At 32.1% G+C, this 72,089-nt stretch overlaps 4 protein-coding genes across 7 annotated transcripts; 1 reads left to right on the forward strand and 3 right to left on the reverse strand.

The window, feature by feature from the left end:
* Positions 1-35,287: 35,287 nt before the first annotated feature.
* LOC118042559 (GDSL esterase/lipase APG) lies at positions 35,288-37,010 on the forward strand. The gene is made up of 5 exons (XM_035050261.2): positions 35,288-35,653; positions 35,733-35,863; positions 35,950-36,180; positions 36,267-36,522; positions 36,603-37,010. The coding sequence occupies exons 1-5, from the start codon at positions 35,410-35,412 to the stop codon at positions 36,797-36,799; spliced, it is 1,059 nt and encodes a 352-aa protein (XP_034906152.1). The 5' UTR covers positions 35,288-35,409; the 3' UTR covers positions 36,800-37,010.
* A 215-nt stretch (positions 37,011-37,225) lies between these two features.
* On the reverse strand, positions 37,226-40,665 carry LOC118042556 (polyadenylate-binding protein 6). The gene is made up of 6 exons (XM_035050258.1): positions 40,335-40,665; positions 39,892-40,201; positions 38,520-38,779; positions 38,086-38,382; positions 37,723-37,994; positions 37,226-37,632 (listed from the first exon to the last, which is right to left on the reverse strand). The coding sequence occupies exons 1-6, from the start codon at positions 40,543-40,545 to the stop codon at positions 37,528-37,530; spliced, it is 1,455 nt and encodes a 484-aa protein (XP_034906149.1). The 5' UTR covers positions 40,546-40,665; the 3' UTR covers positions 37,226-37,527.
* Positions 40,666-49,818: 9,153 nt separating this feature from the next.
* LOC118042557 (GDSL esterase/lipase APG) lies at positions 49,819-52,420 on the reverse strand. Of its 3 annotated transcripts, none has more exons than XM_035050260.2 (5): positions 52,023-52,420; positions 51,782-51,912; positions 51,457-51,666; positions 50,951-51,206; positions 49,819-50,859 (listed from the first exon to the last, which is right to left on the reverse strand). In XM_035050260.2, exons 1-5 carry the CDS (start codon positions 52,270-52,272, stop codon positions 50,663-50,665), a joined length of 1,044 nt encoding a protein of 347 aa, XP_034906151.1. In that variant the 5' UTR covers positions 52,273-52,420; the 3' UTR covers positions 49,819-50,662. The 3 variants fall into 3 exon arrangements, with proteins under 3 accessions (XP_034906151.1, XP_073268251.1, XP_034906150.1); XM_073412150.1 differs by having other exon boundaries at positions 49,829-50,859; positions 50,973-51,206; positions 51,457-51,690; positions 52,023-52,419; XM_035050259.2 differs by having other exon boundaries at positions 49,842-50,859; positions 51,457-51,690; positions 52,023-52,416.
* Positions 52,421-68,181: 15,761 nt separating this feature from the next.
* Positions 68,182-70,986, reverse strand: LOC118042554 (transcription factor bHLH87). Of its 2 annotated transcripts, XM_035050255.2 has the most exons (4): positions 70,700-70,986; positions 70,397-70,486; positions 69,983-70,197; positions 68,182-69,868 (listed from the first exon to the last, which is right to left on the reverse strand). In XM_035050255.2, exons 3-4 carry the CDS (start codon positions 70,151-70,153, stop codon positions 68,708-68,710), a joined length of 1,332 nt encoding a protein of 443 aa, XP_034906146.1. In that variant the 5' UTR covers positions 70,154-70,197; positions 70,397-70,486; positions 70,700-70,986; the 3' UTR covers positions 68,182-68,707. The 2 variants fall into 2 exon arrangements, with proteins under 2 accessions (XP_034906146.1, XP_034906147.1); XM_035050256.2 differs by lacking the exon at positions 70,700-70,986 and having other exon boundaries at positions 70,397-70,670.
* Between the last annotated feature and the right edge of the window lie 1,103 nt (positions 70,987-72,089).

Raw genomic sequence — 72,089 nt, forward strand, 5'->3', positions numbered from 1 at the left:
GCACTATACTTGACATAAATATCTATCTGCCCACATGTTACAAGCAAGAATGAAGAACCAAGTTCTGAGCATGTTAGCTGTTGGTAAGGGCTGTGTTGTAACATGAACCTTTGGCAGCCAGTTCACAGCTGGAAGACGATTTGGTTTTGGTCACGTAGTCTAACACAACCGAGGATACAAAAAAAGCCAGATTGACAAATCTCAGGGACATGGTGCTCAACTGGAAAATTATATGATACATAAAGAATAACTAGTCACATTCTATCAGTTATTTTATAAGATTCACTTAAAAATAAAATAACACAAGAAAGATAAAGAATAAGATTTATGACTCATAAAAAGTGATAAGAATATTTTCAATTAAAATTTTTTCTCTTGCTTGTATCTAATTATTTTTTAAAAGTGAATCTCATAAAATAATTAATAGAATGTCATTAGTTGAGCATTATAAATTTATATACACTCAAGTGGAGGTAGGCAAAGCTATCAAACTAATGTGGGACAAAACAAACTACATAAAAACATCTCCTATATATATTAAGCTAGAAATATAAAATTAGTGTGTGTGTGTGTATATATATATATATATAGTGTAATGAAAATAAGTTTTAGTTTGGAGACTAAATCTTGGAAACGTCTAGAAAGAAGAGGTTTGGTAAAGATATCAGCAGGTTGGTTGACAATGAAGAATGAATGAAGTTACATAGTGCTTTGCAAGACATGATGATGAATAAAATAATAATCAATCTCAATATGCTTGGTACTATCATGATAAACACCATTATGGATGATTTGAATGGAACTTTTATTATCACAAATAGAGGCATAACATTTGAAATTCAAACATCCATATCACCAAAAAGCCATCAAAGCCAAATAATTTATTAGATAGTATCTACAAGGGCATGATACTTCGCATCAATGCTAGAATAAGCAATACAAGTTTGCTTTTACTACGTCAAGAAATAAGAGAATCCCCTGCAAAACCTAGTAGTGGGATCACCTACCTAATCAACATTGCAAAAGCTTTAACTCGAGTGAGGGTGCAGTTGCAAAGTGAAGACTATAGAAAATAACAGCTTTGACATAACATAATATATGGATGGGTGCTATGTAATGTGAAGAGCATGGAGCTAATATAAACTGACTAGCATCATATGTTGTTACCTAATTTTTTAGGGTGCCATATAAATATACAAAAAATCAAAAAAGAGAAAAAAAATTAGAAAAATGAAATACAAACAAATTGAAAAAGTTGATAAAAAAATTATATTAGTGGAGAGAACATGAAGATCTTTTAGAAAATTGCTAAAGATTAGTTGTGAAATATCAAAATATATATAGTTGGAAAAATTAATAGTTCAATTCTGACTGATGAAGGCCTTATTAATGAGAAAAAATCATTTTGGGAAGAAACAAATCAAAATTAAATGTTTAAGAGCTCAATTAGAATTTTTTGAGGGTTAATTGAATTTATTAAGGGCTTAATTGTAAGAAAAATTTGTTTTTCAGTTCAATTTGGGCTTTAATTGAAAGAAATTCAAGTCTGAGGGTTAAATTGCAAAATTTTAAAAGCTAATTTGATGAAATCAGAGCCTTAATTACATAAATATTAAATTTTGATTAGCAATTAGGAACTTGATTGAAGAATTCAAAACCAAGGACCAAAGTGTAAAAGGTGCATGAATTTATGGACTAAAATTGATTAAACCAGGGGTCAATTTGAAAGAAATTCTAAGTTTGATTGTTGATAGGGGTTAAATTGCATAATCTGGAAACAAAGGATTAACTTATAAAAGGCACTAAAATTAAAGGAATTAAATCAAAGTTTTCAAGGATGTAATTGTAAAAATTAAGAAAGTTTCGAGTCAATTAGGTGTGTATACACCGAAATTAGAAATGCAAGGACCAAATTGAAATCATCCAAATTCCTATTTAAAAACCTTAATTTTTAGGGTTTAATATAGATGGCATGTCACTTAGATTTAATGAAGGGATTGAGTGCGTTCGGCCATTTCATTTCATCTTCTTAAGTCATGAAGGTTAATCGAGATGCTATTTTCAGGGGAATTATTATGGAATCTTCGACCACCATAGGGCTCTAGCTACCACCACTAGACTGAGAAACATCTCATCTATAAGGGTTAGCTACTCCCATTAAACATTTACATCCTATTTTCTTTAACAAACTCGATAACATCTTGTCCCTAATCAACCATCCTCGCATTGGTAGATTCAAGTTGATCAAGGGCCAACCTTCCAATCAATGAATATGAAGATACAAACCTACAGATTGAGTAAGGTTGGGTCTACCAACTTCAGTTAGTCTTCAATGATAATGATGTCAAAGTTGCTCTAGCGAGGCTTCGAAAGTGGTCAACTCAGTCAGCCATGATTGTGATACCCATTATAAAAAGCCATTGATTTTTTTTTTTGTGTGTGTTCACCCTTCAAACCTTCTCACTGGGTTCTTATCAAGGGTTGACCATGTTTTTTTCAAGATCAAAAGGCTAGAAACAACTCATTTCCCTCCAAGTTTGGTAAAACCACTAAGAATCCTCAAAACGAGTTTGTTGCAAAATGACCATTACAAAATGAACAACATACAAAGCTTCTAACTATTAAAACCACTACAAAACCTTCCTATTTGGATCAGAGGGTCAAGCATTGATCAATTCTTGATTGAATAAAAAAAAACCATAAGAAAATCTTATAAATACCCCATTGAAGTCCAAAGAAAAAAAAGGAGGAAAGTGGTAAGGAAATCTTAATAAGAAAGCTAAGTGTCTTTCAAGAGCCTAGCATAATGATTTCTTAAGCTTTGAGTGTGGTATAAGCTAAACTTTTCAAAAAAAAAAAAAAAAAAGCATAAGGGGCAACAACCATTAATGACCTTTAAAGGTATAAACTTCCTCTAACCTAAAAGATGATGTCTATGATGCACACCTATAACTCTTTCTTGTATGTTTTATAGTGTTTTTGAATATTATTTGCATTATATTATTTTTTAGCTTCGATTTTGATTAATGCACAAAATCTTGTTTTTTTGTTTGTTTAATCCTACTTAAAGTTGCTTGTTAATGTTGCTGGATGTTTATAAGATATTTAGATTTTGCTTTTAATGAAATATAATAGATTTGAAATATGCCATATATGACAATAGGGTTGTTAATATTTTTTCTAGCTTGCTAATGCATGTACTCGGCTCCTAGGTCTTAGTTCACTCTTATGAAGTGTTAAGAAGTAAGTTTTCAATCCCATATTTTTAAATATGCTTGTTGTTTAGCTTTGACAGTTTTGAAATTTGAAGCATTATGCTCTTTTCTATGATTTGTTATTTTTGTTGTTGTTTTCTTATTCATTTAAACATGTGTAATTATGACAACGTGGTTTATGTAAAAAAAAAAAAACTTGGTTTTAAGGTTTGGAATGCAATGTTTTGGGCTTGGCATAATTGGTGCATTTGTTGGTGAATCTGGGTTTAAGTTCTTCGTGTTCTTAGGAGGAACATTACCTTAACTCCATGATTTGAACTAGTTTTTATCCATTTCTTTGCACTAGCCACTTCATGAGACTTAATTAATCAATAATTTAGGGTTTTTTTTTCATTAATAACTGTTTTTTAAGTTTTAATCATAGGGTTTTATTTTTACATTGTAATCTGTTTTGGTCCAATCGTTATTATTGGTTAATAGTCATTGATGTTTGATGTTTGATTCTTGTTCCTTGAATGATTTAGAACATGCCCATGTCTTTGATTTTGTTGTATATTGTCAGATTTAGGACTATAGCTAAGTTTGAATGTTCTTCATGTACTTGAGTTTTCTGCATTTGATCCATTTTGATCAAAAGTTTGTTTTTATGTTTTTTACAAGTTTGTTTTGTTTTAAGTTTTTTTAGGTTGTTTTTCTAGTCAAATTAACTAGTGTTTTTGTCTCGGTTTATGGTTAAACAAAAGATTTCAGGTCAACCTGATCGGGTCATATTCAGGTCAGTTGGGCAAGGCTTAGTTTGGCTTTCAACTTTTTTGATAAAGGATTTTTTTGGCTTAAATGTGTGTTTGACAAACATGCACTTAGGCTTATTTTGGCAGTTTTGTTAAAGAAAAAAAAAGTTTTTTTTTTTTTTTATCAAACAAAGCCTTAAAAAATATAATATTTATTTTTAAAATATAAATAAATAAAAAGTTTCCTTACATATGACTAAAAATCCTAAAAACTATTGGAGCATGTCTTAAGAATTAAGAAAAAAAAAAAGAAACTAATTTGCATACAAAACGTATTGCATGTATTTTATAACCAGTTTGTAAAATTTCAAAGGATTTTGGCCTATATTTTAAAAATATTAAAAAATTATTTTTGGCAATAAAATATAATATTGACTTTTAATATAAGGATAAAACCTACAAAAGGTTAATATACAAAATAGTATTAAGGGTAATAATTTCTAATATTCACTTTTAATATAAAGATAAAAAATAATTTGCATGAGAGGTCAATTTCTAAAATATTATTAGGAGTAATACAACTCATTCACTTCTAACATAAAGATAAAAACTACAAGGATTTTTTTTATTTCAAATATTATCTGGAATGATGCAATAGCCAAAAATTTCAAGTTGGTCTCAAAAGAAGCCTCAACGATAAATATAGATATTTCCACCTATTTCCATGTTACAAGAGTTACGAGACACCTTTCAGACCAAGTTCTTGACCTAAGAAACTAGAGTTTGTTCATCATAGCAATCCTTCCATAATATGCCGATAAAATTTAGAAATATCATTAGACCATAGCAAGCATAAACAAAAATGTTGCAACTTACCTCAAGTAGGGAATATTAGAGGTGCGAATACCTTTAATTTACGCAATAATTCTCTTGCCTAGAATTTCTAAAGACCAGATAGGGTTCCTAGTAACCATAATACTAGGTGGTGATTCCTTATCTAACCAAAGACCTCTTGAACCTACCCGGAAAGGGTTACCACAACGTTGAGCTAACTCTTGTGAGGGGGTATGATAGGAGAGTGACTTCACCGGGGGGCTTGGATTAAGCTTTGTTTTGTTTATACTATGTGAATATTGATATTTGTTTATTTTTCAGCTATGAATGATTTACTTTATTTTAGAGCTTTAACAAGCATTCTATTTACATCCTATCATGCATAGAATATTGGATATGGATAATATTGGATATGGATGAAAGGTATTCATGCATCACCAATATTATTTATGAGGGCACATATTGTAAAGCTTTAGATTAAATAGGGGACTGGTAGCTCATCTTATGACTTGAGTTAAGGTTTAAGTTTGTGTAAACTTCAACCTTTTGCTAAGTGCATAGACAGGTAAGGATTAATACATGTGCCATCCTATTGCCTACTAAGCCTCCATATTACCTTCACGAGGGTGATCACTAGGAAAGAAAGAGATCATTTTTAGAGACCAAATAGTGAACCTACCATTTAAGATGTATGCTCGATAATATATGTTTTGTATCAAGCTTAATCCTAACAATAAAATAGTCACCATTGCTATATTTACCACTATAGAATATGGGCAAGATTTTGAATTGTTATAAATGTCAGAAGGAGACTTCTAGATATGATGTAAGGAAACTGTGACCAATCAAGAACTTGAATTACACTGTGAATGAGGTGAGGAAATTGATGGGTTATACTTAGAATATTGACGAGGTTGCATTTTATAGGAAATATAGGTGACTGATAGATATTATAAAAGTAGAATTACTAAACCCGGTAGTTAAAGCTATTGTTCACTTCTAGGATCCTGATTACAAGTGTTTCCATTTTAAAGATCCATATCTATGTCCTATTATGGGAAAATATGAAATGTTAATGGAGTTCTCTAACCATCTGTATATGGTCTACTTCTTTTTGAAAGATGACAAAGTGATTCCTAAGTTGTTAAAACTACTCAAAGTTCCTCATCTGACTAAGTTCTTAAAGAAGAATGTTAGTGATTTGAAGTGGAAATTATTATAAGCTGAGTTAGATTCATAATGTGGATCTATGATAGAAAAAGAAAAATTGATTACTTTAGCCATATTTGACCTTGTGTTGTTTCCAAGCTTGACATATATAATAAGTTTATAAGTTTTCGCTGTGTTTGTGGAATATGAAAACCCCTAAATTAACCATGTTATTGCTATATTGGCCAAAACCATCCTAACCCTTAACCATTGTAAAAGAATTGGAAAGGGAGCAATGAGATGTTACACACAATTATTATACATATGGATGGTGGGTCATATTGAAACAAAGAAACTAGTCTTCAATAATTTTTAGTGGTTTAACCAAAGGCCTTTGAAGTTGGTGGAAGAAAAATGAGGAAGATTGGGCAATCGAGATTAGATAAAAAAGCTACAAGAGTTGCCTAATAGCAATTTTAATTGGAAAACCTTATGGGTCATGACAATAGATGTCTTGATGAGTTGTAGGTAAAGACTTTGGGTACCTTTAGTTGGAATTACATAATATGTAAGTTATGCTCCGACCTTTTTGATAAGACAGTTAGGAGGTATACAATACATCTCGAGAAATACTATACTTGCTAATTTTTCAGGTTATTCGAAGATCTGGTCGCACATGAAGTCTCTGAGATTGTTAAACAAGATTGTAAGCACTTGGTTCTAATTATAAAGGAGTCTAAAATTTTAAGGGACCTTAACACAAGTGAAGAGTATACAAGATGGAGAGATTTGGCCTTGGTTATTGTTTATAGGGTACCATAATTTGAAGTTAGACCTACACAAGTTGTAGAAGAGTTGGTTAAAAGAAAAAAAAGGTCTAAATAGAGTTGAGCAAGAGCAAGAGAGACACAAAAACTTTAGAAACAATGGTGTTGGAAGGAGATAAAAGGAAGGTGATTCTAAATGAGCAAGTTCAATCCAGAGATGCAAGAATAAAAATAATAGTACTAGAGTTGTAATTAAATAAAGAGAAGGCTGCCAATGAAGAGTCTAGGAAAGAGAAAGGACAACTGGATCTGAACTGGATGTAAAATAGCTCCAAACTTGAAGCATTGAGGTCTAACTTCAATGATTGTGAAGGAAGTTTTGAATATTATCAAGATAAATTTGCACAGGTTCAACCAGAGCTAATAGCTATAATTGGGAAATACAAAGAGTTGAACAATAAATATATGATAATAAGAAGCCAATTAGTCGAAGCTCAAGAGGTAAAAAGAGTTGAAGGTAAAGGGAAGAAAGTCAAGGTTATTTAAGCAGATTTAGTGATTAAGAAAAATAAAATCAAGGTGCTGAGATTGAAGCTCAACAAAGAACAAGAAATAGTAAAACACTTGAATGAGAAGTTAATAGCATTGGAAAAACATAAAAGACCATATCAATGCTAATAATAATGCTTTAAGCCGAAGAAATTGTTGCTAATAAAGAAAATGACCAGAATGGATGAGCAACAAATGGATGAAGCTTCCATACATGCCTGGATTGTTAGGGCCAATGCCTGCAAAATGGGAGGGGACATCCTGCACTATCAGCAAAGCCTAGCTAAGATCGATGCTTTTTTGGGAAAGATAGAGAACCGTGACATTGCTTTCTTACCTTGAGCTCGAGATATGGTTGAAGAGAAAGACCGATGTACCTTTTCCTTTCCTTCCTTGTATTCCCCCCCCAAAAAAAAAACAATGTAATTGACTTTTGAATATTAATGAAGAGGGATTTAACCCACCTTTTGTGTAAAATTTATCTCTTGATTTATTTTTTATCAAAGTAAAGACTTAAGCATAATTACTTTTGAAAAGAAATGTGACAAAAGAATCCACGCTCAGCCATCAATTATTCCTGGAAAGGATAAATCCATATCCAACATACATTGGCATATGCATCATGACCATGCATGCGCTTATAAATTGTTATGGGCATTACAAGTTGTAAAACATAGGCCCCTAACCAAAGGTTCACTACACTAGACTAGAAGAAAGAATGATAAAGAGAGAACTCACTTGAATCACATTATCAAAGTGAGCTAAAATCTATAAAGAATTAAGTTGCTCAAATGACTAATCTACTCGAGCAATTCTTGAGGTCCAAGTGTAGGGAGGGAATGATATAATTTAAGCAAGGTTAGATTCGGATTTTGGTGTAAAATTTTCTATTGTCTAGTTTTACACTATTGAGCATAACTTTAAATCAAACTATTGGATTAAGCTGAAACTTTACTAAAAGATTCTAGAGTTTAAGGATGCCTTGCTCTATATTAGGGTAAAATTTCAAGTGAATTGAAGTTTAGGAACGCCTTGCAATATAGGTCAGAATAGGTTGTATCAATTTTATTATTTACTTCCCTTTGACTTATGTACTTCTTATTTAGCAATGATCTTTTTCTTACAAGGATATGACAAACTTGTTTTGAGAATTCATAGTTCTTCTATTATAGGCTACAATATAATTTCCAAGAGTGGTAAGGATTCATTAATATTCCAAAATCTTTTTCTTACAAGGATTTCTTATTCATCCAAGCTACACAAGGAAAGAAGATAGTATTATTTTATGACAGAATGATTTCTAAGATTATTAGGCAACATTATAGGCTATAAATAACACTTATATTAGACTTGTGTTATTTTTTTTCTTCGTCTCTTCTCACAGTAGCATGGAGGATTAACTTATATGTTTTATTTTTATTATTTCAGCTATAGCCTAAGGCTTGTTTGGGTTTAATTAATGCTTTGTTTTCATTTAGGATTAGAGGCATGTTTGGATCAGGATTTTAGGTTAGTTTTTGTAAGTGGGTCAATTCAGCTTATAAAGGTAGATAAAAAATGGTCAATCTAATGAAGATGAAATATGTTGATAAGAGATTTAGGCTTAGATATAAGCCTAAAAAAGAAGATTATAGATGAGTTAATAGTATAAGAAGAGAGAAGATAATAGCCAAAATTGAAAGAAGAGAGCTTGGAGAAGAAGATTTGGCCATCCCTCCAATCAAGGTTTCATTCCTAAAGGTTGCATATATGATTCAACCAAATAAAAGAATAAAATCCTTGGAAAAAAAACTCTCTATAATGAGTGTAAACACCCTAGAGAAAGAAAAGGTTAAAAGAGATGTCAAGAGGATAAAATCTAGAAAGAAGGATGAAGTATCGCCATAATATACATTCATACTTTGGAAAACTTCTTTACCAAGACCTTTATGTGAAAGTTGGCTAATAGCAAGAAGTTCTAAAATTAGGTAACCTATGAAGCCCTAGTGGTATGTAAAATGTAAATCAGCATTGCTTGAGGTTTTGTTTAAAATCTAAACTATCCAAAACAACTTTAAAAGCTAAAAAAAAACAAAAGAATTCAATTCTAAAAATGAAGAGGCAGATTTTGCATAATATAAAATATAAAGAGAAAAGATTTTAATATCAATTTTAAGAAAGTGTTTCTCAAGGATAATTAATCATTGAATTTAAATATGTTTTATAATCTAATTTAAGATAATAAATAAGTCAACTATGAAAAACTACAAGTTTTATACCTATTCTTACTTTTTAGTTAACCTATCATCAGTGTATCAATTAACCCTAATCATATAATAATATATATTGAGATCAAGATATGTGAAATTGATTCATTATAATTAAACATGCATAAAGAGGTAATTTAATTAAGGCTTTTGCTTTCCAAGTAACAAATAATCAAACACGAGTTTGGAAATTAGATACTCCTGTTATTTAACTTAATTAGTTACGAATCCATCATAAACTAATCATTAGCAATAGATTTAAAACCAAAAAATATGTTGCACATCATATATAATTTAGGTTATCAGCCATCAAATTTAATCATAGAAAAACATAAGATATTCATGTATCATAATCAGATATAAAATAATTTTAAGCATAAATCCTCATGATAATTTAAAATCCAAGAGTACTAACCTGATTTGAAAATTAGATACTTCTGCTATTTAAATTAATTAATCATGAATCCATTATAAAGTAATCACCAACAATAGACTTAAAACCAAAAAAATATGTTGCACATCATATATAATTTCAGTTATCAACCATCAAGTTTAATCATAGAAAAACATAAGATATTCATGTATCTTAATCAGATATAGAAAAGTTTAAGCACAAATCCTCATGATAATTTAAAATCCAAGAGTACTAACCTCTTATAATTGAAATCTATACTAAAAAAATATCAGAACCCCTCATCTTCTTTTATGTTATGAACATGATCCTCTTGTTTTTCAGAGGTTAGGATAGGTTCTTTATGGAGTTGAGGAGGTGGATAAGTTTCATAGTTAATAACTAATTCCTAATCAGATTACTTTAAGGTTACCTTATACTAATTTAACTCTAATGACTTGTGCATTGACTTTGACCTTCTAGAGAGGTTTCTTGTCATATGGGACTCTTTCCATGTCATTAATGAGTTGCCATATGATCATCTCAACATTGAAAGATCGATTAGACTTGTGCTAGTTTGCTAATAGGTTTTAAGCTCGAATTCAAATATTTTTTTTCTATATTGTTTGAATGAATTTCTTGGTCTACCATATATGGATATAAATACTGAGAAGTCTAATTTTCAGCCTAACTTGAATTGCAGTAAAATTACACTGATAGCTCTAGATATGGTCCATAGCATACTTAGAGGTCTAGTTTGACAGATTTGCTCTGACCAATCATAATCCCATAAGGATTCTTGTTTCAAGTTGGATTCCTAATGCAATTATGATTTTTAATTCATAGCTTCAATGACATGTTTCAATGTGCTCTTTCTAGTCATTTGCTTAAGATTGTGCTAAAAATGCATCATTTAGCTCCTTTTTACACTTTGTGTCTTCATAGCACTGTTAAGCACAATATAAGTTAATTAAGCTATTGTAAGAGATAAAAACATGTATAAAATACTAAAAGTAAGGTAATAAAAAGATAGAATAATATGAGTATATCAAATTCCCCCACACTTTGATCTTCCATGTCCTTGAGCAAGGAAATGAAACGTCAAATACAACAGACTCTAAAAATAGGACTCAAAATTTGAGAAGAAAGAAAAAAATAATGACTTAAAATAAAAGCAATGCAACAAAATTGAAAACAAAAACATGTCAAAACCACCTAAACATTACATTTAATTTTACTTCTAATCCCCCAAGAATATTAAAATATTAAAGGGCATATGAATTATAAACAAGAAACAAGTTAAAAAATTTAAAGCATATAATTTCATGAATTTATTCACAATGCAACTTTTGATATGAATCAAATGGTCTTTATTAAGGTTGTAAAGGGGTTGTGGTTAATGTGAGGTAAAAGAAAAATAAATTAAAGGTTAATAAATAAAGAATCTAGTAGAGCATATAAATGATAAACTCAATAACATATAATCATCAAAGCACACTATTTCATAATCATGAAAGCATAAATACTTAGCTTATTTTGATTTCAGAACCCCATAACATATTCTCATTCAAATCACAAAGGTGAATTTTTTTTAATTTCTTTTTTCACCATCATGTTTTGACTTTTTTTTTAATTGATTTTATCGAAATTGATTATATTTAAATTCAACATAAAACTCCATCATAACCATTTTTTCTTAAAATTATCAACCTCATACCCATATAAACACCATGCATATGTTCTACCAGTCTTTGACTGTGGAATAGGAAACATATGAAAAGTTAAGGTTCATAAAACATGTGTAAAGCAAAGAAACAATAAATAAGCTCAAAAGGGCTCATTAATGGATGACATGATTTAGGTTGGTTTTTTAGGTTCACATGGTTAAATTTGTATATGTCCTTATCATGTTCTATATGCCCTTATCATGTTTACACATATCTATACTTTTCTACTAGATATCAAACAAGTTATGAAAATACATAACATTTGAATGAATAATACTCATCAAATAATCATGTTAGAGGCTTAAATACGCACAACATGTAGAATCATATACTAAGTTAGAATGACATACTTTCAAAGTTAATCTCCAAGCCAATTAAACTTAAAATATTATAAGTAAATCCATTAATTCAATTTATACCTTCATTAAACTCAACTAGTTCAAACCTATAATACATATATTTTCATTAACCATCAGGAGATCAAAAGATAAAATTAATCACTTAGGGTTTGAAACAAAAACATAACAATTTTTTTCTTTATTATTATTTAAAACAAAAACTCATACCCAAAGTAAAGTAAATCGCACATGCAAAGGAATAACACCAAAACATGGACATATTCGACTAAACTAGGTAAAACATGCACAATCACACCAAAAACAAAAACAAAACAAAAAACAAAATTTGATTTTTTTTGTTATTTTGGTATGTTAGGTTGCCTCCCAATAAGTACCTTTGTTTATTTTCTTTGGCTAGACTCCATGCCCATGTCTAAGGTTTGGCCAAATTAACATGAGCCACAATACTTTACTTAAAACCTTTATAAAAAGGTTTCAAGCGTTGCTCAATCACTTTGATCACTTTGTTAGTTTCTAAACTTTGAATTTTGACTGCACCATGATTAAAGATGTTAGTATAAAAAAAAAAGTTTCAATCCAATAAGAACACAACTTACCAAGAAAGAGCTTCAAACATAATGAATAAGAAGAACTTTTTGCCCAATGCAAAATTTGTCCCTTGAAATCATTCTATCATGGAAAGCCTTTGTCTTTTCCTTGTAAATCACAATATTCTCATATGAAAATACAACATACACTAGTAATCTAATCTAAACAAAAAAAAAAAAGTTTGATTCAAGTAAATAATGATTAGTATCCCAAATAATAGCACTAAGAATTTAAAGAGGGTCGAAGTCATGCAAATTTAAACCTTTAAAATTGATGATTTGTAGTGTAAAAAGTAAGGGTATCGTCCCATAAAAATACAAGTAGTAGAGCTTAATTACTCAATCAAGACAAGCTAAAGACAAGCTATTTATGTTTAAATTAAAGCAAACAAAGTAAAAATATGAATTTTAAATCCAAACACACATCAATTCTTAAAGATAACTAAAATTGAGGTTTTGTTTACAATCTAAGCTATCTAAAACAACTTTGAAAGCTAAAAAAACAAAAGAATTCAATTCTAAAAATTAAGAAGCAGATTTTGCATAATATAAAATATATAGAGAAAAGTTTTTTAGATTAATTTTAAGAAAGTGTTACTAAAGAATAATTAAACATCAATCATTGAATTTAAATATGTTTTCTAATTTGATTTATGACAATAAATAAGTCAACCATGTAGGTGACAATGATTCATGATAATTAAACATGCATAAAAAGTTAATTTAATCAAGGCTTATGTTTTCCAAGTAAAAAATAATCAAACATAGGTTTGAAAATTAGATACTCTTACTATCTAAGTTAATTAGTCATGAATCCATCATAAACCAATCACTGACATTAGATTTAAAACAAAAAACATATGTTGCACATTATATAGAATTTCAGCTATCAACTATCAAGTTTAATCATATAAAAAAACATAAGATATTCATGTATCACAATAAGATATATAATAATTTTAAGCTCAAATCCTTATGATAATTTAAAATCCAAGAGTACTAACCTCTTAAAATTGAAGCTTGTTGCAAATTGAGAAAAAGGAAAAAGATATAATAAAAAAATAATAATAAAACCCCTCCTCTTCTCATATGTTTTGAATATTATCCTCTTATTTTTCAGAGGTTAGGATAAGTTCTATATAGAGTTTTGGAGGTGGAGAAGTTTTCTATTTAATAATTAATCCCTAATTAGATTACTTTAAGGACTTTTTATACTAATCTGACTTTAATGACTTTTGCATTGACTTTGACCTTTTAAAGAACCTCTCTTTATTATGTGAGACCCTTTTCACATCATTAATGAATTGCCATATGATCATCCCAACATGAAAAGATTTATTGGACTCGCATTAGTTTGCATGCATATTTTAAGCTCAATTTCAAATATGTCGTGTTCTCTCTTCTAGATGAGTTGCTTAGCTTGCCATATATGGATGAAAAGCTTAAGATGTATACTTTTCATCCCAACTTAAATTGCAATAAAATTACTCCTATAACTCCGGTTATGGTCCAAGAATACACAAAGGTTCAATTTGATAGATTCGCTCTAACCAATCCTAATCCCACAATAATTCCTTTTTGAAGTTGGATTGCTAACGAGATTAAGATTTGCACTTCTTACTTTCTAGTCCTTTACTTGATATTATGCTAAAAAATACCTTATTTAGCTTCTTTTTACCCTTTGTTTCTTTATAGCATTGTTAATCACAAAACAAGTTAAATAAGCTATTGTAAGACATAAAAAATCTAAGAATAAGATGCTAAAACGATAGAATAATATGAGTGTATTATAGATACGAAACTTGCTAGTTGGATAAATCAGTACCATATGGCCAAGTAGATGATATTATTGAAATTTTAAACAAGTATCGATATTGTTTATCTAGGGAGCCTGATGAGTGGTAAGTATTGTGAATGAGAAGCGTGGGTAGTGAATTGAGAGTAGAGTTTCTTCTAAAATAAAATCATTAAGATCTTGATCAAGAGAGGTTAATGACTTTTAATAAAGATGAGATGCATGGGTAAGCTCATAGGTATCCTATAAAGCCATGGGAAACTAGTTGAGGCAATGATGATCTCTATATATAATAAATTCTTGAGCATCATCATCATTCTTCCTAGTTGATTTTATAAGAGTAAGTTGATCATAAAAAAATTGCATTTTAGAGAAAAAAATTAGTGACAAATTGTTCAGCCCGTTGACATAAATTCTAAATGAGCTAATATTGGTGAGATAGATCAATGATAATTTAATGATGAGCAAGATGATCCCAAAAAGTTTTTGGCAGTATCAAATCTACCAAAATGAAAATGGTGGATGAAATTGAGGTATTATAGAACCAAATGATGATTTGATGATTTTTGCTATCTTAATTATTTATGCATTTAATAAATTTAGCATAAGCTTATTTTAATCTTTAATCAGTGTAAGTTTAGTGATATTGTTAGTGATATATCACCAAAGTCTCCTGCTCTCGTGACTATAAAACAAAGTTATTCCCATTTAACACAACATAAATTGGTGAGAGATGTCTGATTTATCCATAGTTGTGAGAATGACAGAATGGTAATGAATTAAGACAAGATGATGATGGATCATTGGTGTCAGCTCATAGTGGTTGGTGATGGACAGAGGTGGTCAATGATGGATAGTTGAAAGTTAATGAACTAGTGTGATTGAGATGCGTAACTGAGATAAAAAGAGCTTTCTAGTGCACAAGATCCATTATAAATGACAATTATAAAGGATACAACTCATAAACAAAATCACCATAATAATGAAAGCTTATGTGCACAAGATCCACTATACATGGTGAATGCATAGCATACTACCTAGCAAAGAATCATTTTAAGATTAGAGGTTTTTTAATTTGGCTCTAATACCATGTGAGAATATAAAAACCAATAAAGAAATTCAATTTGAGTTATTTGATTTTATTCCTCACAATAAGGTTATGTTTATATACACTTGAATATAGGTAGGCAAATTATCTAACCAATATGGGATTAAACCAGTTACATTTCTATATATCAAACACTATTAGAAATTTGGATAATACAAACGAAAACATCAATATATTTTTCTTGTCAGTAGATTGTGATGAACTTTACCTATAGAATAGTCCCTCGTTGTATCTATCAGTAAACACCAATAAAAGTATTCCCTCGATATATACCAATGAGATTATAGTGGAAAAATAATGAATTAAAAAAAAATTCAAAAAGTATGATGGCATGTCATTCATACAAATGGATTTATCAATGAAATTAACCCGTTGGTGAATTCCATCCATAATGTTGTAGGTAATATTTAATTTATGACCCGGCTAGCAACCCTTTACTCCCCCTCTATTATTTCTTTTTCTTCTTCTTCCTCCCAGTTCTGCAACAAATAACACACCCTCTATTTTATCACAAATTAACCTCCCACCATAAATTTGACCACCCTGATACTCAGTTTGTTAGTATCTAAGTTCTGATTCAAATTTTATTGAGGATCCCCCACATCAAGTAAGTAAAACTACTTATTTTTTTGTTTGAACTTAATTTTAAAATGTTAATTATTATTGTATATTTTTGTAGTATATATATTTTGTTTGAGTGTTTACTTGTTTTATAGCTTTTGTCCCATATAATTTTTTTTTTTATGAATGTATGATTTGTACATGTTAGGATTTGTTGGAAATTGTTTTCAAATATATTTCTTCGTAAATTGATGAATTTTTCTTTTTTGAATTTCGGACTTAGGTGTTTTGTAATGAAATAAATAATAGCTTATTTAACATGTTTCTTTTTATATTTTATCAATTTTATTGTTGAGTTGAAAATCTTGATAAATGTAAAAGAATTTGAATTCATGTAAATAATTATAATGAATTAAGAGTACTATTAAAATAGATTGAATAAGTTTGAGTTAATTTATTTAGTTTACATAATTAATTAATAAATATTGTCATCAATATTCTATACAGGTTTGATATAAATAATTGATAATCATTGATGGATGTCTCGAGATTCACTTGAAGGGTTGTGTAGGATGAATTATTATAATGGAGTTAGGGATTTTATTAATTACACACTATGTAGTCTGAGAAATTTTAGTGGATGCAGTATTATATCTCTATGTAAGTGGTATAAGAATAAAATTTTTATTAATCTAGATGTTGTAACAATATATCTTCTACATAAAACGGTTCATGAAGAAATACACGTGCGTTGGTTTGCACATGGAGAACCATATGTTCCTTACGAGACCATGATAGAAAGGATGGCTGAGTCAACTTTTAGGTTTAGCATATGCATGGAGTTGTAGATGATAATAGTAATTCTTATAAGAATATGATTATGGATGCAATGAGAATAGATTAAGGTTATGTAGGTGAATGTTTAATGATATAGAAAAAACCCAATGCACACGCGACTGAGTTTTTTTTATCTTTTGAAAGATCTCGATGAACCATTATAGGATGGGTGCACAAAGCATAGTAAATTATCGGTTCTTTCATAGGTGTTCATTATCAAGGTATATCATCAGTTGCGTGAGGTTAGTTATGACATAATTATCAAATGAACAAAATGCATTTTACCTGAAAGGAATAGGTTGAAATAGAACTTCTATGATCTTAAATCTATGATGAAACTACTCGGCTAGGATACTAGAAAATTATGTGTCCAAACTTTTTCTTGTTATATTACCTTGAAAATGTAGAGTTAACCGAGTGCAGAACATGCGGACATGCTTGTTATAAGCCCAGAAGTGATAGGGGAAGGACTTTTGTTGCACATAAAAAGCTTAGATACTTCCAAATCACACGTAGATTGCAAAGGTTATTCATGTATCCAAAGATTGCTAAGCACATAACATGACATCATTCATATGATGTGGTGGATGGAGTGATGATGCACCCTTCCAATGGTGAAGCCTAGAATCATTTTAATATGGTGCATCCTGATTAGTACTTAAAAGTGCATGTTTATCAAGGTTTATATCATTATTTTGCACTTGAAGTATCAATAACTCCTTAACTAAAGCATGTTTTATAATAACAAGTTTGATACTATAAGATATCTTAATTTATGGTAAATGCTCATTTTAAATGCAGGCCTATCACATAAATAAAAGGATTGATTGATGAGTTTAAGTATTGAAAGTGAAAGGACAAAGAGATGGCCAAACTTAAAAAAGAGATGCCAGTGCAGTCCAAACCAGAACATTGCTCGGTAATTGGATCATATCTGGAGCTCCAGATCTCGGATTTAGGTCCATTTTATATGGATGGAAAGGTAAGACAAAGGCCTACAACTTTCATGGGAGCCCAAGATTTAAAAAGGCCATTTTGAAGTCCAAACTGAAGGAACAACGAAGAAGTCCGAAGCTGTCCTGCAGCCCAGACACTATTTAGTGTTCAGCCCATATCTTGAGTTCTAGAAGTCCAAATGACCTCTTTTTTTTTTTGTTAGAAAGCTGAGACAATTTCCTAAAACAATGACGTCTTGTTCAGACAAAAAGATAAGGATTGTCACCAAGTCAAGATGTGGCCACCCACTCATCAATTAATTAACAAATCAATAGTTCCAAATTTTGGCCTATAAAAGGAGGCACTTACCATGTATTGAGGCATCTTGGTTTCCAGATCAAGATCATGCTCTTGCTTTCTCTCTTTGTATTGCTTATGTTTTGCTTTCATTAATATCAAGTTTATGCACTTCATTTCCGTTCCTTTACTTACTTAACTTCTTTCTCATTTATGTTCTTATCTTGTTCATTTATGTTTCTTTCTTTCATTATGTTCAGCTAAGTTAATTATGTCAAGGTGAAAAGGGTACACTAATGGTGTAAGAATAAGTATAATATAAACTTAACATGGACCTTAACGTTGGATACTAGCATGTTTTATATTTGTTATCTTGTTCACTTTTAATACTTTGCTTGTTAAATGGTTAATCTAGATTTATGTTGTATAACACTTGGTACAACAAATACTTGGTACTTTCATAGCCCATACTGTATGGTATAACCGACACCTGAGCTATGAAAGGAACTTGATTTGTTGTTAACATAAGTTATAATCATGAATGCCTGCCAACATTTACAAGTATTAGCTTTATTCGAATAAGATAACTAATGTAATCATGTTAACAATTTATAATCTGATTGGAACCTCCTTTATGTGTGGTTTCCAATTGAGTAATAAGAGTTTATATTATACTTGTTTGAAGTACCATTAGTGGATCCTCTAACCTAGACATTTATTTTTATCGTTGTTTAATCATTACATTAATCTTTCAACTCAAAGTTCTCATTAATTTCTTCCTTCTCTTCTTTATTATTGTTGTTGTTGTTATTATTATTATTATTATTATCTGTTCAAAAACTCAGTATATAGGCTGGAAACCTGTGACCCGATCTTATAGATCATTCTCAGGTATAACAACGCCACGTACTGAGTATTATTATTATTATTATTATTATTACTAGTACTACTATTGTTATTATTATCGTTATTATTGTTATTGTTGTTGTTGTTATTGTTGCGTTGTTATTTATAATCTATACAATTAACCTCTCTGTGGTTCGACCCCGGTCTTGCCGGGTTATTTATTACTTCGACACTCCTGCACTTGGGAGAAGACATCAAGCTTTTGGTCGTGTCAAGTTTTTGGCGCCTTTGCCGGGGAGGTAAATTCTTGTATAAATTATAATATTTAATTTATTTTCTTTTTTTACTTTTCATTTTATCTAACTTTTGTTTTCTTTGTTTTGTTTTGTTTCCTTTTCTTCTATTTTCTTTTCTTCCTTTTATTCTCTTTTTACACGTGCATGCGAGTTTGGTCACGTACATTAAGTGGTCGACTTTATAGGGTATCCTTATCATTTTCAGAAAATATGGCCGAAGAAGATAATCAATCAATTCATAATGAGAATAATGAGAATAACCGTATGAGAACACTTAGAGACCACATAAATCCCACAAGAACAAGTGCACCCTCATGCATAGTTTTCCCTCCTGATGCATCTCATTTTAATTTTAAGCCAGACATTATTCAACTTTTACCATCTTTTCATGGCTTAGACTTAGAAAATCCATACTTGCATTTAAGGGAATTTGAGGAGGTCTGTAATACCTATAATGACTCAAATAGTAGCATGAACACCATTCGATTAAAGCTTTTTCCTTTTTCATTAAAAGAAAAAGCTAAAACATGACTATAAAATTTGAGACAAGGATCTATTCGTGCTTGGGATGAAATGCAACAACAATTTTTAAAGAAGTTTTTTTCGTCTCACAGAACAAACTCTTTCAAAAGACAAATCATCACTTTCACTCAAAAGCCAAGAGAAACATTTTACCAATGTTGGGATAGGTATCGAGACTTGCTTAATACTTGCCCTCATCATGGTTTTGAAACATGGAGATTGGTTTCATAATTTTATGAAGATTTAACACCTAGAGATAGGCAAATGGTTGAATTGATGTGCAATGGAACCTTCGAGGATAAAGACCCTAATGAAGCAATGGAGTACCTAGACTTGCTAGCCGAAAATGCTCAAAATTGGGACACCATATGTACTTATGAGACACCAAGTAAAACTCAACCTCATACATCTAGTGGAGGTATGCACAACCTTAGGGAAGATCATGACCTCCAAGCCAAGTTTGTATCTTTAGCTAGAAAAGTCGAAGCGCTTGAATTGAAAAAGAGTGGTCAATTAAAATCTGTTCAAGACATTGTGTGTCAAATCTGTGAAACCAAGGAACACTCAACAAATGATTGTCCAACTTTGCCTTCTTTTAGGGAATGCCTCCATGAACAAGCCCATGCTTTAAACAGTTTTCAAAGACCCAACCATAACCCATACTCCCAAACGTATAACCCTGATTGGAGAAATCACCCAAATTTTAGTTGGAAGAGTGATAGCAACAATGCACAAACTTCACAGCCACCGTTTCAAGCACACCATAATTTTTAAAATTCTCATGGATATGCACCTCCTTATGCTCCACCTCCTAGAAGAAATCTTGAGGAAACATTGCATGCATTCATTGAAAAGCAAGAGGCAATCAACACTCAACTTGCTCAAGGCATGACAGATTTTAAAGATACTCTTGCAAAGTTAACATCTGCTCTCAGTTTCCAAGAGAAAGGTAAGTTTCCATCTCAACCCCAACAAAATCCAAAGGGGCAATACAATGCAAATGTGAGTAGTTCTGGAAGCCAACACATGGATCAAGTCAAATCAGTCATCACTCTTCGTAGTGGTAAGGTTATTGAAAAACCCATTCTTGAACCTTGTGAGAAAGATGATGAGTCTATCTCTGAGGGTAAGGAAGGGGTTGAACCTGAACATTGCAAAGAGAAGGCTGATTCTCCGCCAGCACTTCCATTTCCTCATGCCATGACCAAACAAAGGAAAGTCAATCACAACTCTGAAATCTTTGAAACTTTCAAACAGGTAAGGATCAATATACCTTTGTTGGATGCTATTAAACAGGTTCCTTCCTATGCTAAATTTTTGAAAGATTTGTGCATTGTGAAGAGAAAACTGAATGTGAAAAAGAATAATGCCAAACAAGTAAGTGCCATTCTTCAAAACAATAATGCTTTGAAATATAAAGACCCTGGTTGTCCTACAATTTCTTGCTTTATTGGAGAACATAAAATTGAAAGAGCCTTACTTGATCTTGGAGCTAGTGTGAATTTACTTTCATATTCAGTCTTTCAAAGTCTCAATCTAGGTGAGTTAAAACCAACCTCTATAACTCTTTTACTTGCCGATAGATCTGTAAAAGTGCCTAGAGGAATAGTTGAGGATGTGTTAGTACAAGTTGATAAATTCATTTACCCTGTAGATTTTGTTGTCTTAGATACACAACCTGTTGAAGCATGTAATTCAATTCCTGTCATTTTAAGATGTCCATTTCTTGCCACTTCTAATGCATTGATTAATTGTAGGAATGGACTGATGAAGCTATCATTTGGAAACATGACATTGGAGATGAATATTTTCAACATTTGCAAGCAACCTGGAGATGATAATGATTTACAGGAAGTGGACTTTATTGAAAAATTAGTTCATGATCAATTTCAAACCACTTCCAGTGAAACTGAGATTGATGAATCTGATGATTAGCAAATGGTCTACTTTCAGGAATCAAAGGCATGCAATTAGAGACCACAAATTGAAGAATTGCCACCACGATCAATTGAGCCCATACCTTCAAGTGCTCAACCACCAAAACCTGAATTGAAGTCGTTACCATTTAATCTCAAATACTCATTTTTGGGAGAAAATGAAACTTTTCCGATAATAATCTCTTCCAAACTTAATGCACATCAAGAAGGTAAGTTATTACAAACTCTGAAAATGCATAAAAATGCATTAGGATGGACCATAGCTGACATAAAAGGAATTAGCCCTTTGATTTGCACACACATGATTTATTTGGAGGAAAATGCTAAACCCTCTAGAGAAATGCAACGAAGGCTTAATCCTAATATGAAAGAAGTAGTGAAAAATGAAGTCATTAAGCTTCTAGATAATGGAATCATTTATCCTATTTCTGACAGCAAATGGGTAAGTCTTACACAAGTTGTACCCAAAAAGTCTGGAGTCACTGTGATAACAAATGAGAAAAATGAGTTAATTCCAACTAGGATTGTTACTGGTTGGCGCATGTACATTGTCTATAGGAAACTTAATTCAATGACTAGAAAAGATCATTTCCCTTTACCTTTCATGGACCAAATCCTAGAAAGAGTTGCAGGTCATGAATTTTACTGTTTCCTAGATGGCTATTCAGGTTACAATCAAATTGAAATTGCATTGGAAGATCAAGAGAAGACTACTTTCACATGTCCATTTGGTACTTTTGCATATTGAAGGATGCCTTTTGGATTATGTAATGCACCAGCCACGTTTCAAAGATGCATGCTTAGCATATTCAGTGATATGGTTGAACGTTTTCTTGAAATTTTTATAGATGATTTTTCTGTTTTTGGTGATTCATTTGATGATTGTTTGACTAACTTTGTTTTGAGCAGGTGTGAAAAGAAGAATCTTGTATTGAATTGGGAAAAATGTCACTTTATGGTAACAAACGGCATCGTACTTGGTCACATTGTTTCATCGAAAGGAATTGAGGTTGACAAATCTAAAATTGAGTTAATTGCCAACTTACCAACACCAAAATCTGTTAAAGATGTTAGATCATTCTTAGGACATGCTGGTTTTTACAGAAGGTTCATCAAAGATTTTAGTGTATTATCTAAGCCCTTGAGTAACCTTCTAACAAAGGATAATATTTTTGAATGGACTGAACATTGTGAAGAAGCCTTTGTTAAACTTAAAAACTTGCTTACTTCTGCTCCTGTCATTCAACCTCCTGATTGGTCATTACCTTTTGAAATAATGTGTGACGCTAGTGATTATATCGTGGGTGCTGTCTTGGGACAAAGAAAAGATAAGAAACCTTATGTGATTTACTATGCAAGTAAAACTTTAAATAGTGCTCAAATGAATTACACCACCACTGAAAAAGAATTACTTGCAGTAGTATTTGCTTGTGATAAATTCAAGTTTTATCTAGTTGGCTCACCTGTTGTTGTTTTTAGTGATCATGCAGCATTGAAATATTTTCTTTCTAAGAAAGATTCTAAGGCTAGATTGGTGTGGTGGATTTTGTTACTTCAAGAATTTGATATCACAATCAAAGAAAAGAAAGGCACCGAAAATGTTGTTGCAGATCATTTGTCAAGATTGACAACAGATTCGAAATCTGACATCACACCAATCGATGACTATTTTCCCGATGAATCTTTACTTTCTGTTTCTACGATGCCTTGGTTTGCTAATATTGTTAATTTTCTTGTTTCAGGACAATTGCCAGCTCATTGGAGTACCCAAGACAAAAGAAAGTTCTTGAACGAAGTGAAGAACTTTTATTGGGATGACCCTTATTTATTCAAATATTGTCCTGATCAAATATTTTGAAGATGCGTTCCTGACAATGAGGTAAGTAGTGTCATTAAATTTTGTCATTCTGAGGCATGTAGGGGTCATTTCTCATCAAGAAAGACAACTACAAAAATCTTACAAAGTGGATTTTATTGCCCCACCATGTTCAAAGACTCACATGCATTCTGTAAGACTTGTGAAAATTGTCAAAAGTTGGGATCTATTTCAAAACATCACATGATGCCTTTAAATCCTATTCTTGTCATTGAGATCTTTGACTGTTGGGGTATAGATTTCATGGGTCCATTTCCTCCATTATTTGGTTTCATGTACATATTAGTCGCAGTAGATTATGTTTCAAAATGGATAGAGACAATTCCAAGTCGAAACAATGATCACAAAACAGTGATAAAGTTTTTGAAAGACAATATTTTGAGTCGATTTGGAATCCCTCGAGCCATAATAAGTGATGGTGGAACACATTTCTGCAACAAGCCATTTGCTTCTTTAATGAAGAAATATGGAATCACACACAAAGTTGCCACCCCTTATCACCTTCAGACAAGTGGACAAGTAGAGCTTGCTAATAGGGAGATCAAACAGATCTTGGAGAAAACGGTGAACCCTAATCGGAAAGACTGGTCTTTAAGACTTAATGATGCACTTTGGGCTTATCGAACTGCATATAAAACATCATTAGGTATGTCACCTTATAGACTAGTCTATGGAAAACCTTGTCACTTGCCTATGGAAATTGAACATAAAGCTTATTGGGCTATTAAAGCTTTCAATTCAAACATTGATGATGCTAGTCAGCAGCGAAAATTACAAATAAATGAGCTTGAGGAAATTAGAAATGATGCATATGAAAGTTCAAGAATTCATAAAGCAAGAATCAAAGAGTTTCATGACAAGAAAATACTGAGAAAAACATTCAATGTTGGTCAAAAAGTCTTGCTTTATAATTCTCGACTCCACTTATTTCCTGGAAAACTAAGATCAAGATGAAGCGATCCTTTTATTGTGAAACATGTGTATCCAAATGGGGCCTGTGATATCGAGAATCCAAAGAATGGCAATGTTTTCAAGGTAAATGGGCATCGATTGAAAGTTTATTTTGATAATTTTTCAGTTGAAAATGACTCTACTGAATTGAGTGATCCTGTATATAAAAATTAATTCTTTTTCTTACATTGTTTTGTGTTTGTTTTGGTGTATCTTTTGTTTTGCTAGTTTCTCTCACCCCGGTCAAATGGCGGAAAACGGTACTCCGTGACTCTTAAGTCGGTTCTTTCAGCTTCCCATGATAACTGATATTTGTGTATATAATCGTGCAATTCTCTGCTCTTTCTTCTTTATTTGAATCTCCCATCCAATTCTCATTTGAAAATGGACACCACTCTTGAAAAATTGACAAAGTATTTTCACGCCCTGCCTCAGAATGCGATTACAAAAATTTACCGTGCTAGGTGTGAAAGATTGAGGTTGTTAATGAACCATGGAATTCCTGAAGATATTCGTTGGCTGATTGAAGCAAAGGTCCGATTATCAAGTGAGTTCTCCAATTCTTTCATTTCACACATGCCTGGAACAAGTAAAAGCACTTTTGCAAAGAAACGTCGTGCAAAACGACTAAAAGTCTGTCACAGATGTGCCAGATGGACTTGTAATGCGACATGTCGTTCTTTAGGAATGGTATCTGTAAACCGTGAAGATAAAATATAATTCATTAAGGATGGCCTGAGTAAGAGGTCTTTAGATAATCTTTTGTTGACCCTTGAGACGCATCCTAGTGGAGATGTGCATCGTGTAATTCATGATTTATGGTCACAATTCCATAAAGAAGATGATCGATTTAGTCTTGGGAATCTGACTAAAAAAGACCCTGTTTGCCAGTTTTTAAGAAAACTGGATGGGAAGCCTATCCCCGACCCATAGAGGGCATTTAAGCCGTTCTTGGACGTAAAACCAAGAGAAGATGTGAGCCACAATCACAACTATCTGTACATACATGCTTTGTCAAAATAAATAAATAAAGAGAGAGAGTGTGAGACTACAGCTGGCCTACATATAGGTGGTATGATTGCATTTTCACTTGTTCATCTATAAATTCTTCTCTTCCTTCCCTTCGTTTCTACTCATCCCATACATTCATCAAATATAGAAGTGTGTAGAAATGGCAGGTTCCTCAAGTCATCACATAAGAAATATTTGTGTTTTCGGTTGATCCAGTCCTGGGAAAGAAAAAGAGTTTTTAGAATCAGCAAATCATCTTGGTCAGATACTAGCTGAGAGAAAGATTCATTTAGTGTATGGGGGAGGCAGCCTTGGGTTAATGGGAGGTGTGTCAATGGCTGCATTTTTAGGAGGCAGTCAAGTTTTGGGGGTTGTCCCCAAAGCTTTAGCAAATGGGGAGATCATTGGAAAAACAATTGGAGAGGAACTACAGGTCCCAACAATGTCTGATCGACTGAACGTCGTGTTTAGCCATGCTGATGCCTTCATTGCCTTACCAGGTGGTCTGGGCACATTGAAAGAGATCTTTCATATTTCATCTTGGGCCCAACTGCACATTCACCATAAACCTATAGGTTTGTTAAATGTTAATGGTTTTTATGATAAGTTGCTGTCTTTCCTTGATCAAGCTGTGGAACAAGAATTTCTAACATCTTCAGCATGACAAATCATAATCTCTACTACTACTGCTGAACAATTGATTGACCAACTACAATCTTTCATCCTTGTCATTGATCCTTGCATGAGTCGCCTAGATTGGTCAGCTAAGGAAAGCCATAAAAAGCTTAGATTAGATTTGAGCCTTCATCTGTGAAACCTTGTGTCTTTTGGTTTTATTAATAGCATATTATTTTGTTTTGTTACTTCTTATATTTGTTTAAGTGTGTTTCAGGTTTGTCATTGTTCGCTGTTTCAGGTGATGTCTTCTATACTCTATCTTTCTACCTTAGGACATTGAGGACAATGTCTCGTTTTGGTTGGGGGGAGAGGGTAGTAGTTTAAAAAAAAAAAAAAAAACTAACCAACTAACTGTTGTTGTTTTTAAAAAACCATTTGGCAAAACTGTTATTACTAGGATGGCAGAGTAAAGAGGAATTATTCTTGAGACGCATCGTAGTAAAAATTTTCTAATGGTTATTTGCAATATTCATAACAAGGCCTATTAAAATACTTCTTGAAATATTCAGGTTTACAAACTCTCGCATTGTTATCACTTGATTCTGCTCATATACTCATTTAACAAGTATTATTAAACCTTCATTTTCACACACACACTTTAACATATGTTGTGGGTTGCACATTGGATTATTACATTATTTATGTTCTTTTGTTGAAGGTAGCAACTAAGGGAAAGGGATAATAAATAATTTGCAAAAAAAATAAAATTGATAATATTGATGATAATAAAAACGTAGATAAGTTTGGTTTCGTAGCCTCCCTAACCTAAGCAATTAAGCCCGAAGGGGTGTTTTAACACCTAATACCCTAAAGTCAACTGACTTGGGAGCTATTGGCCCAAAGCTTGTTACATGGGTTAAGGAGAAAAGCTTAAGGGAATCAAACATTGCACTATCTACGTATCAGTATCTGCAACCCGAGTTGTTAAGCTCGTAGGGGTGTCTCAACACCTAATGCCCTAAGACCAACTGGTCTGGGAGTCATTAGCCTAAAACTCGTTACATGGGTTAAAGATACATTGTGTTTTAAGTTGTATATGTATATAAATAAATAAAAAGAAAAAAAAGTAATAATATTAATAATCCCAACCCAAGGAAGTTCACCTTAAACATTTGAACATAATATTGTTTTCTTCCAACAAAAGCCCCATCATCTATGTTTTCATATATTGAGCACATAAAAAGAAGGTTTATTAATATTTTGTTTAAGAAGTATGAAGCAGTAATATAAATTTAATGAGAGTTTGTTTATCTGGATAGATTAATGGAAGTTGAATGATGAATGCCTTGCTTTGTGAAACTTGCAAATTGTTTCTCTATTTTAACGCTTTAGATTACTAGGGACTAGTAATAAGCTGGTTGGGGGGTGTGATTAGTACTTAAAAGTGCATGTTTATCAAGGTTTTATATCATCATTTTGCACTTGAAGTATCAATAACTCCTTAACTAAAGCATGTTTTATAATAACAAGTTTGATACTATAAGATACCTTAATTTATGGTAAATGCTCATTTTAAAAGCAAGCCTATCACATAAATAAAAGGATTGATTGATGAGTTTAAGTATTGAAAGTGAAAGGACAAAGAGATGGCCAAACTTAGAAAAGAGATGCCGGTGCTGTCCAAACCGGAACATTGCTCGGTAATTGGATTATATCTGGAGCTCTAGATCTCGAATTTAGGTCCATTTTATATGGATGGAAAGGTAAGACAAAGGCCTACAACTTTCATGGGAGCCCAAGATTTAAAAAGGCCATTTTGAAGTCCAAACTGAAGGAACAACGAAGAAGTCCGAAGCTGTCCTGCAGCCCATACACTATTTAGTGTTCAGCCCATATCTTGAGTTCTAGAAGTCCAAATGACCTCATTTTTTTTTGTTGGAAAGCTGAGACAATTTCCTAGAACATTCCTGAGGATTCTGGGCAAATTATGATGTTAGCAATGACGTCTTGTTCATACAAGAAGATAAGGATTGTCACCAAGTCAAGATGTGGTCACCCACTCATCAATTAATTAACAAATCAATAGTTCCAAATTTTGGCCTATAAAAGGAGGCACTTACCATGTATTGAGGCATCTTGGTTTCCAGATCAAGATCATGCTCTTGCTTTCTCTCTTTGTATTGCTTATGTTTTGCTTTCATTAATATCAAGTTTATGCACTTCATTTCTGTTCCTTTACTTACTTAACTTCTTTCTCATTTATGTTCTTATCTTGTTCATTTATGTTTCTTTCTTTCATTATGTTTAGCTAAGTTAATTATGTCAAGGTGAAAAGGGTACACTAATGGTGTAAGAATAAGTATAATATAAACTTAACATGGACCTTAACGTTGGATACTAACATGTTTTATATTTGTTATCTTGTTCACTTTTAATACTTTGCTTGTTAAATGGTTAATCTAGATTTATGTTGTATAACACTTGGTACAACAAATACTTGGTACTTTCATAGCCCATACTATATGGTATAACCGACACCTGAGCTATGAAAAGAACTTGATTTGTTGTTAACATAAGTTATAATCATGAATGCCTGCCAACATTTACAAGTATTAGCTTTATTCGAATAAAATAACTAATGTAATCATGTTAACAATTTATAATCTGATTGGAACCTCCTTTATGTGTGGTTTCCAATTGAGTAATAAGAGTTTATACTATACTTGTTTGAAGTACCATTAGTGGATCCTCTAACCTTGACATTTATTTTTATCGTTGTTTAATCATTACATTAATCTTTCAACTCAAAGTTCTCATTAATTTCTTCCTTCTCTTCTTTATTATTGTTGTTGTTGTTATTATTATTATTATTATTATCTGTTCAAAAACTCAGTATATAGGCTGGAAACCTGTGACCCGATCTTATAGATCATTCTCAGGTATAACAACGCCACGTACTGAGTATTATTATTATTATTATTACTATTACTAGTACTACTATTGTTATTATTATCGTTATTATTGTTATTGTTGTTGTTGTTATTGTTGCGTTGTTATTTATAATCTATACAATTAACCTCTCTGTGGTTCGACCCCGGTCTTGCCGGGTTATTTATTACTTCGACACTCCTGCACTTGGGAGAAGACATCAAGCTTTTGGTCGTGTCACATCCTCAATTTTCAATGGAAAAAAAAAAACACGTGTTTTGGATTATGTATAGACGAATTTAACCCATTCGATTCATTTGCTGCTCCTTATTTTTTTTGGCTGATGATACTCATGATTTATAGCTTTCCATCGGGGATATGTGTTGTAACCCAATTTTGGCCCATTGACTTTTTAATTTAATTTTACAGAATGTAAAATGTAAAATTAAAAAATCAGAGATTTATTTAAATGAAAAGTGTGATTTGTCCACTTACATGAAAATTAGGGACTACAATGTGCTTTTGTCATTCTATCTTTATCTTCAAGATAACCCTTGTCTTCAAAATAATGATAGTTATCCGTTTTCAAATTTGATTCTTAATCAAATTCAAACTTCAAAAATGATAATGAGTTTGATTGAAACTTTGTTTCTCACACGCGAAGGAACTTTGACACTATAAATATATATCTCAGTGTATGCAAAAAAAAGGGGAGATGATATAGAGAAAAAAAACAAAGGAGAAAAATAGAGGAGACAACAGAAGTGAGAAAACAGAGGAGAGAGCTCAAAAAAAAAAAAAAAACCAAGAATAAAGGGAGGAGAGAATGAAAAGAGGAGGAGAAGGAGAGCATTCTCCAGTCGGTACCTGCACTGTTACCTTCACCTTCGGCTTCACTAGGTAAAGTCTTTTTCTGTTTGTTTTTGTGTAATTGTTATAAGAAAACAGTGTGAAGATAATTTAATTACCTTTGCACTATGCAATGCACACGTGGGTTGAGCCACACGTGCTTGCTGCCTAGCTAAGTCACTAGCTTAGGGCCAATGAGGATCCCTCATGCTGTTGAGCTGACCTTGAAGGAGTCTCACAAGGATAAAATGGTAGGAGATGAGGGTTTAGAAAAATGGATTACCCTAGAAAATAGGGTAAGGGCAGTTGAGGGAAACCATTTGTATGACCTAGTGAAAGCTGTCAAAATGAGTTTGGTACCTAATATAGTCATTTCTAAGAAGTTTAGGGTGCCAGAATTTGTCAAATATACAGGAACTTAATACCCTGTAACTCATCTCAAGGCATACTGTAACAATATGACTAAGATAATTTACAATGAGAAACTGTTGATTCACTTCTTTCAAGACAGTTTGAGTGATGTTGTTCTTACTTGGTATATATGGTTGGACAATACCAAGATAAAAAAAAAAAAATGAAAGGACTTAGTTAATGCCTTCATTAGGCAATATAAGTTCAATATGGATGTGGGCCCTGATAGGTCAAGCTTGCAAGTTATGAAAAAGGATAATAAGGAATCCATAAAAGAATACACTTAAAAGGTGGTGTGAGATTGCAGCACTGGTTAATCCTTTTTTGTTGGAAAAATAAGATGATCAATTTGTTTGTCAACACTTTTAAGGCCCTGTACTTTTAATACCTAGTTGGAAGCTTTATACAACATTTTTCTAACTTGGTTGCTATAGCTGAGAGGATTGAACAAGCTATCCATTTAGGAAGGATTGTTGACTCAACTGAGGAGAAACATTTCACTAGATAAAAGAAAGAAACTGAGGTTCACAATGTCAAATGTGGTTATAAAAACAAGAGAAAGAGGTTAAAACAAAGACATATAGAGATCATTGGTCCTGAAGACGAAGCTACAATGTCATTAGGCCAAGACTGGTCTATGTGTGACCTCAATTGACTATTAGAAAGGTGCTCCTGTTGAGGAATTCATAGGATAGGGATGATTGGAAGATTCCTGGAATTCCAATCGATGATTACTAAGTGTTTAGCCTTTTTATATGTCACCTTGCTAGTATAAGGTCTTTGTTGCTTTTTTAGGATCAATGAAATAATGAGTTTGTCCTTCAATTGTATATCTTCCTTTGATTTACAACCAAAATATCCTGAAAGGGATTCCCTCTAAGAACTCATAAATACACTTTTGAAGTCTTGCGTAATCTCATAGACTTAATTAATCTCTTTTACCAAAATGAGTTTCCCCATTGGAGTTTTGAAAAATTGAACTTTCATTTTGATTTCAAAAATGATTTAATGGTTATTTAAAGCGATATTTTTGACATTCTACTTGTAGAATGACATATGAATCAAGCAATTTTTTTTTTATTGAGGTGACTAAACTCTAAACCAAAGTGCAAAAATAGAAAATAAAACGATACCCTTACCCTATGACTCTTAAACCATGTGTTTTAAATGTATGAATAATGATATGTAGTGAACTCATTGCTCATAGACTCATGAAATGCTTCTTTTTGTAAAGACCAAACCATCACAATAGACGAGGTCAAAGTTTATTGATCTTAATTACTTGTGCTTGAAATGAGAAAAGACCATATTTATTATCCCTTTCATGTTTTGAAATAAGTACATCCCTTGCGATTCTTTTTTTTTTAGCCTGAATAATGTTTCTTTCATGAAAATCCCAACTAGGATTACACCTCATACTAGGGGCAAGTGAAAATTTCAATGAGAAAAAAATTAAATTTTTTTTTAAGATAGCCAAAAAGGCAAAGGAGCGCAAATGCTATGTGGAATGCCCAAATCACAAGAAAGAGTGATAACCAAGATAAAGTGAGCATACCCTAGAAAAACAATGAAAAAAGAAAAGGGGCAAATAAAAGAAAAGCAACAAAAAAAGAGAGGAATGACACAAAGATTCAAACTGCTGATAGTGATCCTCAGTCTTTGAAACCCTGAAACACTCTTCAAGTCTTATGATGTATTCTTTCATAACCAAAAACCTCAGCCTACATTACATGGCTGTAAAAGTCGTTTCTAATCAAGCACATAAGCAATCTAGAACAATAAATAATGCTCTCAAAATGCAAAGAGTACTTTTTCATAGGAGTTATGGCATCGAGAACAAACTACTCATTATTGTTCATGCTGATAAAATGAGTGTTCAAAAAGAGACAAGTTTGTCTTAAACAAAACCTTGAGTTTTTTCTTGAGCCCTTCACTTTGGAAACCTATAAGAAACAAAAGGTCACTTTATGATGTACTTTCACCAAAGACAATATCGCCAAATACAAGAGCAAATAATCTCTTTTCGAAGAAAAAACCAATGAGTTGCAAGATTTCAAAAGCAAATGCTTTTAAACTTACATCAAAATAATTTTTGTTTTTAAAATGCAAGATAAAGACTTCAAGATTCATTTATAATAAATATATGTATTAATAAAAAAATCTAAAAAATAATAATCTAAAAACTAGGTTGAATACAAGTTGAGTAGGAACCCACTTTCAAAACAGGCTCATCAAGTGCGATGTCGTCACACTGAGAAGAGTTCCTTTTACAATGGGATCTATTTACTTGGAAGTACCATGCCCAATCAAAGCCTGACCTTTCAATGTAAGTTTATTTTCCTTTCATGCAATACTAAAAAAATAAAGAACATGATAATATTTTTTGAAAACTTAATTTCAATTAAAGAATTTAATTTTAGGTTTACAAATATTGAGGCTTCTCGAACCATAACATTGGCGATAAAATAATCGATGAAAGTGTCATTGTTTCAATGGACTTAGGTTTCCAAAAATCCTAAATGGAAACCTATGATTGATGCATGATTCAGAAGGTTTAATGTTAGTATTAACTTAAACAGTTTTGTTTTATTTTGTTAATTTGGTTAGTTTTATTAATATTGACGAAATTATTCTTTTACAAATTTGAACTGTAAGGAAAGTTTTTATTAGGATGAAGCTGACAATGCTATTGTTATGAGGGTTTGGGAGAATTACGCTACAATTAGGTAAAATTAAAATCAAGATAATTTTTTTAATCTAAATTTTAACATTTTATTTTTCACTTATTAATAGATAATTCATTTGTACTATATAAGTTGAGTGATTTTTTGTACAAGATGTAAAAGAGAGCAAAATAATATGCAAAAGAAAAGGAGCTTCCAGACTAGAAGGATGTGGTGTTTGGAAGGATTTCAAATCTCCGTACGTCTCAGAGTCTGTTTAGGTGGAATATATCCAGCATGTTTCATTACCACATACAATGATGGATCCATTCTATTCATTTTGCATGCGAAGTGGATGGTAATATTTTTTTTTAATACATCCATATTTTTAATTTCTTGTTTTATATGAATATGTTTAACTAACAACAATTTTCTCTTACAGGCCACTGTTCTTGGATGCAAATGAAGTCCAATGGAGTTATTTGTAGAAATAGACATGCAAAATGATGACTGTCGAAAAATGGCATAACATCTTGTGGATAGCTGAGCTTAACACTTTGTGATATGTTGGATTTCAAATTTTTTTTTTCTTATTTTATTATTTTTTTGAATTTGCTAATGTTTTTTTAGGATACATATAACATCCAATTGAAGGAAAGATATGGAGATGATCCTTTAATGCATCCAAAACTCGATCCAGATTTGTGGTTGGAGAAAGGATTGTTTGGTGGACTTGATAGAAATTATGTGTACGATGTCTCAAACACTATGGCCGAGGACTTGCAAATGGCCCATAGTGTTTCTCATGTTCGAGGCTCACAATTGATTTCAAGCACTCAAACTTCAGAGTTTAAGGTGATTTTAGACCAACGAGTTCAAGCTTGGACAACCCATCTAGTTGTTGAGACAGAATGACTCAGTGTTGAGACAACCAAACTCTGCCAATTGATAATGAAGATGAAATAACAGATGAGTGGTATATGTACTCTTTCTTATTGGTTCCATGGTCCTTGTGAAGACTTGCCTCCTTTTCCTTTAGCCCTTTTATTCGAGATTAATTGTATTTGAATTTATAAATTTGTAATAAATATATGATTTTTAATTTAATTGAATTTCTTTTAATTATTTTCTAATTCTATTTAATATATTTTTTTAAAAAAATATTTTCAAAATATTATTGATGGTCTTACCGTCAAATTAAGTCCAGAGAGTTGGAAAAGAATCACTACAAACATAATTGTGCCACTGTTTAATAATCGATGATTTTTTTCCATCAATGATATTAAAAAGAACTCATCATTGGCATTACTGACGATTTTCTTGTTGATGATATGTGAAAGTAACCAATGAAAATACCGACGAATTAAAGCGTATATTTTTTTTTTATTTAGCGCACTTTGTCCATCTATAAATATATTGGTAATTTTATTGCTGGTGAACTCACCGATAGACTATAAATCACTAATGATAAGTTTTTCGACGAAATATTTCTATTTGTGAGCCTATTAGTAAAATTTATGTTGACGGACTCAATGTCTAACCACCGATAGAATATTCGATTGGTAAATTGAAAAATTCTAGTAGTGAAAAACTACAATATATATTTAGTAGTAACTAAGGTGCAAAGAATTCAATTTGATTCAGTATGTGAACTAGAGTATAGGTGTGGAAGGAATTCAGTTTCAGACCTCAACAGCAAGTTAGTCTATATGATCTAGATCCATTTAGCATATGTTCTGTAGATTGGGAAAAGAAAATAAATAAACTACTGCCTACTCTAATGCAAAACTCTAGCCGTATAAATGGAGACATAAAATCTGATGGTGATAGAGACCAGGGACGTGGTGGCTACGCCGTGGAGACCAGGGAGTCCCATGTTAGAGGCCGTCGCTGAATGGTGAGGCGTTATTGGATAGATAAACCATCACAAATTACCTGCCCTTCCGGCTTCAAACTGCACGCAAAGGTGTGATTTTTCCTTGCTTTCCACTAATTAAGGTCTCTTTCATGGACAGTGTGACTTTACTGGAGCATGAAGCTCTTAATTGCCAAAGCAACCAAAATCTCAGAAAGTCTATATTCATCAAACTAGCAGCATCAGCATGTGAGTTTGCTAGTTGTTTAGCATCCAAAATTAACTCCCGCACATGCAACTTCCTATTCAGATCGTGCATCCGCATTTATCATCCCAACTACCAGGCCTCCTCTTCATCCATAAATTATAAATATGTTCTCTTCAATGCATGTATAAAAGATGAATGATTTGAATGCCTATTGAACAACTCTCATTTATTAGCCCTTCCTAACTCCCATCCACCATCTTCAGGAATTACTTCAGTAGACTGACTTTAGACCTCCTTTTTAAGCCAGCCCGATCGAATCCTTGCATAAAGTACTGACGAGAGCAGAAAAATGGAAATCTGCTACAGAGCACCATTGATTTTGGCCCTTGCATTTGCACTTGTGGGTGTTAGCTGTGCGCAAGATGCTCTAGTTCCTGCTATCATAACATTTGGTGACTCGGCTGTGGATGTTGGCAACAACGACTATCTCCTCACGATATTCAAGGCCAATTACCCTCCCTATGGAAGGGACTTCGTCAATCATAAACCTACTGGGAGGTTTTGTAATGGTAAATTAGCCACCGACATCACTGGTGAGTAAAAAAGCATCAAAACTCCCAAGATTAGTCAGTAATGTTCTTGCTTATAAGGGTTTGAATTTCTTTTTTGCAGCTGAAACTCTGGGATTCAAGTCTTACGCACCGGCGTATCTGAGCCCAGAAGCATCGGGGAAGAACCTGCTTATTGGATCCAACTTCGCATCTGCAGCATCTGGTTACGATGAAAAGGCAGCTGCCTTGAACGTAAGGAATTTTCCTGATGTCGGACATGATCGGTCCTTTAGTATTAGAAAGTTTTATCATCTCTAATAATCAACCTGGCTCTGCAGAATGCCATTCCATTGAGCCGGCAACTGGAGTACTTCAAGGAATACCAAAGCAAGCTAGCGAAGGTTGCTGGTAGCAAATCGGCATCGATCATCAAGGGTGCGCTATATATCTTGAGTGCGGGGAGCAGTGACTTTCTTCAGAATTACTACGTCAATCCATACCTGAACAAAATCTATACTGCTGATCAGTATGGCTCAATCCTTGTCGGTTCATTCACGAGCTTCGTCAAGGTACGGTACTCTTGTGAGCTGTTTCTCTATTTTCAACTGATTCACAAATTATTAACGGTGGAGAGCTCGGTCTGTATGAAACACAGACCTTGTACGGCTTGGGGGCTAGGAAACTTGGGGTGACTTCACTCCCACCACTGGGTTGCCTTCCAGCTGCCCGAACCCTATTCGGGTTTCACGAGAATGGGTGCGTCTCAAGGATCAACGCTGATGCCCAGCGATTCAACAAGAAGATCAACTCAGCTGCAACAAGTCTCCAAAAACAACTTCCTGGTCTTAAGATTGTTATATTCGACATCTATCAGCCACTCTATGACCTTGTTCAATCTCCTTCAAAAAATGGTACTAGATCAACTTTTTCTGAGGGACTGCTATTTAAAGGTTCTTTCGAGCAATGAATTGTAGCAATTTTTAATTTGTAGGTTTCCAAGAAGCAAGGAGAGGATGCTGTGGGACGGGAACAGTGGAGACAACAACATTGTTGTGCAATCCAAAATCCCCAGGAACTTGCCCAAATGCCACTGCGTATGTGTTTTGGGACAGCGTCCATCCATCTCAGGCTGCTAATCAGGTTCTTGCTGATGCATTGATTCTTCAAGGCATCTCCCTCATTGGTTGACGATGCATCACTCTTCTTGTGTCTGCAATATGTCCCCTGCATGCCGGACCTTACTGTTGTTGTCTTAGCTTCTTCTTTTTTCTTTTTTTCTTCTGTTTTTTTAGAATTATTATTGTATTAATTACAAGTGATAAAAAAAATTCCCTGTTAATCTTCATGTAACTGAAGAAGATTTATGGATTACAAGATGCATGACGCAAACTTTTATCTATTCCAAGTATTTTCGTCGAGCTCATTCTCCTTCAAATTTGAGTCCCTCCGAATCAATAGGATGATGGAATTTGCCAAGGATAAAAATACGAAGTTGGGGTAAAATGAAAATTATGTTCACGGATTTGCACGATGTTTTGTTGCCTTGTAATATCACAAGTTGCTTAAAAAACAGAAGGTGATGGGCTGAAAAGAAACGCCAAGCAGAAGGCAGTATGACAAGAAAAATCTAAAAGTTCCATTTCATGTCTGAGAGTTCTGAGAACTGTGTGAACCCTTCCTAGTAAAAATTTACAGCACAACTAATGCAGAGCATTTCTTCCTACAACAAAACAGTGCAACTAGTAGAAAAACTAAAAGGAACTGGTGAGACAAGGAATCATCAAAGTGGAACCAATTGAACCCAGTGGCATTCAATTTGCTCATTTCCAAGGGCTTTCTGGTGTCTTTCAGGAGAAGGAAGGGGAAGAGAGAATCCACAAACCTGAAGTTTCTTTACAATGGGTTGAAGAAGACTCCTATGTTAATGCAAATGTTTTTGAATGATAGTAGCATACATGCTGTTGGTAGGACTTGTCTCTGGTGTTCAACGTGCTCCCTAGATGCACTTCCGCCACTGGCATCTGTGATTTGACAAGCACACAAGATAATAATCTAAACAGAAGGATTTCTAATAGCTAAAAGCTCATTGCAGAGTGAAAGTAGAGTCGTACATGTGTGGAAAAATTCTGCTGGTAATTTTGTGCCATAAAAGGATGCTGAACACCAAAATGTTGACAGAACATTGGATGGTGGAGGAAAGGGAGAAGTGGAGAGTGATCAAAATTGAAATGAAGCGGGTGGATTGCTGAGGAAACAGTAGTGCAGTTAGAAGGATAGAAAGACTGAGGTTGGTTCTGTCCAGAGAAGTTGTGCCATTCCTGGTGGTGATCCTTTTTCCACTGAGCTTTTGCCACATGAAGAATCTTTCCTTCAAGGAGGGCTCCTGGGAAAATTATAAATTGCTTATTAGTAAATGATGAAACTAATTAAACTTAAATAGAAAAGAAAAATTAAACGGAAAAAAAGAGGATGACCATTTAGTGCAACCAAAGCCTTGTTTGCTTCTGCAGGGCTTGCAAAACATACAAAACCAAATTGTTTGCTAGTTCCATCATTATGGCATATCACTTTCACGGAAAGAATCTTCCCATAGGCACTGAAAACGTCTTTCAATTTCTTGTCATCAATGTCTACATTCAGGTTCTTAACATACAGATTTGAAGCCCTCAACTTCTCAGCAATTCTGATTTGCAAGTCCTTGTATTCTTGCTTCAATATCATTGTTCTTTCAGATTTCCTTTGAGCCTTTCCCACAAACAAAGTCTTCGAACCTAAATTGGAAATTGATGGTTCATTTGTTAAAGTTAAATCCTCCCATTACTTGAAGCATATATATAATCAAGGAAATTTTTTTTTCTTGATAAATATATAAGCAAGGGAAATTAAGAGGAACCAGCTTTAAGTTTACCTACTACAGAACCATTCATGATATCAACAGCCTTTTTGGCATCATCTGGAGACTTAAAGTTGACGAATCCAAAATGTTTTGATTTCCCCTCGTGATCCATCATGATGGCAACACTAGAAACATCACCAACTACAGAAAACATATCCTTTAGGCCATCCTCTGTTATTGTTTCATCTAGATTTTTAACATAAAGATTGGTGAACACTTCGCATGGTGCTGCTGCTGTCCTTTCAGTCTTCTTGACAAATTTGCAGACATGCCTTAGATAGAAATGCAATTGTTCAATCATGAGATACATAAAATGGCAAATCAACAAATTAATACAGATGGTAGAAGAAACTCTGCACATCAAGAAATGGCAATGGAAATCATGCTAGTAGAACATGTGTGGAAGTTGAGAGAATAAACAACCAAAACAAGTGCAATATTAGTGAAAGTTCACAATTTACATTACTTCGGACATACAAATCTCTTTATTCTTAATGTCCTGATTAAGCAATTCAGTTCACAAGTTCCATTAGACAGGGCGGACAAACCTCTTAATTCTTAATGCCTTGATTAACTAACTTAATTCACAAGGCTGATTTAACATTTGTACGAATGTCTTTCATCTTAGTTTGGTTGCTGAAATTGCAGGAAACATACAAAATTGTATCTCTCATAGCCTCAAATCATCATATCATCGTATCTACAATTTGTTCTCATTTAGATTGTATACAGTTATTGAAACAATCTTTTGAGAGCTATTTTGCGAGTTTGATTCTTGTTTATGGTTTGTCTAGACACTTATATATCTTCTATGTTTTTACTTTTAAATAGCCGCAACGTTCTTTTATAACTCCTCAAATTTTATGAGTTTATTTTGTGGATTTATTTTTCTCATTTTTATCCAATATGTCTCAACATTCTAAATCTAGAAGTGAAATTAGAAACAGTTAGCATTAATTATTGCACCTTATTATAAAAGAGACATTTGAATTTTGTTAGCACACATCAACAAGACAATCTTAAGAACGTTGCATTCACATGCGCTTGATGCATTTAAGAAATCTTAATAATTTTTTATGAATAGATTTCGAACTTTAAATCCAAAATCTAAGAAAGATGAACCTTTTATGCATTCACCTTATATAAAGTTTGATGTATTTAAAATTTTTTAATAAATTCCTTTCTTGAGACAACTTCCAAATATTATCCACAGATTTTTCACATCGACAATTGGTTACAATGCTCAGTTTCAAACAATTTCTTCTTTCTTTCTCTTTCATGTAGTTTCCAACCAACATTTTGTCATTCACAGAAAACTGTTCATGTAAAGAAACATAAAAAAATCAAAGAAAGTGAGGGTAGTAAATACACAGGACGGACTCACAATTTCTTCCCACCCAGCATAGTATCATGGAGAGCCGTTTGAGCAGCCAGAGCAGAATCCTGAGACTCAAACTGAACAAACCCAAAACCCTTATTCCTTCCGTTTTCTCCAGCCACCTTGCAAGAAAGTATTGTCCCATACTTGCTAAAGATGCTCTCCAAGCAAGAGCTGCTGATCGAAAAGTCTAGATTCTTTACAAATAGATTGGCAAAACCAGTCTTTCTTGCAAAAGGGTCCCTCTGACACCACATTATCCTCATGGGTTTTCCCTTCAAGTTAGTGTGATTTAGAAGACCCAAAGCTCTAGATGCTGAAATAAAAAGGCAGAGACTCGAAGTCAAGAACTAACCGAAACAGAAGCCCATAAATAATACAGAACCAAGAAATGAAAAACCTAAATCCCCATTTCTCTATTAATCAAGAAAAGGTAAAATCAGTACTACCTTGAGCATGAGAGTATAAGTTGACATAGGCGTAACAGAGAGACTTTCCGGTGAGACGACAACGGCACAGTCTGAGGGAGGAAATGGGGCACACATGGTAAAACGCAGCTCTCAAGTCCGTTTCTGTTACTTCCGGGTCCAAGTCACCCACGTACAGGGACGCTCCCCTCTGTAGTACTTGTTGCTTCCACGACGCCATCGCCGCCGTCATTTCGTTTCAATGCACGGATAAAAGAAGAGGAACAGGAGGTTTTCTAGAGAGAGAATAATGGCGTTTTGTTTTCTAGAGACTAGAGAGATAGAGATGAAAAAGGGAGGGAATTTTTCTTGTTATAACGGTATGCTGTGTGAGAGGTTTTATGCAGGTGCGGGAGGGTGCTGTACGGACTATAATCGCTTGAAATTGAGTAACCGCTACGGTTTGACGACACGTGTTATGATATGAATTCACCGTTATAACTTTTCTTTTTTTTTAATCTACAAAATCTCATGAAAAAGAATAAGGATTATTCTTAATTCTAGAAAAGGAAAGAGAGTAAACTAAGAAATTAGTCTTTGTAATTTTGAGAAATAATTAATCAGTTAACTTTATTTTTAAAACTAATTATTTGATCACTTTTATGTTGATAATATTTAATTTGATATTATTATATTTCAAATTAAAAAATATGTAATTATAATTATATAAAATACTAAAAGAATCAGGATTTGTGATGGTGTTTTATTGTTCATTCAAATATGAATAGTAAAGCTCTTACTCTTTTTCATTTTTATCTTTTATATATATATAAAAAATCATCAAATTCATGTAATACTTCTATTATCTAATTTCATAAGATGAAGTTTTAAATTATTGTAAAATGAAAAAATTAAAAGAGAGAGAAACACTTTATTATGAAACACAAAGAAAATGAATGGTCAATCTCAAATTCTTGAAATTTTTATTTTGATTTAAAAGTCTATTTTATTCACTTTTCAATCTCTTGGTTTGAAAAATAATAAAGAAACTACCTGAAAAACAACAAGGTTATTGGTTAACCACAAGAGATAGGATTTTTGTGTTAATGAATTTAATTTCTTGATAAGTGCTCGTTAGAGGTGAATTATGTATCATTCATGCCCTCCCACATGAGAATCATATGTTAGACTTCCTAGCTCATCTCTTAAATTTCTTCGGCTACCAATAACAATTCTATTGTTATATCTCAAAACCCTTTCATTTATATGAATATTGTGACCAATTTTTCATAGTAATCAACTTTTATATTACAAATCTGCTAAAATTTCCCATCACCTTCATATGTCTTATTGACTTGTTCATACAAGGTTGGGTTTTTTTTTTTTTTTTTTTTGCTTGTATTGACTGATATACTTCAATCCCTACAATTTAGTTAGCTCTTTCTTTTGAATAGTTGCGATCTTTTGTTTTGGTAAAAACTTCAAACTTTTATGATCAGTTTTTATAATAAAATAATGATGCTCTAGATAGTGCCACCACCTCTTTACTACCATAAGAACAACCATATATTTCTTTTCATATATGGACAATCCCAAGTGTTTTATACTAAATGCTTTATTAAAATAAGCTAAAGGCCTCATTTTTTGACTTAACACTAGCATGAGTTGAATTCTAGGTAGCGGTCTACCAAGCAACCTGTCACCCATTTAAAAAAATAGGAGGAGGTGACATGTTGTCTATTTCTAATGTAACAACAACAACAATAATAAAGTCTAGACGTGTCTAGTGTTTTTTAAACGACCTGATTGCATAAGGCGCATTGGGTGATCCAAGGCCATAAATTTGTCTTTTTTACATTTGTTTTCTTGATTTATTTTTTTCTGATTTCATCCTTTAACCTTGAATTTTTGTTAATTTTTTTTATTGGCTTATTTTTTTCAATTTTATCCTTTGACATTTGATTGACTTTGAATGGTCTTCATAATTTATTTTAGTTTTCTTTCTATGAGGTTATCATAGTCTAAAATAATTGTTTTGCTATTTGGTTGGAGATTAATTTTGCGAGAGTTTATTTTTCTTATCGTATAATTAAATATAAAGTAGTTTAAGAAAAAAAATTTATTAAACTCAATAGAGTCCATGACCTACATGGCATGTCTAGCGGGTCAATTTGAGTTGATTAGGAATTAAGCTTCATAATTTATTTTGATATGGTTTATATGATATTATCATTGTTTAAAGCAAACATCCCGACATTGGGTGGGTGCTTAATTTTACAATCATCTATTTTTTTTATCATATAATTAAATAAAAAATAGTCTTTAAAAACCAAAGTTGTTAAATCTAGTGACCATAACCCAAGTTGCGGGTTTGGCAGGTTAAGTCACGAGACTTAGGTAAATCAAATATATCACCATTTTAATATTAAAAAAAATATTTCATCTTAAGATTCTTTTAAGTCAAATCATGTTTTTCCTTGTTGTCTAGATTGTTTTTGGATCCACCAGGTTAGCTAAGTCACGTTGTGCAACTCTCACGTGGTTTGATTTTAAATTTAGTTTAGGTAAGAAGTCTAGTTAGGAAGTTTCAAGGTTGACTTGCAGGACCATATTTAATAATAATGGCGAGGAGTTTCTTGTAACATAGACATTTTATTTTTATGTTCAAAAACTTTTTGGTTCAACTGGGGCATAGTTTGGGTAGTTATCTAGTTACAATATAACATCGGTAAACTAATAACCTTAATTAAATAATATTTTTGGTCAGTTTCAAGTTGAAACAAATATGGTAAATCAATAATTCATTGAATTTATAAGATAATATATTTTAAACAAAACACATAGATCCGACTTGATGAATAAATTAATAATCTCTTTATACATCAATATATAATAATATATATATATATATATATATATATATGCATGACTCAATTAAAAACCTTTTATAAAATATAGTTTTAATCTTACGTGTTTTCTCTTGAAATTTTTGTCTTCTTAGATCTCATCTCTAACTTTTTTTAGTATATTAAAAAAACTTTGATATAATTTCTCATTAAAATGTTTTAAGAGAAAATTATATAATTTGATTGATACTTTGAGTGCATCTATGCATGATACAGACTCTAGTGTATAATTATCTTCTTCTACTTCATTTTCTATGTTATTTTTCATGAAGTTCCTTAACAATTCATTCATCACTCAACAATTTGAAGTTTATTTATTTACACCTTTGAGATAAAAAGCCATTGTATTTAGTTTAATCGTTTATGATACTATATGTTCTTTTTATTAATGTCTTTGTTTGACTTATTATTTATGAAATATATTAATTACGTATGCAACGGATGTATAATTTTAGTTCATTACAAAAATGAAAAATCTATTTAATAAAACTAATCACATTCATGAACTTGTTTTGGTTAAACAAATATATAAAATAATAATAGCTCATAATTTTAGTAAATATATAGTATTTGTATAATCATAATACATGATACATGCATTAACTTTAATGTTTTTTTTTTTTAAAGAATATCTTGATAAATTATTTTTTTGTTAATTGACATATAAATTAATAAATTATTAATTTATTGATTAAATAATATCTCAATTAATTAGTAAATTTTCATGGTCCAAAAAATATTAATTTATAAAGGTTTGACTGTATATACTAATACAACTAATATGACACAGACCGAAAATAGTAATAATGTTCTCAAAATAATACAAGGTTGGAAATGTACTTTTTTTTTTTTTTTGTAGAGAAATTACAGAAGATTTTATTCAAAAAAATTGAGACCATTAATAAAATGACGTGTATTATTAAAAAAACAAAGCTAATTTATATTTATTAAAAGCTAAACACATATATTTTTTAGGAATTATTAAAAGAGCGAGTTTCAAAACATGTATTTTTATTAAAAATATATTTTTTTATGTAAAATTTATAAAAAGTTATATTTATGGATTGAGATCATTAACTGAATGGTATGTCTTATTATAATAAAACTAATTTATATTTATTAAAAATTAAAAAATAGTGTTGACCTTAAAGATTTCATGAAAAAAAATTATCTCAATCTCACAAAAAATCTTAAAAGAGTGTTAAGAAAGAAAGGAAAAAAAAAAAAAAAAAACAAAGAGTGTTCATCTAAAGGCCACCAAACCAGAAAAAATTACTTACTCCAGCCCTTTGCTGTAGCACACTATAATATAAATGGATGTGCAGCTACAATACGAGAAACTAAATAAGTGTTTTGCATTATATTGCAGATCATGTCATTTTTTTCTAATTAAAAAAAAATATATTCAAGTGTTAAAAGTGTTTTTAAAGGAGTAAAAAAATTTAAAACCCGAGTTATTGATTCGAATAAGTTTAATAAATTTTATTAATTTAATAATATAATTATAAAAAAAATCAACGATAAAAAATAGAAGAAATAACAATGATTAATAAAAAAAAAAACTCTTGTAAATTTTATTACAAGATATTATCTAAATATTCTTAAAAGATCTTAATGACTTATTTGTTAACAAAGAAAACGTTAAATGAGAACATGGTAATCATATAAAGAGAAATAAAATCCAAAGCTTAATTATCAATAAATCAGACGTTAAAGAACAAATTGAATTTTTTTTTGAAAAAGACTAAAAAACCTTACTTGAGTCAGCATGCCAAATTCACGGTTTGTTTATGAGGTTAGGATAATCTTGTATAAAAGAAATTAAATAAAATCATTAAAGTCAACTCTCAAGCAAACTAAATGATGATTGACGAAATTGAAAAAAAAATAATTAAAAAAATACAAAAATAACCTTAAGTCAACTCAACTCAACTAACTCACGAGCCATGATATGAATATTATTATCCAAAGCTAATCTGTAATGCTTGTTCTTGTTTATTCAACATAGATGTCATTAGCCAAAACTAATCTTTAACATTTATTCCAAGCTATCCAACATGGAAGCAATTAGCCAAAGCTAATCTGATCATTCATTTCTGACTATCCAATATACAAACCATTAGCCAAGATAATTTGATCCTTCATTCCCGGCTATCCAACATAAATACTATTAGATAAAGCTAATCTCATAATTCTTTACAATTCATGAATCAATTAAGCAACTAAATTCATATAGCAATACTATATAAGAGTGCTTCAAGAATTTAATAGAATTAGATAAAGGTGGAAATCACCAACCTAATTTAACTATTTCATTAAATTTCTCATGCATAATCTCATCTTATTCCAAACATTTACCATGCAATCTACATCTTTTATCTCATTGTATCTAATTTAAACTCACAATCAATTAACACATAGTTTCCATTGTATCTAGTTCCATTCACAAAAACATTAGTACACAATCTCATCAAATACAATATAAATTCATAATTACATCATAACATAGAAATTTTGAGTTTTATAAATTAAAATTATATTAATTCTAAAAGGATAAGGTGTTGAGCACCTACCTCGATGATATACATGTGTTGTTACTCCCTTCTACTATCATATCCCCTTAGCCTCCCTTGTACTACCAAGGATACATTTATCATCAACAGTGCAACAAACGTCAACATTTTATTTCAATTCTCATTCAATCATCATTTTCATTCAAACCATTAGTGAGGAAAATCCATAAAATTCCTTAGACATATATATTTTCCATGTTCATAATGATTCTTTTCAATCCAAATGCTAGAACACTCAAACAACAACATATTATAAGTAAATATTAAATATTGATTAGTCCTAATTGGTTTAGGCCACCCAACCCCAAACACTATTTGATGTTTTAATCATAAATAAAGTTTTAGAACTATTTGTTTAACGTGGTTTGTCTTTATGATAATATAATACATGAGGCTACAATTTTCATGAAGAACACAACACTTAATTTTGTCATCTAAATGTCTAAACTCACTTGTTATAGCAGCATAAGAAATTTGTCCAGTATTATGCTAGTATGGACCCTTACTCATTATTTTACTCATATATAGAGGCACATAATTCCAAATACATCACGACTAGTTTCATTGGAAAGCTAAAATGCATACCTACAACCTTTACAAAGACACCAACTCCAAATTACATCGTTTTAAGGCTTAGCATTAACAATTACAGCAGCACTTGGAATCTATCTTGTACTATATTGGTTTGGACCATTACTTAGTGTGTTTCTCATATCTAGAGTTATATAACTCCAAATATGTCAAGACCAGTTCTTTTTGAAAGCTAACATCAATACCTAGAACTTTTATAACACACCAGCTCCAAATTACATCATATTAAAGCTCAAAATTAACAATTACAGTAACACCTAAGATCTATCCAATACTCTGTCGGTTTGGACCTTTACTTAGTGTTTTTCTAATATCTAGACTTATACAACTCCAAATAAGTCAAGACTAGTTCCATTTGCTACAACTTTTATAAAGACACGAACTTCAAATTATATCGTTTCTAATTTTTAATTTCAACTAGAAGTTGACTAGTAAGATTGTCAAAATTTTGGTTACATGAGAGATAAATTTGACAAGCACAATAAGTGTTTTCATGCATCACAACATCCATTATCCATGCTTCATATTTAAAGAATCTCTCATTTCTTATATGTTTTCAAGAACCCTATAATCATAACATTGAGGGGTTTTCCAATTATCCTTTACTAACTATGAAATTAAAGAGGAAAACTAAAGAATAACACTTTTATCAATAATTCCAAGTTCACATTGAAGAGTTGTTACCAATTTCTTCTTCAATTGTTCTTCCTCTTCATCGCCTATACTTTCACCTTAAGTTCTTCTCCTCCAACCAAGTTTTCTAATTTCAGCCTAAATTTGTTTCTCTTATCATAAACCTATTTGCAAGCTTCATTCTCATACTTTGAAAGGATTTCTCAAATGATTTTTAAAGAGAGGCAAGAGAGAAGCCTCTTATTATCTTTTTAGTTATTGTCCAGTGTAAACAATATCAGCTACCGTAGTTACATTAGGTTTTTTGGGTCAATTACTATTATATCCAAACTTATCCCTTCTAATTTGGTTCATTGCACTGACTCAACACTGTGGCTTTATTTCAAGACCTTCCTAAACTTTGATTGACCTCACATTTTAATATAAGGTAAAACAGTATGTCTTAATACTCCAAGTAAAATTTCAACCTGATCCAAAGTCGGATTGGGAGATACGTTTTGTATTGTAAAATTAAACTGTCGGATATTTCATGTGAAAATCCAAATTTTGCATACTATATAATGTACTTAAATTATTTTGGGTCTTAAACTAATTCCTTGGATATTTCTAATCATAATCATCATAAAATGTTTCTTAGAGTTGTTTACCACCTTTAGTCCCGATAGCATGATTATACGCGAGAATTATACTAAAATTCAACGCTTCTCATATAAAGGGTCATACGTTGATTTATTTGACATTTCCTTATATTTTACACATAATATCACCCAATTGAAAAAATTTCTCCTTCAAATTGTTATTTTTACCTAGTTAGGGAGTTTTTGTGATTTATCGTTACTTAATATTTCACATAATATTTTATTACTTTATTTTCTCATAATTTTAAATCAATCTCCCGAAAATGTTCATCCCACTTCATAACATTTTTTTCTCTAATTTATTATTTTTCAAATAATAGTTACTCTATTTAACCCAGATTTATTTATTTATTACTAGGAATTTACATCAGCAGTGTTGGAGGCGAGTGGTACATGCGCTGCCGTTATTTTAGCAACACTTTTGACCAATTTTAAGTTAATTCTTGGACACGCTAAACACCTCGAAAGGTCGATCTATAAAATCAAATCATTTTTGGATAATTGCTACAACATTGTGAAGTTTGAGTCAAATTGTTTATTATTGTGTATATTTTTGGACTGTTTAGATATTATTTGATTTGAATTCATGTGTTGTTTTTTGTTTGATAATTTGCGTTGAATTATGAGTTTGTTTTTTTGGATTATGATTGATTTTTGAACATTAAATGTTGGTTCATGATTTATGCTTGGGTATATGTTGATTTATTTGAATTAACATGAAGTTTGAATGAAGTTTGTGAAATTAATAAGATTTGTATGGATATTTGACGTTATTTGGATTTTAATTAATGAACTACAATTTTTTTTGAATTGATATCGTGGTTAAAATACCTTGATAAACATATTTTATTTGCGTCTTGCGAAATACATCCTTTGTCAATTTTTAATAATTTTTAAATGTTTAAAAGACAATTTTGCAATCAATTTTGATTTCCCTACCTTTTTACCCCTCATATATTTAATATTTGGAATTGTGACCTATACGCAAGGTGGTTTTTTGATATTAAACAAATCGGTTCCCTTCAATAAAAAATAACAGCAAAAAATCTTTCTTTTTTAAAATATAATTTTTATTGCGTACTGTCAAGTCTCTCAAAAAATAAAAAATCATATCTTGTTTTAAAAAATAAAATACATGGTGTGTTTTAGTAATTTTATACAAAATTAAAAAAATATATATTTGCATGCATTTTGAATTTAGTCACTAATTTATTAAAGTCAGGAGAACTTGGCTTACATTTCAAAAATATAAAAAAAATATTTTGTTCTTTTTAATATGTGGTATTACGAACTTATATGTAAGATATATTCCCGATATTAAATTAAAAATATCAAAAATATTATTTTATTTTCTATTAGTATCTAAGATTATGAACTTATACGTTAGATGTATTTTCAATATTAAATAAAAAAGATAGTTTTTATTTTTTTATTTTTATATTGGCATTTGAACAATTAGGTTTTTGAATTCAATAACATAAGAACCTCCTTACTGAGGAGGATTTTTTTTCAACCATAAAAAAATCAATAGTTAGAAAACACAATATTTTTTTAGTTTATATCAGATAGATAAATAATGTAGCTTACCTTAGGTAAAATGTAGTGGGCGTGCTAATATATTTTATTTACACAATCAGTCCCTTTCCTAGACTCTAAGACCAATTAAGGTTTTTATAGACCAAAATATTAAGTTGCAACTCTCATTCTCTCTTTTTTACTGATAAAGGACAAAAATTTAATGTTCTTTCCTCCCATACCATTCCCGACTATCCTAATCTAGGAGGATAATCGTTGCAATGCCACACACGTGTAGCAATAATAACCAATTTTATCCTTAAATTAACTTGAGTCAATTGTCAACTCGACTTGTGGCCCTAGCCTTGCTCTAAGTCAACTTCCTAGTCAAGTTTTAAAGCTGTGATAATAATAATTTTTATTTTCATATTGATACCAATCAACTTGAATTAACTCTAGTGAAGAATTGAACAAGTTTGTCCTATCTGTTTTAGTAAGGAAAATGTTTATCACTAGACACAACATGATGAAAAAATAATTTTTATATTATTCAAAATACATCAAACAACTTTTCACAAAAACATTATCCTCTCTAGTCCATCATTTTCCAATTTTCCAATATACAGAAGAACACCTTGGTGGGGATTGTGTGGCCTTGAATGCAATTATAGCATTGCAATTTAGAAGTTTTGGATGTCCAGTTCTTTTACCTACTTTTTCTTATTATTATTATTATTTAATCTGTCTTTTGCTACACAAGCACTATCTCTAGAGGACTTGAAAGAAAGACAAGCAGATACTTTCCAGACCTATGCCCAGAATGTTCGTCTGGTTTGCGCCTTGTTATTTTTTTCTCTTCAAATGTAGCTTAAATAGTCTTTGCAGAAACTTCTGCTCAGACTGAACCCTTTTGTGTGAGACTTGGAATTCTCAATAATCGATAGGTGAACTTTCTCTTCTCTCAGTAGCCTGAGCAAGATAGACAACAAATTCTGCTGGAATGGTCGACTCTGATACAGCTAACATTCTGATGATTCAGAGGTTGAACTGGTGGGGTTAGTGCCTTGTATTTGGAGCAGAAGTGGCTGAACATAATAACCATGTGAAAATATTTGTGATAACACAAAAATATGCATTACATTGCTGGTGGTATACATCAGATTTCTTCAGCAACATGAAAATTAAGACAAGCTTTTCAAGACAGCTGAGTTAAAAAAAAAAAATGCGAGAGGAAGTAGGAAGGAAAGCATGGTGGAACACATATTCTAACTGGTAAGGACAGGAAGCTCATTGAACTTGGATTTAGACTGCAATACTCTTCACAGACACACACACACACACACACACACACATATATATACTATTACAAGGATAATTCCAGAAACCTAAAGAGAATCACGACGTCGTCATTAATGTTTTACATAATATCTTCAAAAGTAATTCCAACAAGTCGTAAACAAAGGTAGTCACACACTCATCACACAATTCAGACAGGCAAGACTAGTCACGTATCCTCATCCAAGTAGTGAGACACCTTGAATAAGAATTGCATCAGCAATAACCTGATTAGCAGCCTGAGAAGGATGGACACTGTCCCAAAACACAAACTGAGTGGCATTGGGGCAAGTTCCTGGCAACCTTGGATTGCACAATACTGATATTTTCCCAGCAGTCCTCGTCTGGCAGCATCCTCTTCTTGCTTCGACAAAACCTACCAAACATTATAGGAAAAAAAAGAGGTCAGAATTCATCTTTATAGTCATAATTCAAATGACCCTAAGGGTTTAGAGAAAGGTTAGGACCATAAGTTAGAGGAGATTTAACCAGATCCTCCAATGGCTTGTAGATATCGAAGACAACTATCTTCAGACCTGGAAGTTGCTTTCGGAGATTATCTGCAGCTAAGTTGAGATTCTTATTAAATTGCCGTGCAAAAGTATTGACCCAGGAGACACAGTCATTTCCACGATATCCGAAAAAGTTTCGGGCTTCAGGAACGCAACCCAATGGCGGGAGTGACGTTACTCCAAGTTTCCTTGCCCCCGAACCATACAGGTCCTGCTTGTAAACAAGTCAAAATTCAGTGAAAACGAAGACTGGTTATAAATATGGCCCACCAAAGTGGGGTCCTTGGAAAGAGAGTCCGGAGAAAGTCTTGTCCTTCAGAAAAGTTTTCGTGAACAGAACGCCCTCAAGACTCTAACCTGAAATCTTCCAGATTGCGATTTCAAGTCCAAGATTTCTACCATTTCAACACCAATATTGGCCTTTAAAAGAAACCTAGAGACAATATTAAACAGTAAGATACCTTAGCGAAGCTTGAGAATGTAGTGACAAGGTATGAGGAATACTGATCGGGAGTGTAAACTTTGTTTACAGAAGGGTTGACATAGTAGTTCTGAAATAAATCAGCGGTGCCTGTACTCAAGATGTATAATGCGTCCTTGATGATTGATGCTGATTTTCTACCACCAGCCACCTTCATTAATTTAGTCTGGTACTCCTTGAAGTGCTTTAACTGCAGGGACAATGGAATTGCATTCTACAAAAAATAAATAAATAAAAAGTGATTTTGCATGTTTTTTTAGTTTTGTGAGGTTTAAAGTACAAACTATTTATAGTTGTTAGCTTACATTCAGAAAGGCAGTTTTATCGTCATACCCAGATGCTGCAGATGCAAAGTTGACCCCAATAAGAAGGTTTTTTCCTGATGCTTCTGGGCTGAGATATGGTGGTGCATAAGTCTTAAATCCTAAAGCTTTAGCTGCATAAAGAAAATGACGCAGATTTGTTAGAATATATTTCATATATAGACAATGGAACCTGAATACATAGGACAAGCCAATCTCTTGAATTTGCTGTTTTTGCACTTGCCGGTGAAGTCAATAGTTAACTTTCCATTGCAAAACCTCCCTGTCGGTTTATGATTGGCAAAATCTCTTCCATAAGGAGGGTAATTGGCCTTGAAAATTGTGGATAGATAGTTATTATTGCCAACATCCACCGATGAGTCACCAAATGATATGATGGCCGGAAAAAGAGTTTCTTGACCATAGCCACCACTGACCACTGCTAAAGCTAAAGCTGAAGCTAAAACAATGGCTTTTCTATAGAAACTATCCATCTAGCTGTAGCAACCGAGAGGATTTGTGCTTTATGAGGCGCTACAATGGAAATCCAAGAGACTCAATTAAACAAATCATTCAACAAAGATCTTATATAGATCTCTTCCAGTAAATTAATCTCCAGACATGGTGATCTATACTATTCGTCGAGTAATATATTATATTATTATTATAATTATAACACTATCTAAATGGTGTGGGGAATACTATTCCCCACACCTAAATAACTGTGGGTTACGTTGTAATCCACAGTGCTTTCTTTTTTCTTTTTTTTTTTTTTTTTTTTTTTTTTTTTTGCATTTTTTCTTTTTTTTTTTCAACTTTCCCTCATTTTTTTTTTCGTTTTTCTTCTCTCTTTTTTTTTTCAAAATTGCTTTCCTTTTTTTTTTTTTTCTAACTTTGCTTTTTTTTTTTTTCCATTTAATTTTCTTTTAAAATGTTTTCTTTATTGATTTTACTTTTTAAATATTGAACTGGTTAAAAATTCTGCTTTGTAATTTTTTTTCTTTAAAATATTGTGGATTGCTACGGTGTTTTTCCAATTAGTTTTTCTATTTTATTTTTTTATTTTTTCAAAATTATATTTGTTAAATTTTTTTATATTGAGCTGATTAATAATTTAGTTTTGTAATTTTTTTTTCTTTAAAACATTGTTGATTGCTACAGTGTTTCTCTGCATGGTTTTCTTTGTTTTTGTTTTTGTTTTCTCCAAAATTATCTTTTTTATTTTATTTTATTTTTTTAATATTGAGATGGTTAAAAATTACAGTTACAATATGTGAGGAAAACACTGTAACTTTTCTTGCAAATTACTATGGATTGCTATAGTGTTTTTTCTCATGTGGTTTTTTTCTGTTTTGTTATGTTTTTTTTTTTTCTAAAATTGTCTTTGTGAGTTTTATTTTTTAAATATTAAGCTGTTTGATAATTGCAATTACAAATAAATACAAATTTTTCCTCACAAAACACTATGGATTGATACAATTTTTCCTTACATGGTTTTTTTCCAGTTTCTTTTGTGTTTTTCTTTTTTGTAATATTTTTTTAAAATTATCTTCGTCGATTTTATTTTTTTTAATATCGAGTTGGTTAGAATTTAACTTTGTAATAAAGCTTAATCATGTGGGGAAAACACTGTAGCTTTTCTCATAAAACATTATTGAAAATTACTATTAAAAGTCATTATAAATAATGTTAAATCATGTGGGGAAGCACTGTAGCTTTCATTACAAAACATCGTGAATAGCTACAGTGTTTCCAACATGATTTTTTTTTCTTTTTTTTGTGTTTTCTTTTAATATTTTTTTTCTAAAATTATCTTTGTTGATTTAATATTTTTTTAATATTGAGCCGATTAAGAATTTAGCTTTATAATTTTTTTTCTTTAAAACACTATGAATTATTGCAGTGTTTTCCCATATGATTTTTTTTATTTTTTTCCAAAATTATCTTTGTTTATTTTTTAAAAAATATTAAGTTGGTTAAGAATAAAATATTATTTTATATTAAATAAAAAGTTTGGACCAACACAACAATTCATTTATGCACTAAAAATAAATAAATGTTAGGTGTACAAAATATTTTGTAGTGACCTACAAAATTATTTAGATATTTAATTCGGTAATTATATTAAACCCAATGATTTTATACATAAAAAATCAATATGATGCTACAGTGTTAATTTACAGTACAAATATTTTATTTCTATAACATGATTGAGAATGCAATAAATTTATATCTATAGTACATTTACAATGTTTTTTTTTTTTGACATATTTTAAAGTATAGAATATCGGACCGACCTGTTTATAGTAATTTTTACATATCTCTGTCATATGAGGTGTGATATTTTTTGCTGTTGATCCATGCTAATGTGGCTGTACATTTCAATAATTCTTTGGCTGTGCTTTTAGTTTGATCGGTTGGTGAGTGTCCGATCATTTTGTATTAAATGTACACCTACTTGTTATCTCCTAAGTTATTGTTTCTTGGAATTTGGTGAGCCTTTTTGGTTGGTGCCATGCCCTTTATAATTGTTAATGCACATCGATTTGCCCTGCCCTATCTCTTCTCCTTGGCATTTAATTCATTCTGACAAGCCAATGCTTTCTTTGCTTCTGTGTTTTTGTCTCTCAATTCGCTGGCTTTATATATATATATATATATATATATATATATGGTGTCACGCATGTTTTGAAAAGGTTATTAAAAAAATCTATTAGAAATGTTTAAAACAAATTGGATTAAAAAGGTGTTTAATGTGCCACGATATTAAACTACTAGAAGTGTGTATTAATGTTTAATGTCCTAAGTTAAGAGAATTGGATTAAAAAGATTCAAATATATTAATTTAGATTTTCATCTACTTTTCGAGCCATATATAAAGCAATAAGATAAGTTTGAATGCAGATCCAATTTGGTTAAAAACTAAAAACATGTACTTTTCTAATTATATATGGTATACCTATTAATTCATCCGAATAAGATATAACAATATATTTGAAATTAAGATTAAAATCTGCTAGTAAAATACAAAAAAAAAAATTATTATTTCCTTAAAAGTCATGGATTCCATTTATTACAAAGAGTTCTCAATGCTATTAGAAACTTATACGACAACCTTTGACTTACTTATTTTACAAGGATCTCATATGAAATAAGAAGAATTAACTGGTTAGAAATTAATTCTTATTTTACAAGGCATTAAACTTTTATTTAGCAAGGATTCTTCAACAATTATCTCTCTTGCATATTTTTCACTATCATATGAAGCAAAAGGTGAAAAATAATCTTAAGCTATTTTTTTTTTTTTACCTAATTATAATTAGTTTGAGCTTTATTTAAATTGAGTGTATGTCTGACCCATTAGTTTTAGGGTTTACATACGAGTATTCTTATGTAAGAATTTTATTCAGTTTTGACAATAATAACAAAGTTGTCGCATATTGTATGTGTGATTCCCATGCTTTAGTTCTTTATTGAACTCCTTAAACTTATCAAGGAATTGACCAGTCTTTATGGCGTTTTCTATACTTGTTTGCATCTCGATATAGGTGTATGATAGGGGTGGTCTTTTTTATAGTCATGGTTCTTCAAGACAAGGTTCCTACTAGGTCAAGCTCAAATTCAAACTTGATCTTAGCCTTTTTAGGAGGAATCATAATAGCACTTAAAATCTATATAATATTTGGAGTCTTATAGTCAAAATTAAGCTAGACTAGTTTCATTTGAAAACTAACATTCATATGCACAATTTTCATGAAGAAACCTATTTCAAATTCCATCATTTTCAAGTTATAATTTCTATTTGAAGTCAAGTGATAAATTTGTCCGGAATTTCGGCTTCATGAAGAACATAAATTTAACACGTAACTAGATGTTCTCATGCATCACATAATCATTCAAAGTAATCTTCTAACATGTCTTTCAACACAATCTAGATGTTATTATTAATGCAACATAACAACACTTTCTAAAATAACACAAATACCATATCAATCTAAAAGAATGCCACGTATTCATTCATCGATGGATTCTCTAGCTATAACCAGATTAGAATGACAGAAAAAGACAAAAGAAGACCACCTTTATAACGTCTTGGGGAACATTCTGCTATAAAATGATGCCATTTGTATTGAAGAATGTTGGGGCTAGGTCACCATGTTCCACAATATGATGCACCAAGAAGTAGAGGTCTATATGGGTGATATACTTGTAAAATCCAAAAAAAAAAAAAAAAGAGAAGAAGATCATGTAGAAGTATTGTGAAGACTGTTTAAGAGGTTACGAAAATAACACCTGAAACCGAACCCTGCAAAATGCTTACTTAGGGTAATTATGAGAAAACAGCTAAGTTTTATAGTAAATGGTCGAGGAATAGAAGTTGATCTAGATAAAGCCATCCAGGAAATGCTGGTACCTAAGACAGAGAGGGAATTAAGAAGTTTCTTTAGGCTTCTAAATTATATAGCTTAATTCATATCTCAGCTGATGGTGACATTTGAGTTGATTTTCCGCTTACTTAGGAAGAAAAATTGTGGAGTATAAGACAATGATTATCAGAAAGTCTTTGACAAGATAAAGAGGTACTTGCAAAACCCTCCATTACTAGTACCTCCTACACCAGAAAGGTCTCTAATCTTGTATTTGTCAATGACATAAATAACCATGGGTTGTTTACTAGGTCAACATTACAAGTCAAGAAAGAAAGAGCAAGTCATTTACTACTTTAGTAAAAAAATAAATGACCATGAATCTAGGTACACAACAATTGAAAGACTATGTTGTTTTTATGTGGAGCACAAAAAGACTCTGATAATATATGTTGTACTACACAACCTGGTTGATCTCGAAATTGAATCTACTGAAATATATTTGCAAAAGCCTTACCTGTCAAGTACAATAGCAAGGTGACAAATGTTATTGACAGAATACAACATTGTCTTTATGAAAAAGAAAGCTATAAAAGAAAGTGTGATTGCCGATGCAGATCATGCAGTGAAAGATTACGGGCCATTAAATTTTGACCTTCCTGATAAAGATATGTTGGCAATAGAGAATGACAGTAAGGAGAGTGATTGGTGTATCCTTTACTTTGATGTGGCTGTAAAAATATCAAGAAATAGGGCAAGAGCAATAATAATTTCCCCAGAAAAGCAGCAGTACCCTATTTTAGTAAGGCTAAAATTTGAATGTACCGATAACACGATTGAGTATGAAGCCTGCATCGTCAATCTAGAAGCTGTTTTAGAACTCGAAGTTAAGAATCTTAAAGTCTTTAAGGATTCCCTACTGATCATCTGCCAAGTAAAAGGAGTGTGGCAAGTCAAAGATGAGAAGTTGAAGCCATATCAAAACTATCTCCTGAAGTTAGCTAATGAATTTGAAGATATCAAATTCACTCACATAAGCAAAGATAAGAATAAACTTGCTAATGCTTTGGCAACCCTAGCTTCAATGACACAAGTTGTTATTAGGGGCAAGATCTAACCAATAGATATGAAAGTCAGAAACATCAAAGCTCACTACTGCATAATTGAAGAATCATTAGACGAGAAACCATAGTATAGTGACATCAAGAGGTTTCTTCAGCACCAAGAATACCCTTAAGTAGTTTCTAAGACAGATGAGAAAACTTTGAGGAGAATGGCCATGAACTTTTACTTGGATGGGAAAATCTTATATAAAATATCATTTGATGGCACTATGCTTAGATGTCTAAATGAGAACAAGATTGAGCAAGCCTTAAAAAAGGCCCACGAGGGGATCTGTGCGACCCATGCCAATAGCCATATGATGGTGAGATAAATACAAAGATTAGAGTATTTTTGGTTGACCATGGAGAGAGACTGTACACATTATGTCAGAAAGTTTCATAAATGTCAGATATGTGGTGATAAAATAAATACACCTCCAACATCGTTATTCAATATAACCTCACCTCGGCCTCTTTATATATGGGGTTGGGATGTCATAAGATCAATCAATCCTAAAGTGAGTAACATGTATATATTCATTATGGTGGCTATCGACTACTTCACTAAATGGGTAGAAGCCCATTCTTACACCTATGTAACACATAAAGTAGTCAACAGATTCATTAAGAAGGATTTGGTATGTTGTTATGGTTTACTTGCAAGATTGGTAACTAATAACGCTCATAATTTCAATGAAAAGTTGATTGTCAAACTCTACACCAAACGGAAGATTAAACATCTCAACTCTTCCCCTTACAGACTGAAAATGAACAAAACAGTTGAGGTAGTTAATAAGAATCTCAAGAAGATCATTTAAAAAATGGTGGTCAACTACAAAGATTGGTATGAGATGCTCTCATACATACTTCATGCATACCACACCACAATCAAAACTTCCACAAATACAACCTTGTATTATTTGGTATATGGGATAGAGGCAGTTATGTCCTTAGAAACAGAGATTCTATCACCACAAATCCTAAAAGATACAGAGTTAGATGAATCAAAATGGGTAATATTAAGATTTAAACAGTTAAACTTGATCGATGAAATAAGGCTAGAAGCCGTTTGCCACCACCGGTTATAAAATGGCAAAAGCATATAATAGGAAGATCAAACCAAGGGTGTTTAAGGAAAGAGATTTGGTGTTGAAAATGATCTTACTAGTGTTAAGAAAAGATTGGAGTAAATGGGTGCCAAACTATGAGGGACCATACATGGTGAGAAGTGCTTTTTCAAGAGGAGCCTTAATTCTGACCAAAATGGATGAAGATCTACCTAGACTTGTAAACTCTGATGCTGTAAAGAAATACTATTCCTGATGTGTCATTCCCATCAATAAATAAAATTGAAGTTTGACCAAGATTTCTTTAGTGTGTTTAATAAATCATCCGATTGGAATATGTTTTATGTGTTGTTTCCAATTGAGTAATAAAAAGAGTTTATATTATATTTATTTTTAATACCATTAGTGGACCTTCTAACCTTGACATATGTTTCTATTATTGTTTAATTCTTACATTAATCTCACTTTTTAAAGATCTCTTTAACTCTTTATTAAAATATATATATATATATATTATTTATAATTTATATAGTTGATCTTCTAATTGATTGACTCTGGTCTTGCCGGGTTATTTATTACTTTGACACTCCTAAACTTGAGATAAGACATCAACTCTTTGATTGTGTCAATTAGCTAAGTGGTAGTTATGCATTAACTCTTGAGTCAACAAGATAGAATCAAATATTTTTCTTCTCATAACATATGCAGCCTGAGCAAATCCAATAACCTCTAGAAAAATCTATTTCAATTTATTCACAATGACTTTAGATGTTCATTTATACATCACGTTACAACAACATGAGATAGGTATAAAGTCTCAACCTTTAGGACGAAGGCAATTTTTATAGCATTAACAGACCTAAGCAAAGTAGAGAAATAAAAAAAATACCTCATACTATTAGTAAAGTCTTCACCAATAATGTTCCAACTTCTCTTAAAAATTAAAGATGTATAAGCTAAGCTTTATCATCCGAGATGGAAAATAAAGATTCCTTGATGCCCTGATGAGTAATGCATGACTCCAAAAAGGAAACACTATCATGAGCAACAGTCATGAACAGCGCAGGCATTCCAGCAAATGTCAGCGAGCCCCTGGAATTCTTTATAGACGCTCAGGATACAATACAACTCTTAAATTTTATGTCTACATGCACTTTACTGAAATCGTAAAGCTTGAAGCCAACCAGTCCCGACACTTCAACATTTCCTTAAATGGAAAATACTGGTCAGGTCTTATTCCAAGTTAATTGTACACAACTACGGTGTTTATAGCCCACAGCCTTGACAGGAGGAAAACATACGTTTTCAATCTTTAAGTCCAGAGGTTAAACCTTGCCACCCCTTCTCAATGCAATTGAAGTTTATTCTGCAGTTGAACTCCCACAACCAGACACGCCAAGATGATGGTATGTATATTTTTATATGTGCATTTTCACTATTTGTCTTGTCCCTTGTTTTAGCATGCTTAATTTGGAATTTATGACTGTATTCATGTTGAACATAATAGTTAATGCAATTGCGTACTAAGTCAACCTATGGAATAAGAAGTAACTGGCATGGAGATCGAAGTGCTCCTCGAAATTATGTGTGGAAAAGTCTTAATTGTTCCTACAATGATCATACTGCTCCACCTAGAATCATATCCTTGTAAGTGTGTGGATTTTAGTAATCATAGACAATTTTTATTCCCTGTATCACTTACATTTATGAACTTTCCGCTAGGAATCTGTCGTCGAGTGGATTGATGGGGAGATTGCTCCTGATATTGGCAGCCCGAAATTGCTAGAATCTCTGTGAGTATTTTGATCGCATTCCAAACCATATGAATAATTAACATATTGGTACAAAAAGAAATTTTCTTATGGTTTCTATTACAATTTCAGAGACTTGTCAAACAATAATTTGACAGGACCAGTGCCTGATTTCTTGTCTCAATTGCAATCCTTGAAATAACTATGACTTTATGGCTATTAAAACTGATATGTAACTTTCATATTCACACCATATCAGAAGGATAATATTTTCCGTACTGCTTCAGAAACTTGACAGGAAACAAGCTCACTGCTCACAGGTCCCATTCCAGCTGACCTGCATCGGAAAAAGCAAAGTGGTTCTCTATCTTCCATCAACCATTTACAATGATGAATATTAAATACATTTGTGTTCTGTCTACAGATTAAACTATTTATAGATTGTTTCTTTCAGAAAAAGAAAGTTAAGGGACCATAAAGACTTCCCACATTCTTTCATCCGTTTCCTTTTTCTGTCAACGTTTAGTCATGAGCTAAATTATTATTCATTTTTATACCCTCAAAAACAGCATCTTGCAATAATTCCATGTCTGACTTCAGTTTTCAAATTTTACATCATTCAAGTGTGGACGGAAATTCAGAACTTTGTAATCCATCAGTTACATGCCAGAAAAAGAAAAAAAAACAATTACTGTTGTTCTAGTAGTTGCATTGATGGCAGCAGCTTTTGTCCTTGCAGCTGGTTTGGCGATCGTATTATGTTGCTTAAAGAGAAAAAAGAAACAAAGTTTGGTTTCCAATAGTGAAGGTAGAAGAAGTGAGGGTTTAAATTTTGTAGGTTTAAATGTGCATGTATAATTGCAGATGATTTCCACAATTAATACCTACCTCTGAACGTCCTGAAATTTCAGCATCCGGGAAGGTGGAACATAAAACCGGCAGGACACAGGAGCCTCTAGAAGAAAAACGTCGGCAGTTCACGTCCTCAGACGTCCTAAAAATGACCAACAACTTCGGAAGAATTCTCGGTAAGGGAGGATTTGGGACAGCTTACCATGGCTACTTGAATGATACTCAAGCAGCTGTCAAGATGTTGTCTCCTTCATCGGTTCAAGGGTACAAGGAGTTTGAGGCAGAGGTAACTCATAAGTATGAATTGAAATAAGTTTTCAGCTCCTCATTTGCACACATTTTCATATTCTGAATTCATTTACAGGTTAAACTTCTTTTGAGAGTGCATCATAGAAACTTGACTAATCTTGTTGGGTACTGCGATGAAGGCACCAACATGGGTCTTGTGTATGAGTACATGGCTAATGGAAATTTGATAGATTTTCTCTCAGGTTTGTTAATACCTGAACTCTATTACAATATTCTTGGAAGAAGATCATACAATCTCTTTTTTCTGGAATGAATCACCATTTTATTCCTACAGGAGCAGACAAGAATAAAAAAATCTTAAGTTGGGAGAGGAGACTGCGAATTGCAGCTGAGGCAGCACAAGGTTAGAAAGCGTGTGGTTTGCATAACATTCAGCATTTCTGTTTGTCTTTTTCTTTCTTCGCAGAAATTGCACTAACATGGTATAACTTGGAATGCAGGATTGGATTATCTGATGGTTGGAAAATTGAAAAACGATGGATACGTCGTCTACTTTAAAAAAAAAAAAAAACAATTTAGAATACAAAGGTGCAATGGTATTAAAATATAAAGGGCTTAGGCATGTTGGTTTGGTTTTATAGGCCTGCATGCTAGGCTTTTTTTTTTACCTTTTTATTTATTTATTTGTATTCTCTTTCTTGTTTAAAGATTTGAAATAAAAAATTAATGTATTAAAAAAGTATTTTTTTTTTTTAACATTAACATGCTTTTTTAATATAAAATTATAGAGCAATGTTTTTTTTAGACATTCATGATTTGTCTATATTTTTTACTATAAAAAATAGCAAATACAAAAATTTCATCGGTAAATTGCAATGACATTTACTGATGGAATGGTTGTTTGCTATGTCCCTTGATATTTACTAATAGAAAGTCTCTGTTAGTATATACCAACATAATTACAATGAAAAAAGAATGAATGCAAAAAATAAAAAATAACATGTCAAGCCTATAGAAAGTATCACTGATAAAATAAACTCATCGTTAATATCTATTTATGAATCCGATGATGATTAATTTCATGCAGATACTTGTTTAACATTAAGAGCGAAGTAAAAAACAAGAGCATGTTAAGACTTCGATATATGAGACTTATATTGTTGAAGAGATCACATTTATCTCATACTATTTTGAGCATCACTTGATAACAAGAATTAATCGTGCTCCAAGACATGATGATAGAGGGGAAATGCCTTTGAGTGAGAATTTATCATTACTTTCCCATCCTAGACGACTTGTACAAAAAAAAATATTATAGGGGGAAGATACTTGACAGAAATCAAATTTAGACATATATAATTATGTGTATTTAACTGTGATAAATTGAGACCTTTCATTCAGTAAGTATAATAATTAACATATCATTATTTTTGAATAATTTTTCTCTTATACTCTCATAAACTGATAGATTAAATAATTTCTTGTAGCCAAGATCTTTAATTTTTACTATCTCAAAACTCACACCTGACTGAAACTCAAATTTTCAATTACAGGATGAACAATTTGTCACATGGTTCAGAATACATGTAAGCAGTGCTTAATTATTTTTATCTCTTGTAAAATTTAATTTCATTATACCTTTCTCTTTAAATGTTAATGCTTGTAATTTTGTACTAGGTTTATCAAATTAGAAGGTAATCCTAGTGATATTTGAATTTACTTTGTTTAGGTCATGAAAGAAAAGTGAAGTTTTATAGTGGGTATTTTCATCAATGAACATGTCTTTCATACTAAAGAGTATGATTAGGGTTGAAAGACCTAAGACAATAGAGTTTATGTTAAAGGATTCACTTCTAACAAGTTTGAAGTTGATTATTATGGAAGTTAAAAGAGATGATTGAATTGCAATATCATATTGAGCAAAATAGTCTTTTTATTCAAATGTTATTGGTTTAATACCACTAATAAAGAAATTAGAGTAGATCCCCATCATGAGTTGATTGAAATTAAAACAAAAGTTAGACTTCACAACATCGATGATGCCTTTGTTTTTGTCAAGCAATGCCGACAAGTTTAATACACATATACTCCTTCCTTTAGAAATGATCACTCTAGGGTTGCTTGGTTGTCCGTAGTGAAAACAAAACCGAGGGGTCGTGTTCAAGTTGATTAGGATGATAATGATGAAATCATTGTGAGAGATGATATCTTTCAATTTGATGAATTAGTTAATCCATATCGGGTTGTTGTGTCTACCGAAAATTCAAATTTTATCGTCGCTAAGAATACTTTTGTTGATGTTAATGTTGATGTTGAGGAGTTAAATAATATATTGACAACCATTGGACATATAAAAGTCAACAAAGATGATGATATCAACGAGCAACAATTCAATGTAGAAGATTATGGTGGACATGAAGATGATGAAATTGAAAAGGAAGGAGAATACAATTTGGAGTAATTTATAAAACACCAACCTTATATATAGACTTTAATGTAGTATTTCTTGGTTGTTCCTTTATAATGATGTTAATTTATTATTTCATGACAATGAAATGTGAATTTTTGTGATTTTATTCTTATAAATACAAATAATGTTACTATGTTGTGTTTTACTGCATTTACAGGATGGATAAATATAAAATACAATGGTGCAATTAAAAAACTTGTTTCATACAATGGAATCACCGATGATTGTTAATGATAGATGGAATCGTCGATGGATTAACTATATCGAAATGTTTCAGCGAGTTGGAAAAAATTAACACCTCATACAACTAACTATTACAAATGGAATCATCTACAGATTAACTCCATGGGAAAGTTCTAGAGAGTTGGAAAAACATTACACCTCTATGCCACTGAATATTACATATGGTGTCACCAACTAATTAACTTTGTCAAAAAGTTCCAGAAAGTTGGAAAATAATTACACCTTTATTCCTATAACAGTTACCGACTAAATCATTGACGAATTGAAAATTCATCGGTGATTTTTTGGGGGTTTCTTGAAAATTTCAGGTAAAATTAAAAATTAAATTCTTAATTACAAACATAATTACCAATGGAAATTAAGAAAAAAAATTTAATGTCCATCGACAATTCCATCTATAAAAAGCACTAATTAAAAAATTAGAATCTCTAACTTTAGAACACCAACTCGCCTTTTCTCTTCTTTTTAAACTCTCTTTGTAAATTCTCTTCCTCTCATTCTCTTTCTCTCTCACTTCATCCTTGCAAGAGAACCCTCTATATTAGGTAAATCTCTTTCTCTCTCACTAGGTGATTTGACTTATTTAACTAGATGATTTCATAAATAATTCCGTTACAAGTATTAGAACAAGGACTTGTCGTAAATAAAATCAACTATTTGTGGCTATATAATATTGATGCGTATTTGCGGATTGTTAGATTGTGGATAGTCTCTTATATAGGGAAGGTGCTGCCAATTTTTTTTTTTTAAGTAGAAATGTTATAACCTTTTTAATCCTTAAATTTGTATAGATACCAATAGAAAAGTTAGTTGTTCGTCATATGGACATGAGTGCTACTGGTTCTTCTAGCAATGCTTCTGACAACCATGAGTCATTAGGTGTCATCTATGAATATACACTTGAGGCACAAGCAACCTCTCTCTATATAGACTCGTTGAGTGCGATGTTGCCTCACTAAGGGGGTCCATTTAAAGCAGGATGTATACATTGAAAAGTACATTGCCCAGTGAAAGCCCAATCACTCAATGTAAGTTTGTTTTCCTTTCTTACACGATTAAAAAAAATAAAGAACAATAATTTTTAAAAATAAATTTAAATTAATGAATTGAATTTTAGGTTTACAAATGTTTAGGCTACTTACACGATAACATTGGTGATGAAAATGTCATTATTTCAGTTGAGTCAGGTTTTCAAAAATCCTGAATGGAAACCCATGATTGATGCATAGTTCAGGAAGTTCAAGATAGTATATACTTCAATAGTTTTTATTATGTTAATTCAGTTAGTTTATTAACTTTAATGAACTAATTATTTTATAAATTTGACGTGCAAGGAGAAATCTCACTGGTATAAGGTTGTCAACGCTATTACTAGAAAGTTTTGGGAGAATCACAACACAACTAGGTAAGATTGAACTATAAATGTCATATTTTTTTATTTAAATGTTAAAATTCTATTTTTTATTTTCTTAACCGATAATTTATTTCTACCATGAAGATTTTGTGATTTTTGGTATGAGGCGCGAAAAAAAACCAAAAAACAATGCTAAAGAAAAAGGTCTTCCATGTTGGGAAGACGTGGTGGTTTGGGATTCCAGACCTCCACACATCGCTAAGATTATTTGGGAAGCTTATATCCAACATGTGACACAAGAGCATTTCATGTGATGGTCATAGTCTGGGTGAAGAACCGAAATAGAGAGATTCATGGTTTGATTAACATGCACACTAGTGAATCCATTTCGTTTGTTTTGCATATGAAACGGATGGTAAGATTCTTTTTTTATTACATTAATTTATTTTTAAATTGTTGTTTTTTATGAAAAAGTTTAACTAAAATCAGTTTTCTTTTACATACTACGGTTCTTGGAACCAAGACCGATTGATCTTTTGTAAAAACTCACATATGAAATGATGATAGTCAAAAAGGGGTGCAACAGGTTATCGATAGTCGAGCTTAGAATTTCGTGGTAAGTTAGGTTTTTCAACAATTTTTTTCCTAAGTTATTATTTATTTAAATTAACTTTTTTTTTTTTTTCAAGAAAAATATACCATGTGATTGTAGGAGAGATATGGGGACAATCCTCAGACCCATCCAGAACTCAATTTGAATTTGTGGTTGGAGGCTAAATCATATGATGGACCCAATAAAAATTAAGTTTACGGTATCTCAAACACTATGGTTAAGGATTTATAAATGTGTTGTAATGTATCAATCGTTGGGTCCTTACAATTAGTTTTAAGCTCTCAATCTCTAAAGTTCTAACCAATTTTAAACGAACAAGTTGAAGCTCAAATGATCCATCTTGCTACTGAGACAAACAACTTAGTGTTGAGACAACCGAACATTTGTGATTGTATATGGAGCTGAAATCATACATTGGTGATACATATAGTCCACCTCATTGGGCCCTAGTCCCGACCAAGACCCATCGCCTCCTCCTCCTCTTCCAACCTCTTTTTTTTAGATGAATTGTATTGAAAATGATGAGTTTTAAAATATGTAATAATTATTTGGATTTTAATTCTAATTTAAATTCTTTTATTTTATTATACTTTATTTATTAGATTTAAAAAAAAATTAGGCAAATTATTGACGGACTAACTCCCTTGGAGAGTTCCAGAGAGATAGAAATTTTTTTATAAGAAATGCCACTGACAATATATAATCATCTACAAGCATATTTCGTCGATAATATTCCATACACACCAATTGAAATATGGTGAGTTTTTTTGCTTGGTACCCTTTTAATGTTTGTAAATCCAACGATAATTATACTACCTATAAAATGAGCGACCAACTAGAAATCACTGATGATATATTTTATAACAAATAGTAACCATCTATGATTCCATTGATAAATTTATTTCCAACAGAATCAATGTCTTAATATAGACAGAAACATTCGTTAATAATATGTAAAATTCTGATAGTGTTTCTTTTCAAATTTAGTATTTTATCGTTTATCTGCAAATTATTTTACTATAACATGTATATATTGAAAATAGACTCCAAGAATTATTCTTGTGTTTTTTTAATACATTCACCATGTAACATGAAAACTCTTTTTTATTAAATTTTAATTTTATGATTCCGATAATTTAAAAATTAATAAATAAATAATGGACTCGCTTTTATTTTTTTTTTCAAAATTATTTAGGGCACCCTTTTTAATTAATAGTTATTTTCCAATTAATTTTTAATTTGATAATATATATGTCAAAGAGATTGTTGTAATTTACATGTAAAATCAATAAAATTTTGAAAAAAAAAACAACTTTTTTTGTATTTTTTTTTTTTAGTTAAGAAGAAATTCACAACATCTTGCTTGCGGTGCAGTGGGGCTGATAAAATTAATATTTATATAAAAAAAAACTGTTTTAAAATGCAGATAGCAACTGAAAACCCGAATGTTCAATTATTCAAACTGTGCACGCGGCAAAAGGAAATACTTTATCAAGTCAACATGTGCTGCCTGCCTGATGTCAATATTAATAGGAGACCAATAATGCAAGGTCCATTGAATGTTGCCTAGCTAGGTAGCTACTTGTAACAAATCTAGCGACGATGCACCTAGCTAGCTACGTTTGTTTCCCCACCGCCTCACTTGGCTTGCCATTCGAGCCGGTAGCGACAGTTGGCTAGCTAGCAAGATCCCACTCGAATAATTCAGAGACGTAGCTGTCCATACAAACTCAACAACCATATCAAAATTCAGATTTCCAACTTGTGAAAGCCTACAAAATATACGAGTTCTCATTGCATAAGAAAATTGGTTATTTTCTGGGGACCTTTATTGTTCGAGCATTTGTCAACTTGGGTTGAGAAACTTGTAATAAAAACAAAAACCAAGGGAGAGATCGAGGCTCTCTCACAGCCGAATATTGTCTAAATATAGTATATAATCTCCCGACCACACACACAAGGAAAAAAAGATTAAAAAAGAAAAAAAAAAAAAAAAAAAGGTATGATCCAATCCAAAACCACTTTTCAACTCCCACATATCAAAATTTATATCATCAAGCCATCATGATGATGAATATCATTAGCTGGAGTATAATTCTAGGAATTAGAGTTTTAAAATGCAGAAAGGAACTCTTGCAAACTACACCTGCCAAAAAAGAAGCATAAACATGTGCTAAGCAATGAGACTGGGGGAGATTTTCAAGAGCACGCTTTGGGTTGAATCAAGGAGACAGGACCACTGACTGCTGACTAGGGGCTCACATCTCTAAAGAGAATGTCTCTTGCCTTGGTTAGCTAACAAATTACTACATCAAATAAACCTCATAAAAGATCTCCGAGAAAAGTGAGCTTTTAAGTGCATCGAATACATTAAACAAATCTTACAGTGACAATCTTAAACTGATTCACACTTTCTAGCCCTTGATCTTAATCATATGTGCTATAATTGCCATCCCCTTTTTTTTAATGCAAAAGAAAGACAATATTTCATTAACTAATGCTAGCTACTCCTATCCTTGTTTTTACTGTTTCCACCCATCGTTTCTTCAACTGTCGTTAATTTAGTGGAAACAGCAAGAACAGGAGGAGGGATAGACTTTGCAGAGCTAGATCTCTCACTCTTGTAAAGTGGATGTGATCATGTTGATAACTAAGCAAGCATCATTAGTGAATGCTTTTGACTCTGGGTTATCGGAATGTAATGATTAAGATTACTTGGCAAAGGATCTTGGGTTAGCTTTTGTACTTGTTTTTAGGCTAGAAAATGTGCTTTGGATTCTTAATCATTGGCGATGGAAATAACGATGATGAGTACTATGATTAAAATCCATTATCAAGGGTTTTTTTGGGTTCTTTGGTATTAGCCTTGAGAGGGGTGAATATGATTAGGGTTTGGGAATGGAAAGTGATTTTGCAAGGGAAACGAGTGGTTGAACGGTAAAGGAGGGAAAGCAATGTTTGTTGGTTGTGGACAATTCACTGAGTCAAGCTTGTGGCCTAGGTTTTCTAGTGCCTTGACTTGTGATCTTAAGAACTTGAGGTAGTTTGCAGCCTCATCAAGCATTGACGCTGTGTCCATCTTGCTACCTCCAGGGACCAACCTCTGCAGAACCCTAATTCTGTCACTTATCCTCTCCCTCCTTTGCCTTGCTGCCACTGTTTGTGGATCAGTTGATATTCTAACATTCTTCCTCTTAGGCTTCTCCGCAACTTCCAAGCCTAAATTCACTGGCCTAAAAGCCGCTGCTCGATAAATCATCTCCTTCATCTGTGCAATGGCTTCTGGATCAGGCTCCTCAATAGAAGAAGAAATTGATGAGCTTGGCTGCTGAAAGTTGATGTTGGATGAGCTTGGACGCTTATCTGATCTGGGTTTCTTTGATTTTGGCGGATTATCTGAAATTAGTCTAAAACCACCTTCTTGATTAGAACACTCACTTTGGAGAATATCGAAAAGAGGATGCTTTAGACCCGTTTTCAGCTCACTGCAGTGATCATTGCTTCTCTTTGTAGAAACAGGCTTCGTTTGTGAACAATCTCTGTTCTTTCCGTATTGATCTGAAGAACAATGAGAGACAGTTTCATCAAGCTCACTTACTGGGCAACGCATCTCCTTATTTCTTGGATTGCAAGTATTGTTCTCTGACTCCCCGGATGAAACCGCAGCACTGCTATTGGGAGCGAGATTCCACAAGTTTCTACAATCAGAGAAAATCATGGAAATTCCATCATCTTCAACTGATGTGTCTGTGTTGCTATTGGACGCTGATAGCAAGCAATCAAGCGACTCAAGAGAGCCCGTCGAAACACAAGCCTTGCTATTTTGGAAGCCATTGGTATTGATTCTTGGTTGGCCACCTATGCTAAAATCTGCCATACAAGTTACAGAATAAGGTTTACTGATCAAAGAAGAAGAATACAATTCTTGAGCTGAAGCATATTCTCCCCAATTGCATATTGTTCCAGCTCCAGATGATTTTGCCAGCATTGTATTTGCAACCAGCCTTGTAACCTCTTGGTGCTGCGATGATATATGAATTCATAAGCATAAATTGATTCAATACATTTAGTCTGGAACAGAAACTGTTAAAGCAGGAAGTAGCTGCTATTAACAACTCTTGTCTATTCCACTTACTCTTTCAGAACCCGAATTCAGCTGTGGTGCTGATGTTTGAGTTTTTTGGAGCTCTTGAATTTGATGGAAGATGTCCTCTCCAAGATCCACGCTATCGTGTTGTTGATTGCTCCACAATGATGATGAGTTTGTGAGAACTTGTGAGTCAACATCCCATCCCAAACTCTCCATTGATTTGAAGAATCTTCAATGGAAACAAGAAAGCCCTTTTATTCCTAAAACCATGAAGAAAAACATAAAGCAAGTTAAAGGATGAAGCTCAACAACAAAAGGGAGAGAATAAGATATAAAGATCCAGCTGCCACCGATATGCTTAAATTACAAAAGCAGCTAGCTAGCAGAGGGGAAAATATTTACTCTTTATATTATTAGTTCTTTCAATGTAAGTTGTGTTGAACCAGAAGTGGAACAAACCTCTGGCTCTGTATTATACTTTCTGTGCAATATGGGACAGCCAGAACCACCCCTCTTTAATTCTGTATCAGAAAACTGCGGTGATCGATCCTGAACAAACAAGACAACCATTGCTAACGTCAGTTTGGCAACTAAAATTTGTCCTCCATTGTAATAAAGACAAACACCGAAGAAATTCAAGAAACTGGTCCAGGAATTCGTGCATGTAATACGAGAAAATCAAGAAAATGTAACGATAAAAGATAATTTGACAAATTCAGGAAGAGAAAGTGAATATAAAGAGAGAATATTGTTTTCTTATACCTTGAACTTGAACTTGAACTAGCAAGATGGAGGACCCAATACCTAGCTATAGTGATACAGTGTAATGCTACTTCTTAAGTAGGGGAATGCTTATATAGATATAAAGAGCATATGGTTTAATTTTATAATCCTAAAAATGATGCTATCAGTATTTGAACATGTAAAATATGAGGGGGGGCAAAAGGCTACCTAAAAAAAATATAATATTCAATATTTGATAGGAGGAGAGATACAATGGGTTAGGAAAAGATAAGGGTTTTCGGTCAGTTCGGTGGAGGAAGCGAGAGTATATTTTATTGCAGATGGGGAGCATGAGACTGCAGAGAAGCATATTGAATCTCAAAAACCAATTGATTGTATTAATTGTTTAAGTTGGGGAAAGCTCTGACCTCCTTTTGGATTTCTCATGCTCTTCCATGCGCACTGTAAAGTTTTCAAGTAATTAAAATTGCAGCTAGCAGAGCATCTTTTTACAGTATCCACTACTTTCTAATTCTAAAGAGCTTGCTTTTCCATTAATCATAGTTTTAATCATCACCACTATTACTGCTTTCACTTTCCACTACAGTACTTTTCTTTCACTTTGTGAGGATTCATACGGTACCTTTCCCTGGACCGCTCGAGGATGTTCCTGCATGCGGCATTTGTCACTCCCTCGTTACAAGGACTCAACATTTTACCGCATATATACCGCAAGAAATTCATTGCTCCTGTCACATTTCCATGATATAAATACGGTCATCGTGTTACCAGAGCAGCGAATGGAGAGATTATATATATATATATACATATAGACTTCATTGATACAAGGAAATCAGACCATTAAACTGTAGATAACACATTGATACGAGGAATTCTCATGGTAAATGATGTAATTGGGATGTCACTGGCCTGCTATTCATGAACTAGCTCTATGCAACAAGCCTTGTATGCAGGGGACTGCTGAAGCTTCCTAAAGGAAAATACCAAATTAAGCGAGCAACTTGTTTCTGTATACAGGCAGTCGTCTTGTGGTAGCTAGCCCCACGGGGAGTACAGCTTGGAACGTGCACTAAAGACATTAGGATTATACGAGGTCTAGCATTTATTGTGCATGATGAGGCCCAACCACAGAGTATAATATGTCAGATGCCAGAGTGCCAAGCTATGGTGATTTGGAATGTAGAAGTAGCAGTGTAACAGTGAAAATGAAATGGGAAAGTACAAGCTCTAACAGTAGAAATATGGTGAAAAAGAAGGAACGAAACCTGAAAAGGCATTTTGAACATAAAATTAAGATGTTGGCAGGCAAGGCAAAGCAAGGGCAGTCAGGACCAGGGGGAGGAGATAGCACAGAAACAAGTTGTTTATACAATTTTGTCTTTCTTCACATACTAGTTCCTCCTTCTTT

Source organism: Populus alba, chromosome 1, assembly GCF_005239225.2.
Source record: "Populus alba chromosome 1, ASM523922v2, whole genome shotgun sequence".
NCBI lineage: Eukaryota > Viridiplantae > Streptophyta > Magnoliopsida > Malpighiales > Salicaceae > Populus > Populus alba.

Coding starts and splice junctions, on each gene's coding strand:
- LOC118042559 (XM_035050261.2), top strand. CDS start 35,410: ATGGAAATCTGCTACAGAGCACCATTGATTTTGGCCCTTGCATTTGCA. Junction 35,654..35,732: donor ATTAGCCACCGACATCACTG/GTGAGTAAAAAA, acceptor TCTTTTTTGCAG/CTGAAACTCTGGGATTCAAG. Junction 36,523..36,602: donor TCAATCTCCTTCAAAAAATG/GTACTAGATCAA, acceptor TTTAATTTGTAG/GTTTCCAAGAAGCAAGGAGA.
- LOC118042556 (XM_035050258.1), bottom strand. CDS start 40,545: ATGACGGCGGCGATGGCGTCGTGGAAGCAACAAGTACTACAGAGGGGA. Junction 38,383..38,519: donor CATGAATGGTTCTGTAGTAG/GTAAACTTAAAG, acceptor TTTCCAATTTAG/GTTCGAAGACTTTGTTTGTG. Junction 37,995..38,085: donor GGCTTTGGTTGCACTAAATG/GTCATCCTCTTT, acceptor TAATTTTCCCAG/GAGCCCTCCTTGAAGGAAAG.
- LOC118042557 (XM_035050259.2), bottom strand. CDS start 52,272: ATGGATAGTTTCTATAGAAAAGCCATTGTTTTAGCTTCAGCTTTAGCT. Junction 51,913..52,022: donor GTTAACTATTGACTTCACCG/GCAAGTGCAAAA, acceptor TTCTTTATGCAG/CTAAAGCTTTAGGATTTAAG. Junction 50,860..50,950: donor TAAATCTCCTCTAACTTATG/GTCCTAACCTTT, acceptor AATGTTTGGTAG/GTTTTGTCGAAGCAAGAAGA.
- LOC118042554 (XM_035050255.2), bottom strand. CDS start 70,153: ATGGAGAGTTTGGGATGGGATGTTGACTCACAAGTTCTCACAAACTCA. Junction 69,869..69,982: donor TGAATTCGGGTTCTGAAAGA/GTAAGTGGAATA, acceptor ATATCATCGCAG/CACCAAGAGGTTACAAGGCT.